This window comes from Phaenicophaeus curvirostris, chromosome 1 (genome assembly GCF_032191515.1).
Source record: "Phaenicophaeus curvirostris isolate KB17595 chromosome 1, BPBGC_Pcur_1.0, whole genome shotgun sequence".
Classification (NCBI taxonomy): domain Eukaryota; kingdom Metazoa; phylum Chordata; class Aves; order Cuculiformes; family Cuculidae; genus Phaenicophaeus; species Phaenicophaeus curvirostris.
Window position 1 is genome coordinate 161,743,535 of NC_091392.1, and position 72,089 is coordinate 161,815,623.

Sequence of the window (72,089 nt, forward strand, 5' to 3'; positions counted from 1 at the left end):
TAATAATAGTCTCTTATAAAAGCTTGTCATTGCGGTCATGTTTTTGAGTACATTCTCATCAGGACAACACTCTTATAAAGCACTTTCTTGTAGCTAAGAAGTATAATAAAATCTGTATGAGTATTGCTCATGCATGTGTAGTTCTGAACTGTGATATGTAGGAACAGATAACAAACTGAACTAAGCTAATTTATATCCACTGAAGGTCTGATCTAGAAGCAGCCATTCTCCCACCCTCAGTGGACTTCCCATATTATTAATTTAATTGCACTTCTTCAGCAGCCTAAATATCTGAGACTATCAATGCACTTACAAAAACACAAGTCCTGTGCCAGAGGTTATGAAAGCTATGCATACAGTTCTCTGCTGTTTAGACACGTTTAGACTTTTAATAGTCCTACAATTATTCATTTCTTGCAGATCTTTGATCTCTTTTTCACAGCATCCCGGCTTGCAGAAAACACTGAGTTTTGTTCTTGGTTGTCTATCCCATGTAGGCTCTTACTCCACTTAGTGCCTAGCAGAATGAACTGGCCAGATTTCCTCACCTGCTCGAAACAACAGCCAACACTTATTGAATACTATGCTTATTAGCCTTTCATCTGCCAACATTTTTCTTCTGCTTGCTCTTACCTGTTTTCTACCAAGTCTTTACCGGAGTTGCAAAGACCCTGCCCCTGAAATAACTCCACAGCTGGGCCTGTCATCTTGGCCTGATTTCTCCCCAGGATTTTGTCATTACAGATGTTCCCAAACTTCCTCCTCGAAAAGTGACTGCCCCTACACACCTTCCCTCCCCCATCCTCCTCCCTGTGTTCCATAGACCATTCTCAAAGAACAGCCATCTGCAGCTTCCCCTCCTCATGCTCACAGCGTGTGGGCAGGCTCATGCCCCTGTTTCACAAGACTTGTCATCCCCTGTTCGCCAGCACCTCACCCATCATTGGCAGATCCAGGAACAGGCAAGGATATCACCTTCCAATAGGAGCTCAGGTTCCAACATCAGCCCTGTGATTTTATCTGTAAGGTGACTCCTATGGGTTGCATTATGCCTTAATTAAGCATCAAAGTATTTCCATGAGTCATGTGAAAGACAGATATTATTTTAGTTCATAGGTGATAGTTCAGTCAGCTGAATCCAGCACCATTCAGATTATGAATGGCACAATCACGTATAAGCTGTGGCATATCCTCCAATGCTCATCTTTTTCCAAAACAAATATTATTTTATTCCTGATCTGATGCTTCATGTAATGACATGCCAATATTACAATAAGTGTGTTTGGAGGTTTTAAATCCTGGCCTTTTTCCCCACCAAAATTTCTATCCTGGCTATGAAGCCGGATAGTGCCTCTTAGAAAGACTGAGTTTTCGTTTTGTTTTATTTTGCTAACCACTACACAATTTTAAGCTTTTCTGCACAAAGAAAATTTATGGTGCCCATAGAATCAAAATGAGCGTGCTGCTGACTGAGTGAGCATTTGATCAATGCATCACAGCGAAGCTAAAGAGAAAGGCTAAAGAAAGAGGTATAAGGTTTTAAACCTAGGCAGTAACATTGTTATGCTTACTTTGTGAGGCACTATTTTATGTAACAGATCCTTATTATACTCTAGATGGATAACAACTGTGAATTATAATTTTATTTTCCACTTAGTGGAGCCTATTGACTGGGACTAGTTCTTGCCAGGGAACCAGTTTCATAATAAAGGCAGTAAATTCTGATCTTGTGCTTGTTTGATAATTAATAGTGCAGTGTCAGCAGCAGTGCAAAATGCAAGTATGATTTTTTTGCTCTGCACATTCTAAAAGATGGGTTATAAGTCAATGACTTTATGCTGAGTGTCTAAGGCACATATCACTTACAAAAATGAGTTTAGCAGACTTGGTGATGGTTCTGTTATGTTTGTGAATGTCTGTGTGCAAGGCCCTCCCCTTAACACAGCATCCTTGTCCCCAAGTGTAACTATACAGATAGAGTTACACTGGCAACCATCTTTCCCCTCCAGTGGGGACACTGTTTTTAGCAACACTGCTCTTCCCTTATTGCCAAAACAGTGACAAGAATAGGTGTGCGTGGGTGTCAGTATACATGCTAGTTATAAATATAATATACAGAAATGAGAATGCTGTGTAAACTTAATACTGTTGAATTAATTTTCTTACCGTCTTCCAGAATTGACCAAGGCCTAAAATAAAAGCAACTGCCTTAGCCTCAACTAAGCTAGAGTCACAGTTCTAACAGATGGCTGTATGAGACCAGCTTTTAGCACATACCAGACCTGAGCACCTCACAGCCATTAACAGTGTGGGGAGCCTCATGACAGCCCACTGAGATGAGCAAGTGAAATCCCCCATGTGCAAACACAAAGCAGGGAGCAAAGTTTCAATCCAGCTGAGTACACATGTACCTTTTAGTATGGAGGAATTCCTCCTTTGAAGCAACTTAAAGCCATAAATGCAGGACTAGGCACAAGTGATTTACCTGAGAAGTCAGAAGACGCTCACACGCTCCACCGTGGGTGCTTATGCCTACTGCTGGACCAAGTAACTCTCCCAAGGACATCTGTAGCAGATTGCAGAGTGTAATATAAGCATCACTGTGTGACTTTCCCTCTAAACTCAACTTCCAGCAGATTCTGTAAACTCGACCTATAGAATGAGGTCCTTTAGCAAGAAGCCACACTAGAACAACCATTCAACAATCTCTAGAGCTTTCTCTAAGTCTGGTTTCGGGATACTTGTGTCATTGCAACACATATAGTGCCTTTGACCTACAGTGATTTTTTCCCCAATTGTTCAGAAAAAATAATTTGATGAATGGGAATTACATGAATACTGTGAGTTACTAGCTGCCTTGCTTCCATGAATACTCTATGACAAATTGGCATCTGTTGTTAAAGTGACGAGTGCATCTTTCCCCTCTGTAGAATCATAGAATCACCAGGTTGGAAAAGACCCACAGGATCATCGAGTCCAACCACTACTATCAAACACTAAACCATGCCCCTCAGCGTCTTGTCCACCTGTCCCTTAAACACCTCCAGGGAAGGTGAATCAACCACCTCCCTGGGCAGCCTGTTCCACTGCCCAATGACCCTTTCTGTGAAAAATTTTTTCCTAATGTTCAGCCTAAATCTCCCCTGGTGGAGCTTGAGGCCATTCCCTCTTGTCCTGTCCCCTGCCACTTGGGAGAAGAGGCCAGCTCCCTCCTCTCTATAACCTCCTTTCAGGTAGTTATAGAGAGCAATGAGGTCTCCCCTCAGCCTCCTCTTCTCCAGGCTAAACAACCCCAGCTCTCTCAGCCACTCCTCGTAAGACTTGTTCTCCAGCCCCCTCACCAGCTTTGTTGCTCTTCTCTGGACTTGCTCCAGAGCCTCAACATCCTTTTTGTGGTGAGGGGACCTTTCCACTCCATGATCACTCCATTTATTCACTGCTAACAATCTGAAAGTTGCTTCTCTTTCAGGGTGACCAAACTTTGTCAAAAAAATGAGGTGTTTTTAAATGAATGAGTTAACCTAGTGGAAATTAGAGCAAAGCAACCACATATCTTCTGTTAAGGCTTGCGACACCTGAACGTATTGTCCCTCACCTCCTTTAAATTAAGGCACAATAAAGTAGGGACAGGATAACGCATGGCCCCACTGAAAGAACCATGCAGAGATGGTTTGAATTTGCAGCATTTCTAATCCTTGCCATTCTCCCATATTCCACCTCCTGTCCCTTCTTGCTCAGCTCTGCCACCCTAGGCTTGCTGCTCCCCCTCCTCAGGAGCAGCAGCAGTGCCCAGAAGGCTTCAGGTATGTTCTTTCTCTCTGGCCTTGTCCACAGTATAAATCCACTCCATAATGCCCAGGAATTATTTGTGTAGCTATAATCTCACCTCCAGACAACCTGGCTACTGCACCTGACTGAAGCTCATCAACTTCCAAGGGCATAAGACCCCTACTTGTTTTTTAAAATCTGCAGATATATGTAAGAGTAAAGAAGTATGTTAACAAAAGTCAGTGTATTATAAGATTTCTTTCCTATAAACCACTAGCAGTCAGGGAGAGATGGAGGAGAGGGGAGGAGAGGAAGAGGGAGAGAGAGAGGGGGAGAGAGAGAGAGAGAGAAGGCAGGGAGGGGAAGGAGTGAGGCAGGTTTGGTGGCTTTCTTATTGATTTTCATCTTTTAAAAAAGAAAAAAAATGGCAAAACAAAAGAAGAAAATACTTAGAAGGCAAGGTTTCCATAGGAAAAAAATATTTTATTTTTTTAAGAACAAATTCAGTTTGAAACATGTGGAATGTGACTTTCATAATTTTCATTTTCTGGGAACCAATTGCAATGTGGAACTAAAGCAGATTTCAAACTTATGACCGGCTAGTTTTAAAACCGAAAAAAACAAACAAACAAAACCAAACAAAACAAACAAAAAAAACTGAAGAAGGAATTATTTATAACTCAAGCATAATACTGTGTTACTTACAAACTGGACAAAGAAATCCTTAAATAAATATTCATGGTACACAATTTCAGCACAAATATGCGGCAATTTGGCAACCTTTTATACCATTTTTTCCTCAATACAGTGCAAAGGGGAATGACACTGCCTTTAAACAAGCTGTAGCTAAATACATTGCAAAATTCAAATTTTATACAAAACATCTTGCTCAGACTTTATAAAAAAACCAACATTGCTCTATATACACAATCTGGTTAAGAAAAGCCATTTTTGTCTTGATTTCATGTAGGGTTTTTTTTTATTATTATTATTTAAAAAGGTGAATAAGGCTACTGTAACATCCCAAACCATATACAGTAAATCTGAACCTATTTACAGCATCTTCACTTTGACATGATGGTGCAAATTCCAAGTTGGGTGACTAGGGATGATCATACAAGCAAGGCATTTACAGTAACTTTTCAAAGCTGGACCAACGTCAAATAAAGGAACAGTTGGTAGATTGTCATAATTATGCACCAGACACAAAACAGACGCACAGTATTTTTTTTTTTTTCAATTGGTTGCAGGTTGCTCTTGAGCAATTAATCTGTCTTTTTTTCACAGTTTAGTACATAGCTAGAATGTAGCCAACTGATGAAGCATAGATTGGATTTAATAAAAATCAGTGTCAGTAAACCCTTCTTTTTCCTCCCCCCCCCCCAAAAGAAAAACTTAATGACTTACAAAAGAACCTTGTATGGATAGATTCACAGAAAGGAAGGGTTGTTGAAAAGAATTACATATGTACTGTAGTTAGTCACCATGGTAACCTTCCACAGAACCATGGGTTGGGATTTTTTTTTTGTTTTGTTTCTCTCTTTTGGACCAACATCATTTTCAGGTTCAGGAAACAGAGAAAGCAATCATTTCTATGACAGATTTTTTCTTCCTTGTATTTTGTTTTTTCTTGCAGGTGCTCACTGGAGGTCCGAGAACCCCAAAATGCTGTTGCTACATTTTCTTTCCAAATCAGAAAGCAAAGTGTTACCATAGTAACATGACTATGTTAGAAATGTCTATTTGCATAGCACATATAAAAGTAGATGGTTTTTATTTCGTCCCCAGGGTGGGAGCTTTAGGGAAATACCCATGTTAAAGAGAAAACTTTTAAGCTGAATCCCGCCCCATGAACCTCAACGAAATCTACAGAACATAACAGCCCGTAAAGCAAGGGAAAATACAACATAGCAAAAAAATGCCGGCACACCTTGTCATTGTTAATTATATGATGGAATAACACTGATTTCCTAATATTTTGGGCCTTACATTTCCTACTTTTCTTTTATGAGATACTTCAGATTATTTTTTTTAATATGCTCCCATTCTTGGTTTTGGATGGCTAACGTTTTTCCCAGAAGCAGTTTCCTGATTTTTAAAATGTGTATATATATGCACATATATGCATATATAAACATGCACGTGTGTGTATATACATATATACACACACACATATGTATGTAAAATTATGACAAGTTAAGACTATTTAATTGCCGCAAATGGATTTCACATCTTCTGGTGTAGATTCTGTGCAATCTCAAAATATATATTAGTAAAAAAGCAAACAAAACAAAAAAAAGTAAGAAAGAACAAAAGAAAGAAAAACTCTCACTTTATATCCCTTATGTTCTATACACTTATTATAAATAAGACATATCTTCCTTCTCCATCTCAGTGTCATAATTTATTTTATTCTTATGGACTGCAAGAGGTTTGCCATATGTGCTTTAACTTTGCAACAGAGCACCAATGAATGGCTGTGTCAGTCACACTACCGACACTCACTGTGCAGGGACAGCAGTACAATAAACCAAAGTCTCAAAAGGCTTAGTCAGAAAGAAATTCTGTTTTACTTTTAGAGATGAGAAAGGTGTTCGGTTGGTTTTTTTTAACAGCTTTACCAGTGATAGAATTACAGCTCATTTGACCTATTGGATAATCATCTAGTCAGATTTGGCTATCTGCTATTTTCTTAAATGCTTTCCCTGTGTTTAGTATGTGAAAGTATAGCAGCTGAGTCTGCTTGAAAGTCATCTGAAGCAGACTACATTTTTGCTACAGCTTCAAAGCTGTATATTTTATTGCCAGTACCACAACAGCCCTGCCCTAACAGATCCTCAGCGGCCTGCTATTGCCTTGTCCTCTCCAAGCTTGTTCACTTACTAATGATACCCTTTGTTCTACTGTATTGAAGGTACTAATTTTTTTTTTTCTGCACACTGGTATCTGATAACCATGAAATCCTTCAAATGCAGCCCTAATCCACTGTGTGTGATATTGTGTCTCCTACTTGCTTCTTAAAACTTAGCATACCAAAGTGCTGTGCTATCTAAATGGGTTGGGTTTTTTTTCTTTTTTTCTTCCCAGCTTCTGTTTTTGAGGCAGCATTATTCAACTGCAACTGCAGTCAGCCCTTCCCTCCACCACCCAGTCCTGCTCTCGACTTTGTTGACAGCCTAACTTTTTGGCTGGAAGGCTCCTTACTATCAAACACAATTTCTATAAATGCATTACCCATTCAACTGAGGCTGCTGTAGCAGATGGATGGAATGTGGATCTCCAAACATTAATGTTCCATTAGTGATTCAGGAGGTGGAGTGAAAGGAAATCTTATGTGAAGGATGGCAGAGCCCCAGATAACAGAAACAAATGGAACAGTGATGGACTAAAAGCAAGAGAACTTTAACAAGTCTTACTTAGACACCTTTGTCTTTGTGACAAATCCAGTACGCACCAAGACACACAAAAGTCAGAAGATTGCATTTCAAGCTTGATATATCCTAGAGCACCTTACTAGGATGCCTAGAGCGATTAACATCCAAGGATCACTCCATCTTCCCTTGGCTTTTGTACATGCCTGAACGCCCACAGCACATGGCTTTGAGGATGATGAATGTAACAAGAGTACAGCAATCAGAATGGGCATCTTCTACATAAAAGTCTTCCAGCTTTTAGTGAATACTTATTCACCGAGACAGGAATTCTACAGACTAGGTAAGCTGTCCAGCTTGCATCAGATCCCGGAGAAAGAGCTGTCGCCTTCTCCTGCCCTGTGCTTGAGTCAATGCTAGTGCACAAGGCATCATCACAAACCCCAACAGAAAGCATTTGACCAGTGAGTTTCCTCTATGACTCAACTGCACCACAGAGTTGATTGTGTTTCTCAGACCTTGTAGTAAATGTTTGCTGGACTCTGAGGAGGCATCTCTTGAACTATGTACACCGGATGTCCATAGTCGCCGCTGACTTTTTCATAGTGTGGGCAAAAGACACTGTCTGCAGTCCTTAGAGGAATGATAATGTCACTGGGCTCAGAACCATTGTTGTTGCCACTGCGTTTTGGGGTGGCTAACGTACTAAGTGAGAGAGTTGTCGTGTGTTGCGGGGAATGCTTCCTGTGTCTTCTCCGGTACTTCAACAAAAGAACCACCAAAGTGATGATGATGACGATGAAAATGATGCACCCTGATGCAATCCCTGCAAATAAGGCCACCTCTGAACCCAGTATACTGGAATGCCCAGCCTTACTGCCATCTGTGCTAGAACCTGGAAAGAATGGAAATACAACAGACAAAAGTTATTGCCATCCTGTGACCCATTTATGCTGCTTAAAAATGTGTAGAGTAAGCAAGACTGGAAGAATTAACTGACAGCTAAACTCTGACAAACCAATTACCCTGTTAGATAGCTAAATGCAAACAGCCGAAGTCAGCAATCAATATTAAACAAGACTTTGTGTCTGTTGGTCTCACTTTTGTGCTGCTCCCAAATCACCCTGTTTCATACATCATCATCCATCAGCAGGGAGGACTGGCACTGACAAGGCAGCCTTTGATGCATACTGCATCTTTTAACAGATGTCGGCCAGCCCTGGGCAGCAGAGAGGAGTGGGATAGGACTGTGAGGGGAAAATAACACAGGGAAATGACGATTCTCAGGACAACTGGTACTGTTGAGTGTCACAGTGGTGTTCTGCTATTTTATCTTTTGCATACTGATCTAAGTAAAACCGTCCTTAGTGCCTCTTTATGTGGACTGCTCTTGCTTGCACATGAAACAAAGGAGCTTGAGGCAGTGCAGAAGACAGGGAAAATGCCTATGGCATATCTGTTTGTATTAACTTACATTTACTTAATAGAAATCAACAGCATGTATTTAGCAGTCACAAAAAGCTCACACACTGAACTGCCTGTTGAATATCTGTTGCCATCACACTGTCATATTATTTGTCACAAAAATTAAACAAGCGCTCACTTGACACATTCTCACTTGAAAATGTTGAAGAGTTTCCTCTCTTGATGCTCACTCACAGGTGGAAGAATGCTGCAGATGCTATGTCCACAGAACTGTGAACTTTTCCTACTGGAATCTCCACAGGGAATGGCTGACACCTGCCTAGTGATCACCATACAAAAGATTCATTAGCCCAGTTACTAATGACAGAGCTAGCAAGGAAAACTTGCAGCCGCTGTTGAGAATCCCAGAATCCACTGTCAGCAAATCTTGCTTTACAACATTCACTGGACTTTCTTCCAAATCTCGGGTCTTAAGAGTTCGGGGTTTGGTTCTTTTGTTCACCTGTCTGAAATGCATCCTGAATATATGTTTTCGGAACAATCCGTTTATCTTGTTTAGATAATTTTTGTTTTAAATAAAATCTTTAAATTTGGTGAAAGACCAGCCAGTCGTATGTAGACTTTATATGGTCAGTTAAAAGAGCAGAACATTAATTATAGATGCCTTCAAATAAACTTTATAAATGGCTGTCGAGAACCACTTGATAATGTATTATACGGGAAGAGAAAGACAGAAAGACTCGTTCATCTGCCAGAGTATTAAATGTAAGGCAGCATTTACCATCGTAAAGCTGCTTAGTGAATATCCTATCCAAAAGTTTTCCTGTAAATGAGTGATATTCTCACAAGATATAATTAACTTCTACTGTGGAGTGGAAGAGGGGAACGAGCAGCTGTTACCAGAACTTGCAGCTACAGAACACTATCCACCAGAGCATCAGAACTGGAATTTGCTTCATCGCAGCATGAAAACATTTGTTCTTCTGGCATTTCAGTGGTAAAATAAAATGCACTGGGGGACAAAGGAGAAGACTCCACCAGAGCTCCCAGACAGGAGCCCTGCCACACCTACCTGAGTGGTCCTTCACAAAGGGGCTCGTGGTGGAACTCTTCCCATTGGTGCCAGGTTCCTGCTCGGGGCGCTTGGTGGGATCCGTGTGCCGGGGCAGCCCTGCTGAGTTAGGATCTGGGGGAGAGAAAGATGACTCATGCAGCTTCTGCGCTTGATGGTATAGATCTCTGTAATTTGGCTCTAGGTACCTCATGAGACATCAACAGCTTTCAACAGAGGAATCTTTATGCAACAGTCTGGGACATATAACTACATAATTTTCCTTTTAAAGCAAAATGATTATATTAGTTCTTTCAGAGGTTTAAATTGTGAGGCCATCTGCAGAAACTATAGGGAGTCCTGTAATAGACAAGGAAAGCTTTGCAGATGACATTTCAGTTTAACTGAGGAAGCTGATTGACTACTAAACCAACTTCTACTTAGAAGAATAATGCTTTCTTCTTGCACAATAGGTTATCTATATGTGAAAAGAGACAACGAACAAAACCCTCTCTGTAATCAGAATTCATAACAAGCAATCTATAGAAATATTAGCTTCCCTCCTTTCATGTATTTTAAATAATTTTGAACAGCAGAGTTGTGGCTTTTTGTCTTTAAAATAAAAATAAAAATGACTGAAATACACTACTACCAGATGACCTTTCCTTCTAGGGACCTTTCCAAAGAAGAGATCTTATTACACTAACCCTCCTTCTGTAGAAATCTGTTAATAGCCAAGGAAGAGAAAATAGTCTTTGCTTTCAGACTATAAGAAAGGAATGACCACACTAGACTTGGTTGGCTCACAGCTCTACACTGCTAAAAGAAGCCTGAAAATTAAAAGGACACTGAGACTGATCAAAGTGATTTCATGAAACAGCATATGGTCTTTACCTTGTCCAACTTTCATGAGGATCTTCATGGTTTTTGTCTGGCACACCCCTCCCTCCTGGTTATCCAGGCCCTCCAAAGACCCATTTGATGTTGCTGATTAAAAATAAAAGAAAAAATAAAAAAATAAAAATAAATAAAAATCAGGAAATCAACAGGTAAAGTGATGTGAACATGAGTATCTGAAAGAAGCAATCTTTTCATCTACCAAGACCTGTTCCTGGGCTGACCTATGGAAAGTTGTGAAATGTTGAAAGCCAAAGGAATGAATATATTGGTAAGCCATAGAATATATACAAATGGAGGAGTGTGTTATCAAGGTTTCAAATTTACCCAGCAAGCCTTTTTTCTATGCACAATTGACTGACTGACTTGGATGAAAACACAGCATCTTGCTAAAAGGTGATGGAATCAGCTGAAAAGGAAGCCCTGACAGGCCCAGAGGAGCAAAGCACTGGAAATTCACCCTTTTTTTCCCAACAATATCTTTATAATCACCACGTTACACCTGCTTCCTCTATTACAAATCTCCTGCTGGAAGGAGTGAACGCATACAAAAGACCCAGGTGAAAGCTGAGATTCTGCACTGATTGGAAAACCATTTAATATTTTAAAGTACAACCTCACTTTTCTCAGCATTGAGAAGCCTTTGTGGGGGTGGGTGGCAGGGGGGGAATACGCTCTATTCTCACGGAAACCTTTTAGCTCATACAAACAAACATGTGCTTTCTACTGCGTTTATATTGTTCTTGCTTATCTAGGTGCTGGCTGGAACAATCCAGCCACAAGCTGACACTGCAATGCAATTTATGCGTGAAGCACAACTCCCTTGGAGAATCCATGTTGACTGATGGTCTACGGGTTGCACCACTCCTGCCATGCAAGCCAGCACTTGGTTGTAAACCCCCAACAGCGTCTGGAAAATGTGAGCCCAGGGTATTGTCACTACTGTGCACCACACCGGACACCGAGCACATTGGCGTGTCCGCTGGCACCCTGCCCACAGTGCCAAAGGCATATCCACCAACAGTGGACTCTGGCTTTACTCTTTAGGGAATGTGTCAGGTGTTTTCCCACCCTGGTTGTCCTGGGACTGCAAATTTCACCATCATTTCTTGGAGCTGTTTATCCAAGGCCCAAAATATATGTATGAGCGGATGCATGTGCCATCACTGGGCCACTAGCTGAATTAAAAGCAGAAAATGGAAGATAACTGAGTTCCTTGCTTGTTGTGGGTGTGGTGAACTGCTTAAGCAGCAGTTTCCTGCCTCTGCCCCTCTCCTTTCAGCTCCAGTTCTAATTCAACCAGGGCTTCACACTGTTCAGACCTTTGTTTTTAATTCCCGCTCCTTGCTCCTTCTCTTCTGCCTTTCTTGGGGATTTTCTTTCAAATGCAGCCTATGTATATTTCCTTTTTCTTTCACAATGTCTTCCTAGCCCCATGGCAGTATTTTTCTTGCTCTAATCTTCTCCCTAGCTGTAAAGATATAAACCCCATACCGCTGAACCCTGCTTCCCAGCCTTTGATCTACTTCTTGTTTTTGTTCCACTTCTGCCTCTTTTGTGACTAACTTGAATTACAGCCACCATACAAAATTCCCAAATTGTGCCTTCTTTTCCTAAAATTCCCTTCTTATGTGGCCCCTCCCAGTTCCTCCTCTTGTTTCCCCCATAACTCCCCCCCTAAAAACATGACAATGGTTGTACATGCAACTACTTTTTTCCTCAACTTGCAGAAAAGACTTTTTAAAATATAAAAGAGCACAATGAGTAATTTAAGATAAAAGCTGATCTGAAATGTGCCACTGCATTGCCAGGCTCAGAAAATAATGGAGACATATAGTTTTGTTTTCTTTTGGTTTTTTTTTTTTCCTGAGGGAAAAAAATCAATACTAAGAACCAGTTCTGCACATAAATCAAATGTGTCTTTGCTGAAAGTGTTTTTTATCACCTATTTGCCAATGTACCAGCACAAGGACAAGGGAAAAAAAACAGTAAATAGAAATACCAAAGCTAAGCATCAACTGAAAGTACAACTAATAAACACCGACTTAATCTTGTGGGTTTTGTTATTCTTTGTTTTTTAATCGAGGTGATGGGGTCTCACATCTCCTTAAACACCTTCTACTTGATTCTACCTGAATAATACTCCTGCTTCTGAACATCAGTGCCTTTTTATTCTTTAAAGGCCTATCCATGTAATGCACAAAGCAGGACATCTCAATACGATGCAAAGGATGCAGTCTGACCTCAGTACAGAATAAGAAAGTAACATGGCAAAAAGAATGCAAAATTACTTCAAATATAGTCTCCAAACAGGAAGGCCCAGACGTACAATAATTCTAGCTGTGTGCTACACAAGTGCCTTGCTTGCTTGCTAAAAGAATGCTTTCAATAGCTTTGATGTCAGATGAATGAATCTGCAGAAGTATTCACTTTTTCCATAGTTCTTCAAGGGGTTCTTGGAAAGCCTAAGTTATAGTACAGAGTAGACTGCTATGTCCCAAAGAATGGGGAATTTTCAAAGAGAAGCATTTCAGTGACAAAGCAATGTTTCCATCTCGGCTTCTCCCTGTAATTAAACCGCCAATTACCCAAGGCCACTGGAGGAAATTATTTTTCAAAATTCATTAAGACTATCAAAATATAACCTCATATATCCCTAGTGTACCAGGAAGAAAGTGGGTAGCTTTAAACACATCGTTTCAAGCTTTGAAAAGCTGCACATAGAAAAAGAAGCAATCTGGGACATCAGAGAAAACACAGTTTCATACTGCTAATGCCCCTTGACAGTTTAGTGTGCAGAAGTTAAACACGAAAGCGAGTACAAAATATTCCTCAAACACTTGCTGCTGCCTTTCTATATTGATCTCCAAATGAAAATTATACCTGCTATCATGTAAGCTCCTCCACTGCACTCACACTTCAGCAGGAAGGTAGCCCTGTATCTGGACCTCTGCTCACACTGAAAGGGCGTTTAAAAAAAAAAATAGCATCTCTGACAGAGAGTTTTGACTGTAAACATAGAAACATAGCACAAATTCCTTGCACCTAAAATGGAAATATTACCCTCTGTTGTGCTTATATGATCAAATTTTAGACCTTCCATCCATATAATTTTGATATGTGTATATATAAAAAAAGCAGGTTTCAGAATTTTTATATTTAGGTCTAAATATGGCTATATTTTAGAGGCAATTACTCATGCGCGAACTACCATACATGGTCCTGCGGTAAGAAGACTAAATACTACCTAAACATTAATATTAACTAACATAATTAATGATTAATACAAAATTTCTCATGAGTATTAAATGTTCTCAGGATCCCACACTTCACTTTGTATTAATACAGCAACAAATAGGAAACTAGAAGTAAGTATGAAGTTGCTAAACAGGTAGCAAAATATTTCAAAATCTTCTGATGGATAGCTACCTCTGATATTCTGAGACCTAATTATCACAGTCAAAAGCACACTAAATTATTTACTCAACAGTTTATTCACACCCACAAATAAACATATAATTGCTCTAAAATCTCTTTTAATTTTAAGACTTTCTGATAGACCTGCAATAATTTATACGCAATCCTTACAGCATTCAGTCAAACATTATATTTGAGGTCCATATACATGGACACACAGTAAATATCTCAATGTCTTGAATGTAACAACAGCTGCAATTTTATAAGGATTGTAAGTTTGGGGCTTCAATTTTAAGAGCAAACCAAATTTTTAGGAAATTATAGTTAGGAATCTGTGGATACATTCCTAGTTTAGATAATCTAATATACATTTTCAGCGTCATAAAACACCACCTTAACATATCCTCTCCCTCATACAAGAGGAAATAAAATTATGCAGACCAAAGAATTTCATTCCAGCCCTGTCTTCCATTCTTCAAAATATTAAAAACAAACTAACAAACAAAAAAAACCCTACAAAACCCTGGCACTTGTGTGAATCAATATGTCATGTTTTATATTTATTAAAACTTAACTAGTGTTGTTTTTTGTACAAAACACATTAGTCATAAATGCAGAGGCAAGAAATCAGGGAGCGAAACAGAGTCAGCTGACAAGAATTGTTCCTGGCTATGATTCTTATACAGTCCCCATGGAAAGGAAGTAATATTACATTTTAATATGTCTTCATTTGATTGTTATTACTCTGCCTCCCAGGAGGCTAAGCCACTGCACGGATCTTGGCTGTTTTCAACCTATCAGGTTGGTAACATTGCTCTAATCAGATGCAGAATTAAGCTGCTGGATTTGTGCCTGTACATAGCTTCTCATTCACAAAGAGATTAGAAATGAAGGCATAGTCACAAAAATTCAACTTCCTTTACACTTAAAAACATACGTTTCAAAATGAAAAAATGCCATCACAATTACTTAAAAGCAAACACCAGTAGACAAAAATCTGACACAATTATTATCCATACTTTTATGTTTTAGGCTTATGAAAAACATTACCAACTTGCAAATTAAATGTCACATCCTTTGAACCAACATGACTTTATAATACATTTATTTCTAAAGCTTGAATATGAAATGGACTACATGGCTGAAAAGAGAAATTATGATCATTGTACTTAATTTTCCTGTGAAAACTAAATGGACCTTAAACCACAGACTACAGAAATGAATGACTGATGTGAACTGATAGGCAAGGGCAAAACTGGTTTTGTCTCCCCTTAGTTTGCTGGACAATACAAGGCATTTGGCAATTTATCAAAGGTACATCATTGACAAGGTCATCAAGAATTAATTGCTGCTGGTGTGGATCCGTTAAGAGAAAAATGAGAATTAGAGGTTTCTTTGGAGTAGATCAGTACTGTCCAATAGTAGAGATTTTCACCATTTTTTCTTAAAAACTGCTTGAATTCAGCATCAGAAAATAGGTTTCTCAAAATCAGAGCTAAACAAAATCAAATAACCCTACCCATCTTCACTTTTCCCTGGCTGAGCTTAAAAACAGAATTGAAAAGCCTGAACAGCAGCAAAAATCCACAAAAGCTTCAGATCCAACAGTAGTAAGAAGTTATTCTTAAAGCAAAGCTGCACTTGATCTCATATGCATTCACCGGATTACTAAGCACATATAAAGCTTTTGAGGGTTTTTTATTTTATTAAATAATAGAACACTATTTTGGCCAGGCATCGTGTATTTGTGCTCAGACAGCTTTCATCTGCTTTTGGTCCCTTTAATGACTCTTTTAGCAAAGCACCGAATAAATAATTCTTCTTTCCCATAAATTATCTAAATTTATGGGACAGGTTTAAGAACACCAGAAATCACACACTGTGAAACCACAAATCATGGATAACAACATAGAGTTTGTTTCTAGACCAGCCAGGGAGGAGGAACAAGGCAGATGAGGTAACAGAAAGAGTGTTTTAATTAAATGAAATTAAATGCTTTTTATTTTTCCTACTTAGTAGCAATGCCAGATCTACATGAAGATCTGAAACAACAAAAAAAATTGCTCAGGCTACTTACCAAAGAACAGGTAACTTGGCAAACACTACATTGAGTGTGCTGCGGAAAGTTTAGAGAGAAGATAAATACACTAATTTCAGCTACTGGCAACTAACGGTTTACCCTTGCTTGTAGTGACAAAAAATGAGACTGATACTGAAACCTTCACTTTTTTAAAAAATGAATTTTTCCTGCAAAATTTAACTATCAGTAGTCCCAAGCCTGTATCACAGGCACTAAAACTTAAAACACTATGAATAGTCACACAGAGGTGTTGTCTATGTTTCTGCCTACAGACTGGAGACCTCCTCTGTTTAATTCTATCCTTGAACAATAAAATCACACACTAACTTTCCTACTGATCTTACACAGACAAAGAAAGGATCTTTAATAAAAACAAGATAAAAAACCTGAGGAATTTGCTCAATTAATTTAATATAGGACACCAAGACAGTAATGAAAAAATGTATAGAGACGGTTTACCAATAATTTTAAATTTTTCTAATATGTCTGTTTTTTTATTTGTCCTACTTGCAAAGTCAAGGTGGCAGCAGAATTTTGATGACCTTCTCAACCTAAAGACTATTCAGCAACTCTCATTCTCTCAGTCTTGTTCCACACATTTCTTCCAATTAAGATATGCTTTTTCATAAATTAAACCTTATGGAGTGTTTATAAACACTCTTGAAACGAGCCTTATTTCTCTCTAGCCACAGTCGAAGCAAAAGTTCTAAGTGATGGAAAGGAACAGAATTCTTCTTTTCCACTTCTCATCCTTGTTGTTTTTTAGATTAAGTCCTATATTGTAGGTCTCAGGATTTATATCTAAACAGGATCCACAAATTATATTCTGCACAGCAAGTAAGCAGCAATGCCCTCCCTAGTCAAGCTAAAACTAGAACAAAATGAAGTAAAATAAAAAACATGCCTCTTCTTGCATGGAAGAAGGCAAAGGCTCTGCAGTGAAACTTGTGAGTCATTTTTCCAACCACTGCTCTAAAACGTATCTTGTCCAAATGTGAATGGTGACTTGCGGTACCTAGATTGGAACTCATGATATAAGGGTCTTTATATTAAATTTTATATAAAATTCTCCACTTGTTTTCATATGTCAAGAAAGGGATATATTTTATTACTGCTCCAATATTTTTGTGAGGGGGCAGGGTGGTGCAATGTGGAGGACACAAGCAAGACAGCACCAATCAGTTCTGTGCTGTAATACTGCATGCTATACACTAACTTTTTAACTACGGGCACACCTCTGGAAATCCAGGTACTGAACACAAAATACAGAGAGAGTTCTGGTAAAGTTTCCCCCCTTTCCTATATTCCGAATTATTCCCTTAATTACAGGGAAACCCAGCAACATACCACAAGAATATGGTGGTAGAAAACAGCCCTTTATGTCAACCCAGTCTTTCCATAATGGGAAAAAGTGACAGCAAGCAAGATGGAGTTAAAAAGCATCAAAAAACTGAGCCGCAACTGGTTTCTGCTGCTCATCATTTTAAAAACAGCACCACTTTATCTCGGGGTTAAGGAATACCACAGCTGAAGTGCACTAAGCAGTAAATTATTTGCTGAATTATTATCCATTACAGAAGGTCACAGCATCTACTCACTCACAACAAAATCCTACTTGTTTCACTGCTGCCAAGTGGCCCTTTTCAAAATTCTCTTGGAATGATTTAGAGATAAAATTAAATAAATAAATTTTAAAATCTCGATACTGTGTCACTATGAATGACAATTTAAGCCTTTCATTGCAGTTAAGCATTTCTAAAAGTACTTCAGTTCTATATTTCACATACTCTGAGAAATGTTGTCAGATAATGATCTACTGCACACATGGTTGCTTCTAGTTTACATAAACAAATTACATATTTGTGAGCGCTGAAGTAACTGTGGCATATGTAAGCCCCCTAATTATGATGTATTCAGTTTATATCACAAAGTATGCATTTAAAACACATTACTAGCTAGTTAACTTCACCAAGCACAAACAGGTATTTTACGTAAGTTTATCCTTTCTCCTGGCACACTATTGATATGAGTCTTTCATGCATGGGGAGAAATATCTTCCCACTACCCCAGCAAGCTTTGCTTATCAGTTCAGCTGAACAGAACTAATAGAATTAGTTAGCACTCAGGTTACACTGATTGTTGCTAACGACAAGCAGGCTTCCTGGAAATAAAAGCAGAACCTTTAACATTAAATGAGAACCTATTTTCTGTATCATATAAACTCAATGCCATTCTTTAAGGATGCTCATCTGCCCTGAAAATCTCTCCGGTTTCTGTCTGTAGCACTTGGATAAGAAAGGGTTATAGTGAAAGTTCATATTAAATAAATAACAAAACTCTTGCTCATTCTACTGTCACTAATTGCATGCAATGATATTAATGACCCAGTAATTGCTATACGAGTAGCACTGAAGTGGAAAACATCATTTTGAGGCAGAGTTCATCTCTAGGTGGTAGGACTTCACCAGTGACTGAGTTAATGCCTAGTGACAGTTTAGAATATAACACTACAGATGAGAAAATCTGCCAGTCTCATGCTTACAACAGTTTAGATGGACACAACATTATTTGCTTTGACCACACAGAGTCCAGGAGTAACCCCAATAAAGTGCCACAGTCAGAGTTTGCCCTATAGATGAACCTCATTCCTTTCAGGGGAGATGCTCTGTACTGTAACAATCTAGAGCAATTTTCCACATGTTTGCTTCAATAAAAGAATACCTTCATCTCCTGCTTTTACATCAAGCACAACAAAAGTGTGTTTTATTGCAAAACACAAAAAGCTATCTACATCATCTAACTATCCTTCAGCAACACAGAGTTTGGCACCTCAGCACCAAGATCAATTATGATACCATTGGATGACTGTGCACTTGGCAAAAATGATCAGAAGTTAAGCACTGTTTTGATTGCAGTATGCTTGCATTTATGTTTAGTAATTTAAAATACCCACGGAGTAAAATTTAATGATGGAACATTGCAGAAATAAAGCAATCTGAATTTCCAAGGTGCTGCAGAACCACTAGTTCAAATACTTGCCGTAAGAAATCAAGGGATTTAGCTTCTTTAGAAATTATCACATAGGCACATCTTGGTTCATTTTAAGAAACTCCAATGGGACGGGTATATTAATCCTCCAGTACGTGAAATTTTGAAAGCTGTAACTAGACAGGAGAACCAATAATTCTAATAATTATGTTCATACAGTTTTTAATATTTTACTAGTGTTTCAATAGCATAACATTATTAAGTTCTCTTTTTTTTTCTTTCGTGACACGAATTATTTAATTAATGTCTTCATTCTACTAGCGAATCTGCTGTGGCAGTCTCTGGGCAGCAAGTGGAATCAAGTTTCAGCACAAGACAAGGCCAAACACCTGGAAAGCAGCTTTGTAGAAAAGGCATTTGGGGTCCTTGTGGACACCAAGTTGACCATGAGCCAGCAACACGCCCTTGCAGCAAAGGTAGGCAACCTCCTAGGCTGCATTTGGCGGAGTACTGTCAGCAGGCAGACAGAGGTGATCCTTCCCCTCTGCCCAGCACTGTTGAGGCACAGATGGAGTGCTGGGTGCAGTCACAGGCTACCCAGTACAAGACAGACATGGACTTACAAAAGCAAGTCCTGTAAACGCTCATGGAGATGATGATGGAAACGGAGCATCTCTATAGCATAAGACACCGAGGACTTGGGACTTTTCAGCCTGGGGAAAAGAATGCTTGGAGGGATCTTATGCACACATATAAATAAAAACTGGTGGGGGAAGTAAGAGAGCCAGACTCTCTTCAGTGGTGCCCAGTAACAGGACAAGAAGCAATGGGCACAAACTGAAATACAGAGAATCTTGTTTACAACTGAGAAAACCTTATCAAATGTGAACGTGACAGTCCTGGCCCATGTTGTCCACGCAGGCTGTGCAGTCTTTAACCTTGGAGACATTCAAAACTCAGTGGTCCTGGGCAACTGTGTGCACCCGAGTCTGCTTGAGCAAAGGCTTGAGCAGAGGACTAGATCTTCAGAGGTGCCACAAAAACTCAGCCATTCTGTGATTCTGCGATCAATCCCACCTTTCTCCACCGCTGCGGTCTAATACATTTCATGCTAATGCAGAACGCTTGAAAAAGAAATCCTTCTCAGTTGTCCTGGAAGGATTTGGATTCAGACTTGTTTCTCTCACAGCAGCTCCGGGAGCATTTAAGAACTAGTCTGCTGCTGCAGTTTAGTTATTCCTGCTGTCTTCATCTACTGAACAGAAAATACATAAATCATGCTAACAAAGATCCAAACACTTTTTTTAAAATCAACTTTATCAGCTTAATATGAACTCTTCTCCAAGAACAGCTAAGACCATCTTAAGCCTTATCCTGCTTTTACCTTAGGAAATATTTGCATTATTTCCTTGGGACTGAAGAAAAAAGCAACTGGAAGACTGCCCATTAGGGCTTAGGTTTTATAGTCTCATTTATCAGAAATAAATCCTGAAATATTCTTCCTCCAAAATTTCTAGGATTGACTGAAGTCAGGAAAAAAAGTCAAAACTGATATTTAACCCTCTTTTCTCAACCATTTCAACTCTGTGTTTTAGCTAATGCAGTTCTCAGATAATCCAGCTATGTAAAGACTTTAATGAGACAAATAATTTCAAATATTTAAAATTAATGTCATTTAAACCTTTATAACTGCTTAGGCAGTTCCTGGTCTTTTATTTTAGTACTTAAAATACTGTATTATGTAACAGATACAATACAAGCAAGTGCATAAAATAAAGACTAATCATCCCACTTGATGAGATAAATGCTCATCACCAAACTTAAGTACAAAATGAAAGTTAAATGTGTCTCAGCATGCTGCTGCGCTTATAAGTTTCAGTTTAGACAGATACTTTCCTCTTAGAATGGCATGTCTCCCCAGTTCACACCCCCTGGATTTAAACAGTTACTCATACTCTGCATATAAAGCATAAAATACAAACTCAACCCAATCCACTTCTGCATACAGTCCTACTAAGGATGTATATGTGAATCTAAAAACACATACAATTTGCAGATGATCAGGATTTAACCTACTTTAGCAAAGCTCCTCAAGGGTCCCTTATTGTTGGTATTTATACTACATGAAGGCTTCTAAGCGAGAATATTGTATCTTTCTTTGTGATACAGTACATCTGTGGTTTCCAGTATTTATACATTGTTTATGAGGAATTAGAAAAATGAGAAAAATAGTTACTAAAAAAATTAAATAGGTTCCTAAGACATTTTAAAACCTGTTTAATTCCTGTGTATTTCCTGACTACTTCTTTCTCTAGTCTGAGTAATTATTCTTCATTTTCTTCTGATTCCATCTATCTGAAATACTTGGAAGGTGTGGGGGAGGATAAACGTATTTTTTCACAAGATGTCATCAATTAACAAACTGAGCATTCCTATCTTTCATTCCCTTCCCTAAGGAATAGAGAAATAATAACAGATTTCCTGCTGAACTATCTCTGTCTACTTTAAAGGAGATAAACGGTCGGTATTGCCTAGGTAATGGCACCGAATATGAAGAAAGTCCATCAATCTAAAATAGCCTTATTCTCTTACAAGACCTGTGTGGTCTGGGACAAAACCCCAAAGGACCATGACTCCATTAATCCTGTAAGTCTTAGACCCTGTCAGAAATCTGAAGCTGCACAGACAATGATTTTTTTCCTCCAATAATATTATTTGTATGAGCTGTATTTATATTTAATTCAACAAGACCTAAGTGGTACTGCTGATACATCCCTTAACGGACTCTCAGCAAAGTCAAAGACTGACCTCTAGATATCATTTTACACTAAGAGGAAATCATTTATCTAATTTTCTGAGGAAGGAGGAGAAAAGAGCAAAAAAAATGTGATCTTTGTATAACTGGAATCAGGCTGGCTATTATCACATAGGCTTTCATTAACACCACCACCAGCAAAACATAAATAACAATAGATTCCTGGACCACAGGCTTTAACAGAAAGCATGGAAAATGTCTTTGTTGGAAAATAAATAGAATTGTAATTCTCATGCAGTTTTTGTCCTGGTTTTGGCTAGTTCAGAATCAACCTCCAAACAAAGGAAAACCTACTTTTGGTTAGCTCTCACTAGGTGTTTGGGAGGCTGCGGGGGGCTGCAGACTGCAACCTGCCTAAGAGAGTTGTCAGAATGCCCAGCCAGCCAGACTAGCCAGTGCTTAAACTGTTCAGTCAGAACACTAAAATAACATTTTAATGTAAATCTATTTGGCCACGCAAAGAGATTTATTCTTCCCAGTTGAGTTATATTTCAGGGCACAATCTGTACTGTCCTTTAATGTGTTCTTCCTCAAGACAGTTATTGCCGTTTAATTGTAACAGAATGACAAAGTGAAAAAAAAAATGCCTCGTGATTTTTTCAAACCCAGCTAATGCTCAAGTTTCAGAATGATTGTTTTGATTTTAGAAGCCACCATACTATTAAAGCAGTTATTCAAAATGCAGCACCGCTAGCCAGTATAAACCTTTGAATCAGTCAGGGATCAAATATATATATGTGTTTTTTTAATTTAAGCAAGAGACCAATTATGTAAACAGGTCACTTGAAGATTGACAAAAAAACATTTAACGAAAGCCACTTATTCCATTTTGCCAGTGTTAAAGCCAATGAGCATCATTAGCTCAGCAAGCCTGGCTATGATGTTGCAGGTAGCACAAGGATTTTAGAGGAACCTTTTCTAGGACTATTCCTTGGCTCCTTCCCAAGTCTCAAGCCATTCTTTTACAAATTTCAAACAGGTGAAACTTGAAATACTCTATTACAGGTGCCTTATTTTTTAATGCTGATTAATCTTCATTTTACTTATGCAAAAGAAGAGATGAAGTGAGCAGGGTGTGTGTTTGCTTGGCCAAACTATTTCAGAAGCATGATGGTGGCTCAAAGGCAAGCAGCAATGCTCCCTTCCCTTTGGTGCAGCTTTCAGCAGGCTTACCCAGAGCGCTTCCTCAGTGCAAACCCAGGGTACCACAACACTCTTCTTACCTTCTGATTAAAGGCCAGGTTTGCTGGGAAGAGTTCAGGACAACTCCTGTTCACTGAAAGTAAACATCTCTGGCATATTATATATGCTAGTACTATGTTAACAAGTCTCCCTTCCGTAAAATAAACATGAGAGGTACTGAAGCAGTTACACAACAACCCAAGTACTTGCTCATTGCTCGCTGTGAACAATCCACAACATCAGAAAATTATATTTCATTCCCTAACCATCCAAAGACATACAAGCACTTTTTAATGCAGACATCAGAGTTGCAAATCTGCCCACTCTTCTACTGCTTAACCTCGCCCTTCGCACAGATATTTATGTTGTTGGGGATGATATATCTTCCTTCATGCACCTTATTAAGGATTTCCTTAGAGACTTATGATATGTTAGTTAAATGGTCGCATATTTAGGATAATCTAACATTAACACTTCTGAGATCTCAAGTACATTTGACCTTCTCTACTTCTGCTGAAAAGAAATCAGGTAACTCTAGGAAAACGAATCTATTAATTTCCCAGGAACCAAAAATTGATGATAGCAAAGAGGAGAAAGCAAGGACACTCTGTTATACCACTTATTCACTTTCACAATACCATTCAGTATCATCTTTCCAAGTACTGCTGTTCACCGAATTAACTCTTTGGATCCTGACACTCATATTGAGGGACATCTCACCAAATGGATTAGATTATTTTTTTATTAAAGCACCATCAAATGTGAAAACAGGTATCAGAAAAATAATCTACCTGTTTAATTTTTTTAAAAAACTGTTAACTGTGGAATGTGAAAAGTTCAATCTTTTATATGCCTAGGGAAGTACTGAGTCTAGAACATGTTCTTCTGCTATATCTATTATGAATACATCTGGATGATATAAAAATTATGGCTTGAAGAATCACACTTCCCCTAAAGGTACACAGGGTTCAGGAAGCTGCTTCATGCTGTCTTATGTCCTCATCCCAAAATTACTAACCCTCTAATCGGAATAGAGATTTTACTGTTCAGTACAGCTCCACAAACCATATATTATTACCTTAGAAAAACAACATGTGTTTTCAAATAATGGCAAGATGATAAAGGTATATGATGATGCACGCAACATTTAAAGGGTAGACAACAGCCTGTCAGCGTAAACAGCATAAGATCAGGCTGTAGATGCAGCCACAAAGAGCACTGTAGAAACGCTAGGTTCAGTGAACTCTCACCTCAGGCTTGTTTGATGCCCCTTAGTCCAGGGAATACAAGATCCTAAAATAATTCAAAATCAAAAGCTGGTATACAAAATGCATCATTGCCTCCAATTCGCAGCACCCTCTCAAACTCTCCCCTCCCCCCCAACAATTCAAGACAAAATTCAAAACTCCCAAACAAAGACAAAAGAGAGAGAAAAGAGGAAAAAGAAAGAAGAGAGAGAAAAGAGAGCAAAGAGAGAAGAGAGAGAGAAGAAGAAAGAAAAGAGAGAAAAGAGAGGAAAAAAAGGAAAGAAGGAAAGAAAGCAAGCGCAGTATCAAAGCCAGTGGGAGACCCAGTGCATTCCCCTTCTCGGCTCAAGCACTCCTGTTAAATCACAGGCCTGGGAATAGAGATGTACACAAATGATTTACAGCCTGATCTGTGTACATGATTTAAAATGTATTACATTGCCTATAAAAATGACAGTAAACATCCTGACTACCAGAACTTGCATCGAACAAGGCAGTGTCAGATCACAAGCTTTTGAACACAAACTGTTAAAATCCTATCTAGCTCCAGCATCTCTGTAAAATGGTGTCCTAGCTGAGCCCTGGCCTAGTTTTCTGCTCCTCCTAGTGTTTCTGACACCGACTGAGATCACTGAGTTCATTGTTTTCTCCCTGAATGATAGAAAAGTGATTTTTAGCTTCAGGATGTCTGGATTTTCAGGGTTTGATTTTTTTATTTTTGTCCAACATATTGAAATGTACGGGTAACCATGCTGCAGCTCAGTTAATATGCTAGCAATATAGTGATAAATTAGCCATTTGTTTATGCCAGAATGAGCAGGAAAAGTAATATGCTAAGGTACTTCAGTATTAGTGCAAGGCCAGTGTGATTTTTGAAGCATTAGGCTGAAGGCTGAGCAAGTTCTTTCAACCAAACTATACTGTAATCTTCTAGGAAATGCAACATCTATTATGTCTTATTGCTATAATGAAATAATTAGACAAAACTAATGAAAATGAGACATACTTAATAATTCTCTGGGCTAATCCATGACATAGATATGACAGAACTGACAGGGTATCAGAAAGCTCCATTTGTGCTCATAATTTTCAAGTAATAATTGTAACAGTGCCATTTGTTCCACTACAACTGTCTGCAGTGGATGTTTTTAAAAACAGCACTAAGTACTGAGCATACTTCATCATTAAAGCCAACTATCTGAGCATGGTCATTTCATGCTACACATTTTCACTGCAGTTACATACAGCTATCTCTCAACACCTAACCTTGCAGCTTTTACCAGGGTAAATCTCACTGGATTTCAGAAGGAAGTTTGTCAAAGTTAAATGCTATGTCAAGTTTTTTATATATCCCCTGACTGAACAGAGAAAGCACGTATTTTAATTATCTTTTTGTCAAATATTAAAAAACAGTAAGTGGTGTTTTGCATGTCCCACAGAAGTTATTTAGTAATTTACATATATAGTATTTAATACAATGAATTCTTACACAGTTTCTGTGACATACAACCTGTTTTATATATAATCACACCATGTGTACCGTTATGGATATAACTGGAAGTGAACATTAATTTATATTAAATGCATTTCCATTTCCAATTTTACAAGTACTTGCTCAGGGCACTTGTAAAATTACCAGTATTTTTAACTTAGAAATTAAGACTCATTTAGAATGGTAGATATTACATGAAATAGTTATCAGCCCTCCAATTTTCAATAGAGTGTGAGAAATAAGACACATCAGTATCTAACTCCTTTGAAACTGCAGAAAAGCCAGTGCACAGGTTTCGCCCACCTCCTACTAACTGGTGATCCTTGCTTGAGAATTCATAAGTCCCCATGGGGCTAAATGAGATCCACAGGTCATGGTATTACAATGAAAAAACTTAAAACAATGTAAATCAGTTTATGCTAACTCTTAATTCACGTCATTAATTTTACGCATCATAAGTAATTTGAATCACTAAACACAGCAGTTACCTCCAAACTTGCTTTCAGTCATAAACCCCTGATCAGACTAAAACTCATACGAAGCTTATATTGTTGGACACAGGCCTTTTTCACACACATTCTTTTTACAAGTCCAAGATCATGAAAAAGGAGGATACTCAAGATCATGCTAGTCTAGGTTTTGCCCAAGAAGTCTCCTAGCTACTGCATGGACACAGTATTACAGGCAGGCATGCTCAACTAGAGCCCACCAGTAAACCTTCTGGGATAATCACATTATCAAAGTTGGCACCGAAGCGGCCAAATGATCACTGCAACAATCCCTGGACTACTTGGAGTAATGGCCAGCCATGTCACGTAGGATGCCTCAGCTCAGAATGGCTGGTCCACCTTATTCCTACTCCTGGTGTAAGAGAACTCAAGGGCAAGGGCAATAGCATGGCACATCACCACAGCTATGAGCAGGAAACATAACATGCTTTAGCTGTACCCAATTTTTCAATGTGGATACAGGACATGATATTGTGCACAAAAGGAAAAGCCCTTGGGAAGCATGGAAATACAACCTGATTTGGTTTACACAAACCAAGGAACAGAGACAGAGGTCCCATGGAAGTTAGGAATAATGTCAAAAATATGCCAGCAAGAAAATATTCTCCAGGGAAAAAAATACAAACCCCTTCACATACTTAAGTTTGCTTATAATGTACCAAACAACACACAAAAGAACTCACAACTACATTTAAAATAATGAATAACTGATATTTTGAACTTACATATGACGTAATAATCTTTGTTCTTCTGAAATTCCAGGCCCCAGAGATTAGGACTGAACTCTTGAAACTTGATGGTAAACTTAACATCTTGATCTGGCTTGGCACAGTTGAGTAGAGGTGTATTGTCCTTTTTAATAGCACAGCTATCTGCTTGGTCTTTATCAACCATGTAGACCTTATAATATTCATACTGGCCAACAGTTTTAGAGTCCACCTTTGGGCATATAATATCCAGTTTGTCTCCTATCTGTGGATATAGTACCAATCCTTGTCCAGGAAGGAATCTAAAACAGAAAAAAAAGGAGGGGGGGGAAAATAGAGAGAGAGAAAAAGGGAAAATGTGAGACACTTGATAAAATCTCATCCAGAAAAGTAGCAATTTCAGCGGACAGAAAGGAACAAACACACAGTTTCCAAAACCAAAATGGGAGTGTAAGCAAATCGGATATTAATATTTTGGGCCTGACTCAATTTAGTATCAACAATATGTTTATTTAGATCCTGGAAATTACAGATGGTTTGAGTATTACAGTTCTTATCCCAGTTTTGGGAACTCTAGTACGTTTTTCGTCTCTGGCAGGCGTTGTTTTTTCTTTTACATTTGGTCATTTACAGCAGCTAGTACAACATCTGATGGGCTACAATCCTGTTTTTCTGCTTTGGTAACATTTCTGCTATTCTTGCACATATTTTTCTAATTTTGGACATGGGAGAATTACAAGAATAATCTTTCAACTCTCCTGAGCAGCCATGTGGGAAAAGAAACATCTTAAACTTTAAGAGTTAACAACATATTAAGATGCTGATTGAGGTTCCTGGTATAACACAAAGAAATATCATTCACTCATCAGGAACACGCTTACAGACCTGAGGTGGACAGAGATCTACTTGATCAAAAGACCACACATGTTTCTGATAAAACACTCTTCAAAAGAGCACGACCACTACACTACAATGATTCCTTGTCTTTATAAATTCCACTATTACCATCATTATTTTAGCTCTTTTTTTTTGGTTTTTTTTTTCTTGTGGTACAAGTGAAACATGAATGTGCTTTTGCCTCCGTATAGATGAAGAACTCTTGCACAAACTGGCAGTGAGCTTTCATGTTTGGGGCTAGACTCAATATTGTATCCTTCCTACTGGTGTTAATAGGTAAACTTCACCACTTCTTCACAAAGGAAAAAACATAAATAATTACTTACAGTACCGATTCATTCACAAAATGTGGGACCTTGTTCTCACAAGGACAAAAGCCACAGCAGGTTTGTTTGTTTCTTTTCTTTTTTTCTCCTTAAGATATATTTGTTCCAATTAAGGCCAAGAAGTGCGTGTTTTAGAACTACAGCCAATGACTCAACATCCTCAAATGCACAGACCTAAAAGCCTGACTTTCTTTCCCCTTTCTCCTGCCTGCCAGCCTTTTCCAAAGGTCTTCTTTAATGGAGAAACGGCCTTAGAAAAACCAACTGAAACAATTGCTGCCTAATGAACACCCTTCCACAAGTGTTTAAATAGCACATGTAGTAAATCTAGCTTATTCACAGGCAGCCTTCCTGAAAACTTTAATTGAGTACTAAGGCCCAAACAGAACAAAGCTGTAGGCGTCAGTGACCTCCAGCCTCTAGCTTGGCTAAGGGAGCCCACCAGCACACAGTAGTACTGGGAGAGTACTTACTAAATTAGAGAAAAGGATGATGCAACGCCCCAAATTTTGAATCCGTCATTTACAACTGCTTGCTCCCACACAATGTGAGTTTATGATCTGCGCTAATTGAGCAGGATTATTTTCACTCACAACGCTTGTGTAAGAATTATATTTGTTGTGAAGCAGCACATAGCAGGACAAAGACATGTAATTACAGATTTAGGGAAAAAGAACAATGAAATGTTATGGTGACAAAAGCGACTGTTGATGTATAAATCACTGTGTTCTTTTGTGTTGTGCAGTGTAATTTCCAGTCTACAGAAACTAGGCTTGGCCACGGCTGTTCAAACAGAGGTGCACTGGAGACAGGATGAAGTTGCGCCTCTTGCTCTAGCTCTCGGACACGCCATAGGGATGAGGTGACTACCACTTCCAAAAAGCAGAAATGATGAAACAAATGGAAAAGTGGAAATGCATCCTCCTCAGAGTCACAAGCTTGTTGAGGGACAGTGAGGGAGAGGCCAGTTCTGCAAGGGCACCAAGAAAATGGGGAGTGGAAGACCCCAGCCAGCAAATGTTCCCAAGGGAGCAGCATGGATGTTGGCTCAGGCTCTTCTCAGGGATCATGGCCAACCGGTCAAAGGGACAGAGTTTCTGAGCTAATCTCTGCCACCTGTGACTGACTCTACCACTTCATCTGACGACAGTCCCATTTAACTTGACTCCTGTGTAGCAGTGTTGTACCAGAAAGATGAAAATAATTCATATTCTCCCATTTGAATACCAGGAAAAAGGCTGGTCACTGTATGATCCCACCGCTGCAAATATTTCTTCTTGCCAGTAATTCTTATTCACGTAATGGGAATGTGTAATATGAAACACATGACATTTCACAGGAATGGATCTTTGTTTTTAAATTAATCACTTCAGATTCTCATGCATAATAAATAAGTTCATAGTTAGACATGTGCTCCTCTGTCATATCAATAACATGACCTAAAAGCTGCCATGAAAAGCAAGAAAACACTGATTCCCATTTTAGAATTTTTTGTGTGTGTATATATGTGCATGTAATGAAGTGCAGCAATACGCATTCTCCATGCAAACTCTGAGTGCAAACACGATGGGTTCAGAGATAGCGTGCCAGGCAATCCTCAGAAACAGCTACCAGAAAGTACACTTGTGTGCCTTGGTTAAGTAGCCAGGAATTGCCCTATAAAAAGTAAAGGACAGAACCACCCCCAACAGACAGCTAAAACACATTTTACAAGGGCTTTAAACAGACACACTCGTTAGACTTTATGGCAGGGGAATATTCTCTCTATGGCTCTGAAGTCTCTACAGTTTGAGAACTAAACTCAGCAAATCTCTTTTCACTTGAGTTTCTGAACTTGTAGGATCTAATGCTGATGAGTTTATGAAAGAAAAAAGGCTGAAAATGAAGGGATTAATCTGAGAACTTGATTACATTGAATTTTTTTCCAGTTTGAGGTTTTGACCATGACCTTTGTGAGAAAGGTATTTTTCCATTTTACTTTCCTTATTTTATTACAACAATAAAGAACAAATACGGATGGAGACAATAAAAACGTTTCACCTCATGCATTTCAGTTTGACCAAAAAATTTACAGTGGCCAATTAGAAGTAGGAATGATTATTACCCTTGCATTTGTGTAATACTTTTGCTACTATATTTTCATAAAGGCTTTATATAAATGATTTGCTAAGTAAATTTTTGTGAAGCTATTTATTAGATGTCAGGAGGATTAGGATTACTGGTCTATGATCCTATTTTTGAAAATGTTGTATCTAAAAAAAAAAAAAAGATAATATACATTCAGCCTTGGTAAAGGTTAACAAAAACTTCAGGATTAATAATATATCTTTATTTCTGCTACTGTTGATGTAGCTTTAAACATTCTGGGATAGCATCAACACTTACGAAATGTTTGCAGGATGGCATCTATAAAAATAAAGTTAATAAACTGGCTTTAGAAGTCTGAATGGAATGTGCCTTCAACTAATTAAAAAGCTTCCCCCCAAACTATAATAAGGATGAAGCATGAGGTTTTCAGAATCCTGTCACTGATGCCAAAGAGACTGTGTTACTCCAATGGTTGCTTGGCCCACTGACACACTCCTTGAGCAGTCAGGATAGTAACAGCACTGTAACCATTGCTTCCTATAAGAAGCTAACTTGACATACCAATATAGACCCCTGTACATCAAGAGAAACTGAGGAGAAAAGCTCAGCTTGTTTCACAACTTATTTCTGTCAGCAGTCAGATATAGTGAGGCTAGAGCATTCGAAGAATCTTTCTCACAATTAATAATCCTAGTACTTACTGTGAGAAACCACAGGAAAGTATATTAAGTACAGTAAAAGCTGTACAACGAAATTCATGAACTTTCTGTCTGGTGCTTTTGGATACAGAGGCCATTATTTCTGTCAGTCCAATACTGGTGTTTTGTAGGTGACATTTGACATCTGTGCAAAGCTCATGGATATGAATCCCTCCCACGCGTCCAACTAGTCATGCAGCTTATCAAATAACAGCAACATGCAGAGTTCCCAAACCTTTTTAAAAGCAAGTATTACATTAGGCCAAAAATTCACATGACGTGCAGAAAATAGCAACAGTGTAGTCCATTCCCCACTCCCATCAATGTTACAATGATTTTCTATGCCATGCTTATTTTAAGACCTGGCACTGGCACTCATGTACCCTCACTGGTCAAAGAAATCCCAGAGAAGTTGAAGTTAAATTTGATTTTGAAATTTTACAAGAAATAAAACTTAAATTATTCACAGCTTCTAATTTCTTAAGAATCTATTTCTCATTTACAGAAACTTAACATATTCAACTGTAAAAAGATTACGAAGTTTTCCTTAATGATAACCACTCAAAACTGTCTAATTTCATAATAGCACATTCTAAAAAAAATAAGAACTTTACCTGTCAGCACTATTTTCACTGAGAATATTCTGCTATTCCTTACTACAGACATTTCTGAAACTGTAGAATTATCAACAGATAAAATTCTTAGAGAAATAAATTCTTAAAGAGATTTTAATCAGTACTGACTGATGTAACAAATGTGTTGTCACTTTTCTCCCACCTTACAAAACTAAACACACACACATTATAAATATATACATGCACACTTTATTTTAACTCTAACCTAGTAATTACAAAGTAAAATTTTGCAATTTTAGAAAGCATGTTACTGCTTGTTAAAAGTCTTGTATATTTAACTAAGGAAACATTGCCGAATTTCTGTGCTTTAATACCTTACCTGAACTAATTGGTGTAGGCAGTTAGCTTTAAATTAATGTAACAAAAATAACCCTAAAAACGTGAACAATCAAGACACTTCTTAAAATGCAGCCCGAAACCCTCTGTTCAGGAATCCTAGCCGCTTAACTTTATGAAGTTTAACTACCAGTCTGACTATAAAGTTATTCACTGAAAAGTTTTATTAAGGAAATGTCATGAATACTAATAACACAGTATGGGACTCCGTTACTTGTAGAAGTGAAAACTGAAACAGAATACAAAATAGAATTCCACATACAAGTCCTTACTGTTTAAAAAGAACAGTTATTAATTGTATACATCTTCATCACATGGTTTTTGAGCAAATAACAATATTCATATTTTTAATATCATTTTGTCAACAGGAGAAATATTTAAGCAAGGAAAGAGTCTAACCAGCTTGATGCAAAGCAAATAAAAGTTACAGGAAAAGGTCCTAGTGATGTCAATCAAGTAGCAGTGGGCTAATCACAGCCTGCTGAATGAGATGAAAACCAGTTTATTGATTCCTGAAGGCTTTGAACTTAAAATAAAAAAAAAAAGCTTTAGTTTCTGTCATATTCAACACCGTATGAAAAGATATGCTATGTGGATATAAGGAATACACTCAGCCATAAGCCTAAAATGATTTTTTTGTAGAAGTAGGGATTTTATAGGACTGATCTCACTCTTGTTTAAATGGATTAAGTAAATGTGAATTCAATGGGAAGAGGATCAGAAAATGCTATGAAACAAACAGAAAAAACAGCTTCATCAAAAAAAAGATTAATGTTGAATCTCTGTTTCAAAATGGGTAAGGAATTTAGTTAAAAAGAAAGGTACTACACTTATGTGAAGTCTCCATAAGAAAAATTACCATAGTTCGACACCGCAATATGACAGACAAATGAAACTTTGAAAACAAAAGTTGTACAGTATTTCATATAATCACAATTCTTGTAAGTTAGTTTTGGAAGCTACTTTTCTTTGCCACTGCAGTAATAATTATTAAGTACTTTAATACTATACCAAAGTTTTACAGAACGTGCTAAACAGGCATGGCTTTGAATTTAAATAAATTTTGAGAAGCTTAATATTCTGACCTTTATTTATACATAATACTTTTCCATGCAGTTAATGAAACTATTCATGTAAGCAATAGTTACTTGCAGTAATAGGCCTTGCAGGGTAAAAAGCTAAATGGAATTCAAACAAATAAATAAAAAAAATCCAAGTATATTCCTGGCCATCCCTTAAGATCTTTAATGATAAGTACTACATTATACAAAGTCAGATTGTAAAACACCATAACACAAGTTTCTAAAGCTGCAGCTCTTCTATTTATCATTTTCATTGGAAGGGAAGAACTTCTTTTCAGCGTTCACACTCTCCTGCAATAAAACCTGCAGCAAGCACAGAAAGGCTTTGGAACAGTCCCTTGAAACTGTAGCTCATCTCCATCCTAGGGTCTGAAGTACCTCCTTGTCCTCCTTCCTTCTTATCTCCAAAGGACTCAATCTTCTTTGGGACTACAGGGGCAGGAATGCTTGCAGTGTACTGAAACAAAGGAATGCTCGAGAGCTTATTTTGTTTGAACCACCGCCCTGGGCAAGGAGACTACCACATAGCTGCCATCACAGAAACGTGGTGGGATGACTTGTATAACTGGACTGCAGCTATGGTGGGGTATAAACTCTTCAGGCGGGATAGGAAGGGTAGGAGAGGTGGCAGGGTAGCCCTCTATGTTAGAGAGAGCTTCGATAGCCTAGAGCTTGATTATGCTGATGACAGGATCGAGTGCCTGTGGGTTTAGATCAGAGGAGCCCACAAGAAGGCAGATATTGAGATGGGATTCTGTTATAGACCACCCAGCCAAGAAGAGGCAGCTGATGAGCTCTTCTATGAACAACTGGGAGTCGTCTCAAGATTGCTACCTCTTGTCCTTGTGGGAGACTTCAATCTTCTGGATGTCTGCTGGAAGTACAATGCAGCAGAAAGGAAGCGGTCTAGGAGGTTCCTGGAGTGCGTGGAAGACAACTTCCTCACCCAGCTGGTGAGTGACCCAACAAGGGAAGGCGCCCTCCTGGACCTGCTGTTCGTGTACAGAGAAGGCCTTGTGGGGGATGTGACGGTTGGAGGACTAGCAGAACAGTCACATTAAACTTCCAGAGGGCAGACTATAGACTGTTTAGAAGGCTGGTTGGCAAAGTCCCATGGGAGACAGTCCTTAAGGGCAAGGGAGCCCACGAGGGCTAGGTGCTCCTCAAAAAGGAAATCCTAGCAGCTCAGGCGAAAGCCATCCCCATGTTCTGGAAAAGGAGCCGGCGGGATAAAAAACCAGCTTGGTTGAGTAGGGAGATCTTGAGGGATGTAAAAAAGAAGAGGAATGTTTATGAGCTTTGGAAGAAGGGACAGGCATCTTGGGTGGAATACAGAGAGGAAGTGAGATCATGCAGAGAAAAAATCAGTAGGGGTAAGGCCCAACTAGAAACCAGATTGGCCAAATCTGTGAAAGATAACAAAAAATCTTTCTATAAATACATTAACAATAAAAGGAGAACCAGTGAGAATATTCAGTCCCTATTGGGATACAAATGGAACAACTGTGACAAAGGATGAGGACAAGACTGAGGTACTTAATGCCTTCTTTGCCTCAGTCTTTAATTGTAAAGAAAGTTGTTCCCTCTGTGTACACACCCAGGAGTTAGAGGAGCAGAACAAAGCTCTCATGATCCAAGAGGAGGCGGTTAGAGACTTGCTTGCCCAGCTAGACACCCACAAGTCTATGGGGCCGGATGGGATCCACCCAAGAGTATTGAAGGAGCTGGCAGATGTGCTTGTCAAACCCCTTTCCATCATCTTCCAACAGTCCTGGAAGCCTGGGGAAGTTCCACTTGATTGGAGGCTGGCTGATGTGGTGCCCACCTACAAGAAGAGTAGTCACAGGGAGGATCCAGGGAACTACAGGCCTGTCAGTCTGACCTCAGTGCTGGGAAAAGTCATGGAACAGGTGATCTTAAGTGCCATCATGAAGCACATGCAAGAGAACCAGGTGATCAGGCCCAGTCAACATGGGTTCACAAAAGGCAGGTCTTGCCTAACTAACCTGATCGCCTTCTATGACAGTGACCCGCCTACTGGATGAGGGAAAGCCTGTGGATATGATCTTCTTGGACTTCAGTAAAGCCTTTGACACAGTTTCTCACAGCATTCTGCTTGAGAAACTGTCAGCCTCTGGCTGGACAGGCGCACACTCTCCTGGGTGGAAAACTGGTTGGATGGCCGGGCCCAGAGAGTGGTGGGAAATGGTGAGAAATCCAGCTGGAGGCCAGTGACAAGTGGGGTTCCCCAGGGCTCAGTGCTGGGTCCAGCCCTGTTCAGTGTCTTTATCAATGACCTGGATGAAGGCATCGAGTGCACCCTTAGCAAGTTTGCAGACGACACTAAGCTGGGTGGAAGTGTTGATCTGCTGGAGGGTAGGGAGGCTCTGCAAAGGGATCTGAACAGGCTGGACCGCTGGGCAGAGTCCAATGGGATGAGGTTTAACAAGGCCAAATGCCGGGTCCTGCACTTGGGGCACAACAACCCTATGCAGTGCTACAGACTAGGAGAAATCTGGCTGGAAAGCTGCCTGGAGGAGAGGGACCTGGGGGTGTTGGTTGACAGCGACTGAACATGAGCCAGCAGTGTGCCCAGGTGGCAAAGAAGGCCAATGGCATCTTGGCTTGGATCAGAAACGGCGTGACCAGCAGGTCCAGGGAGGTTATTCTCCCACTGTACTCAGCACTGGTGAGACCGCTCCTCGAATCCTGTGTTCAGTTCTGGGCCCCTCACCACAAGAAGGATGTTGAGGCTCTGGAGCGAGTCCAGAGAAGAGCAACAAAGCCGGTGAGGGGGCTGGAGAGCAGGTCTTACAAGGAGCGAGGAGCGGCTGAGGGAACTAGGGTTGTTTAGCCTGGAGGAAAGAAGGCTGAGGGGAGACCTCATTGCTCTACCTGAAAAGGGGTTGTAGAGAGGAGGGAGCTGGCCTCTTCTCCCAAGTGACAGGGGACAGGACAAGAGGGAACGGCCTCAAGCTCCGCCAGGGGAGGTTTAGACTGGACATTAGGAAAAAATTTTTCACAGAAAGGGTGATTGGGCACTGGAACAGGCTGCCCAGGGAGGTGGTTGAGTCACCTTCCCTGGAGGTGTTTAAGGCACGGGTGGATGAAGTGCTAAGGGGCATGGTTTAGTGTTTGATAGGAATGGTTGGACTCTATGATCCTGTGGGTCTTTTCCAACCTAGTGATTCTGTGGTTTTGAGATTCTGTGTGTCTCAAGTAGCCATGCAAATGCATGCTGTTCTTGTTGCCTCTTCCTAGACTATTCTTAGTGAAATCAGTTGCAAAACTTCACCCGACTTCAGCAGGGCAAGACAATGCAATATGTTTACCACTGAAATCTTAATAAGCTACACAAGAATGATTCTGCATAATTATGTTTCTCAGAATTTTAAGGGGCATCTATGTATTTTTAGCTGTTTTATTTATTAATTCATCACACTACCTTTTGCAAAATACTTTCAGAAAGCATTTAAAATACAAGAAAGGCATACAATAAGGATAGGCTGATAGTGCATACAATTCTCCCCAAATAAAACATTTTTTTGCATGGACCTGCATGACGTGACAGTCAAATTGTACCATCATATCACAGTCCTAAAGACACAGAGCTCCCACTGTACAGAGACACACCCACATACACCATCCCTCTTCAAACACGTCACAAAACGCCCTGACCTGTCTCCTTGAAAGATGTGTCATGACCTTCCTTCACCAAATAACTTTTGTGACTACTGCTGTTGCAGAGGCACACTCACTTTTTCGCTTCTGCTCAGCATACGACAGTCACAAGCCTAAAAGTGCCTTGAACTTGACAGAGCACAAAACCTGCCACTAAGACACGATATTTGGCAAGAACTGTACCCCTTTCACCCTTCCATATAAAGATGGTCATCTGCATCCCAGAACCAAACACCTTTATTGGAGAAGCTCTCTCTAAGAGAAAATCTAGTTCCTTGAAAGCTCTGACGTGCCAGGTTACGTATGTGATCTTACTCCATGGAAACACCGGTGCAGACCCTCCCTTGGGGCTACACCAGTCCTGGACTCTGCAATTCCTGTCCAGGGGGTCATGGCATCTCAGGGTGACCATGATCCCGGAGGTGCTGAGTCCGCTCTCCCAGGCCCACCCTGCCAACCATACGCAGCGCCCTGCCTTCATCCCCCTCCAGCGCACAGCTGCCAGAAGGGTTTTGTTGCAAGACAGCATATCTTTTTCAACTGAACACCACCTTTGCCTGCAAGAGATGGTTTAGTTTTGCTGGAAAGCTGCCCTTTCCCTTGCTGCTTGACTCTTGCTGACGGAACAAGGCAAAAAAAACCCACTTACATAACTAAAACCTTCAGACCAACTTGTGCTTTACCACTCCAACCTCAGCATAAATCCAGGATGCAAAAATGGATGCAGTTTCTCTGCCTTAGAAAAACGCTCTGAAAGCAAACACCTATCTGTTTGCTTTTTCCTCTACAATGGGAAATAAGATCTGGGGTTTTTGCACAAGAACATGCAGCTGGCTTAGAACATTTACCACATGGGCAAGTCTTGAAATGCTGAACAAATGTATGATTTGACTTTTTATTAAAGTTGACGAAGGAATTTTTTCTAAAACTATAGATTTTATATTCAGTTTTCATACATGACCTCCACATAAAGCACTATTAATAGCAATTAACTTTTTGTATTATTGTGTGGAAAGCAGTTACCGCTCTGCTAGAAGTACTTAAAGCACTAGAGAATTCTGATCCATTTACTAAATCAATTCTGATTACCACAAAAGAACCGCTAATATGCTTCAGGACAGTCTTCTAACTAAGGAAATAAAAAAGGATGGGTATGACCAATGTTCTATTTTAAACTGTATTATATTAACATTTCATCAGCATTCACAGAAATATGAGCCCTCACAATAGTGCTAGACTTACTTAGCTTCAGCAAATAGGGAATCACTCCTCAAATCATTGCACGCTCTCTCTCTCTCTTGCACAAGCACGGAAACACACACAGGCACATTCTCATTTTTATTGCATTTCTGCAGAAACATGCTTCTACACAGAGTTCGAAAACTGCAAGTGGCTGCAGTAGCAGGCAATCTGTATAAATGGCTTATTCTGAGGAATTTCTGAAAGAGAAAACACTCAGTAGGTGCATTGTAATTAGCTGCTCTTTCTAGTTACCTCTTAACAAATGATGCATGCGGGTCTGGATGAGAGCCCAACTCTTGACCCATGCCACCGCTACACACTTTAGTACTTCAAGCAGAAACCCCTAGCCTCAGCATTCTTTTCATTTTGTTTTTCCAGAAACACGGTGCTGGTAATGCACAACATGAGAACCAGACACGATGAGCAAAGTTGGAATTCTTTCAGAAGTGCTTCGTATAACTATGTCCTAAATATATCTGAGGAAAGCTTCCTGCCTTCGATTCCTTCCAAATATATAACATATTTCAGGACTGGGTTAAAGGACAGAACATGGAAATAAGCACAGCAAACTTTGTTCCCACAATATTTAACGATACACTTTGGCGACATTTGTAAGCCTTTCAAAAAGAAGATATTCATGTGATCTTTATTCTAAATGAGGGAGACTGTAAGCCTGTTGAGAAAGGCAAGTTTTGCCACAAAAAAAATACTCTTAAAAAAAAAATATTTTTTTGGATAGCACTTTACTGCCCCCTTTTGCACTTTAACATCAGAACAGGTTTCAACAAGAACACAACGTCTGAAAAACACTGTGAAGATCTGGGGTAAAACGGCAGGGCAACACGTTTCCACAGTACTAGACCATCAGGCAGTGCTTTAGGGACATCTTCCACAAGCCTACAATCTAAACAAATAGAACATCTAGCTTTCATTGTCCCTAATCTTCCATGAAAGAGATCAGTAATGGATGGGTTTAAATCACCATGTTCCATTTTAATCTGCATGTATATGGGCAACTGAGAAAGAAGGGGATATTGCTCATTAAGACTAGTTGTCCCTCTAGCACAATTTTCTAAAGCAAAGATCATCTGCAACTTAAATTTGGTTTTATTCATCAGGAATAAAAGAATGACAAAGGGCTTTCCAGTCTGAGGCCATTCATGTGTTAGCAATCCCTTAACTGAAAGAATGGGTGTATCCTTCAGAAGACTACTTCACAAACTAGCAGGCAAGAATATTTTCATGAAAGGTGAAGACAAGAAGCCTAGACATTCAAATCCCCTGCAAGCCTAGAGGCACAAACCCGTTCTGCAACTCTGCACTGCAATTACAGTCAGTACAGAATCCATGTACGTCTGCATGTGTCCATATGTATCTACAAAAGGTAATAAATCCACAGCATAGTGGCCAGTTATTTACAAAATACTAACTCATTATGACAGAGCCAGAGGGGGACTCATCCTGCCCCAACTCTCAACTTCCATTTGACAAAGTCCATGTTCTGCTATGTACACTTATATTTAAACTTAATCCATTTTCCTCTGTCATCCTACAATTACAATACAAGTCACAATAATATTAAATTTCACTGCCTACAGCATTGCACAGTTGAACCATTAACTGTAATGAAAACTGACTCCCTTTGATATTAACAGTGGTGTTTTCTCTCATTTGCTGGCCATGAAATACAGGAAGAGACCAATATTGTTTTAATTAAAGAATTGTTCAAAATATGCTACTGGGAATATTAAAGTAGTCCTTTGCTCTCGCAGCAAAGATAATCAGGTGTTTATATGGTTTGGATATTTGAAAAAATAATAAAAAAAAAATCTGTGCCATGAATTCAGCATAACACAAAACTACTCTTCTACTTGACTTCTGCTCCCAGAGGCGGGGTGTGCCAAACCCAAGAAAGATGGCACTTTGTTGAAAAAATACAGTGCAGTAGTTAGCATGGAACCCAAACCCAAACCATGTGTGCTTCTTATACAAGTCACTAAAGTCTTTGCTTTTAAAAAGCTAACAGAAAGCAGCTGGCATTTGCCAAAGAACTACTTTTCAAAAAGGGCACTATAAATCACAAGAAAGAAACAATAAAACCAGACTGTTCTTTCACTATGCTATTCTGTGCCCTTCTGGACCATTTCTGTTACAGGAACAAATCTAATAGTAGCCACAATACAAGGATACCAACCATTGTTTGTAATCTTCTTTCTCATAACTACAATTTGTTCGCACCTGTACAGTCTTGTTCCAAGACATGCTCCAAGCAGTCTATAAAAGAGGGCAGGGACTGTCTTGTTACTTGATGAGACATTAATAATCGGTGATTATACCTCAAATTCAAAGAAAAAAATTCAGCTGCTTTGCAGTTGTTGGAAAATTTATTATTGCATACCATTTGCCTGCATAAGTAAACACTGGAAGTAGAACAAGTTGTTAGCCCACAACTTTTCCTGAAAGTTATGCCAGTAACAGCATTGTATAACAAACCAAATCTATTTTGGCAAATCATTGTTATGCAGAGATTTTCAGAATTCAGTTACAACTCTCTATCAGCCCTATACCACATCCTTTTTTGTCTTTATGTTACATAAAGACAGTTTTCAGGTAAGAGAAAATGACATTCAACAGAAATCCAAATGGGAGATCTACAATCAGTTTGAACTTGCTTCTCACATTAAACTTTAGCCACTCATGAACACAGAAATCCTACATTCTTCAATTAAATACAAACTTTTCTGAATTTTGACTGACTTCCAGAGGCAGAATAAAACTGGGCAGCCACTGAAACCTCCAAGGCAGTAGTAATATCTGCGTGTCTGAGCCTCTCACATTAAACAAAAGTGACATTAGAGTTGTTAAAAAAACTCTAGATTAGAGTTGTTAAAAAACCTCTAGATAGGACATCCCTGCCCTGGGTGGAAGAGTCCATCATCAGAGGGGTTCAGCAGTCGGCTGGAGACAACAGGAGCTCCAGACACTCCATTTTAACCCACTGACCGCCAGCAAACTTCACAAAAAGTAAGACTTGTTTAAACTGCAGACAGGGCTGTAGCTTTGGAGATCATTTTCCGATACAAGAAAAGAAAAAGTAACAAAGCTTCAGAAAGATCTGTATTTGTCCAACCCCAAAAACCTTTTCACTCTGGCCTTAGTTCAAGACAGCTCATGCTTAAATTCATCCCGCTTCAGCAAAAATACTCAGCATTCAGCACACGCTTAATGTGAGCTTTTCTGAGTAAGGATGGTTTCCTGAGTCAGGCCCTAAAAACACAGAGAAATTTTGCTCGCCTTGCTCTCACACACCATAAGCAATAAATTTATGAAGATATAGCTTTTGTTTTACTTCAAAAAGTGCCTGGAAACTGCCTGATAAGAAGAAGAAGGAGGAACAATGATTACCACTAAAAATCGTCTCTAGTAATCTTGCCTGCCAATGCGACCTTCCCTGTTCAGCTAATCTAACTAGCTTAGAAATACTTTGGAAAAAGAACACCCCCAAAAACCTAAAGGTCAAGTGTTGTGCAGTGATTAAGTTAGGCTGCTTCTGAACTAAACTGAAATTAATTAAACGTGAAGAAAGCAACTGAAGTGTGGACAGTGAATGCTATGGGATTGCAAATCCTCAAAAGGAGTCAAGATGTTCCCAAATCCAAATTTATACATTTATCCAGTCAGGTATAGAAACCAACTGCTGCTCAGGCAGTAGGTAAGCAGATGGCAAGCACCAGCAAAAATGAAAATGTGACACGATGCACCACTCAAAGAATCAGAAGCACGGTTATGTGTGCTTTCACCAGTGCTCGCTGCATAGGTTCCTTAAACAAACTGCTTCAAACTTGCAGAACATCAAAAGCCAGATGGGCCTTCCTGAATGAATCCACAGGCAAGGAGCCAGCATTCCCGTTTGCTGCAGAAATAGGCCTGGACTTGATTTGAGTCTTCTCAGCTCTGACAGGCTGAAGTCTGGCAGAACTCACAATCAAAAATAAAATCACATTCAATTGCAACTGGGCTTTAACTAATAACAATACATTTTAAATCCCTCTTATTAGCTTTAACATGCACTTGCATTTACACTGCACTGTTCACCTTTCCTACTGTTATTGTCTAGTTTGGGTACCTAAGTAAACGCACTATTCAAACAGAAGCTAACATTAACAGTGGGAAATAACTTGCAGCATCAGAGATTTTTCAGCCTAATGCATCCCTCCACCATCAAACCTATCCTCCCATGTAAGACAAGCCATGTAACTTCTCATTTTCTGTTGATAGGTGTAAAACCTGATTATCCTTTCAAGCGTACACAGGTCCGAATCCTACTAAAAGTTTTGTAAATCCCATTTTAGCCATTAAATACATTTTAAAAGAACACTATAGGTGGAAAAACCCATCTTATGGTTATGTATGTGCCATATATCAGGAATGATTCACCTAGCAACATAATCCTCCACCAGCCTTTATCTTTTTTGGCTTGGAACCTACGTTTAAAACCAGTAGAAAGCATAGACTATTACATCAAAGTTTAAATCAACTGCATTATAATTACCATGCTGATACCGCAATAAACACTGGGTGTTGGCTGGCCAGGATTGCCAAAAAAGATAGAGGTCCTGCCCTTATTCCCTCTCTCTGACAATGTATATAATCACTTCAAAGGAAAATCCTCTGCATCACAGTTAACAGGAAAAGAAATAATCTAGTTGTTCTGTTTCCTCAAGTAAAATTATATTATTTTGCTCATTAGAAGAAAATTCAAATTTTGCCTATACTGAAAAAGAAACCCCCACAATTATAATGAAAAGCCCTTGCAGGCGAAGGTAAGACGGAAATCACTGAAGGTATTTTCATGAAGTTGAAGAGCAAGGCAGAAACCTTGAATGTGTTTATCTACTTACAACTAGAAATATAAAATAGTAAATGAGATTTTCAAGAACGGAACTTAAAAGTATTGTAATTCTACATTTAAGTCTGCTTGAAGACTTTCAAAAATCAGGCTAAGGTTAAATGTGAATTTAAAAGAAAAAAATAATAAAAAAGCAAACAAAAACAAAACTGAGGGAACTCGTGTGTGTATGGTTTACAGCTTCAGTTTTGAAGATCCAGCTGTCCTTGAGAGCAGAAGAGCAACGGCAAAACTGGTTTTTTGTTCTGCCATTTTGCTTTCATACTTGGCTTCCAGAAACACATTGACTGCAACGTGCTTATTTTCTCAAAGTCTCTCCACTGTTTTGAGTTTGGGTTGGGGTTTGGGTTTTTTTTGTTTGTTTGGTTTGGTTTTTTTCTCCACACTTAGGGGACCAAAGTGTAAATTGCCAAACCTCTGTGTCTTAAACACACCTTCGAGTTAATGCGTGTCAGTGAAAACTATTTCAGAGGAGAGGAACCTGCAGAGAATTCCGCATAAGAACAGGGAGACCTGGCATGCACTACCCAGGATGCCCTCCATAAAGAATTACCCACTCCTTTCTGTGTCCTGCCAAACCTACCAGGCCTTATCTGGTACATTTCTGAAATGTGACATGACAGGCAGGTTCGAAAGCTAAATGTTGGATAATGGTGGGCAAACAAAGGACATCGGTCTTTGCATTATTTCTTTAATTACTTTAACCCTTGTTCGAACAGAAAGCATAAGGCCAGAGTAATTCAGCTTCTCTCTTTGTCATTTGCCTGCCATAAATATGCACCAGTCTGCATTTGAAAAGCTGAAGGAGGCCGCAAGCTTGCTGGACATTTATCATGCTCTGTTCCCCGTTAACAAGCAAATACTTTAGTTGAATGGCCCATTAGCAATCATTGTCAAATGCAGAATGCAAGGTGCTTGGATGTGACCGGCCTGTAAATTAGATGAGGGTGCCCCTGCGCTTTGGAGAATTTCAGCAAATGAATCGGATCTTTTGATATAGATTTGTGAAGGTTAAGCTGCAAGAGAGGAAACGTATCAGAGCACTCCAGGCCCCGTATATTCTGCCAAACTGTTCAGCTCCCTATATGCACTTGTTTATTTTTCATTTGTTAAATCACATCAGCATCAGCAGTTTGACAGTTTGGGGCTTGGAGTTCCATTTTCAGCCAGAATTGTGAAGCTTTTCAGCTTACTATGCGGTAGGATGAGAATGATAAATTCAAGCATGTAATTAACATCTTTATAAATACCCCAGAAAATGGGGAAAAAAAATCCACCCAAAACTTAAAAAGTGTCCAAGCCACTGCCAAACAAGCAGCATGAATTCCATTTTGCCGAGCTCATCCCAGGCTCCTTCCCACTAAAGAAAGACACAACTGTTATTGTAGGCTTCAGTGTTTTTTCCCCCCTTATGTCTAGACTCTGCCTAACAAATGCAGAGTGGTTTCTTTTCCCACTTAGCAGACAAATGAGCAGGCAATAAAGTAAATATTTCTCGTTTGAATCGTACCCCCGATGTGCAATGTAATGCTGACTTTAAGTTGTGGGTGTTTACGGTTGTCAGCTGGGTAGAAAAGAGTCTTAACTATTGGGAGGGCTTTTTAAGAGAAAAAAGCAAGAAAAAAAAAATCCCAGTAGCTGTACTACAAGTATTTTACTACCTTCACAGCTGCAGATCGCTTAAAATAAATGACAAAACAATGGCTAAATTGTCTGCCGGCTAAACTCAAGGGGCTGACTGCAAACTCATCCCAATAATTTCAAGTTGGGGCTGAGAAGGGGGTGGGTAGGCAGACGCTTATCTCGTTCTTCTCTAGATTTCAACCCGGCTTTGGGAAATAAATACCACCTAGAGACTAAGCCAGACCAATTCGGTTATCTGCAGCTTTCTTGCTAAATAAGAATGGATGCTGGTTTGTTTGTGGGGTTTTATTTCTTTTGTATTTCTGCAGGATGAGAAACACAAGAGATGTTGGAGTATCACCTGGCTAAGGCACAGAGAATGCACCGTGTTTATCTTTGCTGCTCCCATGGAGTGTGTGATGGAGACCGCAGCCCGAAACACAGCTGAAATCAGAAGGTCTCTGTTTTCTTTCCAGATAGCCTCAATCCTACCTATTCCCTCTGCTCTCTGTTCCTTGCCAGCATGCTCCTACCTAAAGCCCAAACAGATTAAGGCAACAAACCTCAAGTGCAGCTAATTCTGAAGAAAGGTTGCTGCTAGGGCATGAGTTAAAAAGGAAAACCTCCTACACCTAACGACTGCAGCCATCTCAATTTTTAATCGGTCCCATGTCAGCAGAAAGCAGTAAATGAAGTCTATCTTTACCATGCTATAAGCCACCAATGAGCAAGAACTGAGCAGCTTTTCTTTACTGCTTTAACCATCCCAAGCCACAAGTAGGCCTTTCATACTTTCTAATCCTGGCCTCCAAGTTTTGTGTGGTTCTCACATAATACCTTACAGCCCCGAGCAAGACCCTTAGTTTCTAACACCCCTTTCAGAGACGTGTCATTTCTAACATCAAGCTAATCTATATGTTGCCATGGCATCACCCTTTATCTGCCTTTACATCTTATGAACTGCATGGATTTACCACATTATTTTTATCTGAAAGACAGAAAATGGTGGTTTTATTGCCATACAATCAGATTACTGCTGCTAGTTTCTCTATGCCTTTTTACCATACTTCAATCAAAAGGGATCAGTTTCTTTATACTCTGCCCTTGATTTACATTACATCTGTAAAGACCTAGTCTGGGTTGTAATCCCCTTATTAACTATGACCAGGGTTGATTTGCCTAAAAATAAAAGCAAATTGTGTCAGACCTTTTCACTTTGTTTTTGATTCGGAACTACAAAATGGATTACTAAAGAAATCTTCAGAGTTCACACGGCTGGTATAGTACTGAATTTAAAATGAGAATTAAACAAGTTAAACATGGGAGCTGTGTCAACGGTTTACATTTTCCATCATGGGAGAAAGGCTGAACTGCATTTGTCTTTGTGTTCTCTGGCTTTAAAGAGACAATGAAGCCACAGGAGTTTTTCCAAGCTCTTCTAACACTGTCCATTTGCCATCCTCCCTTCCACTGCTTTTCAAGCAACACCACCCCCCACCCTTCACCCTCATTGCTCCCTTCCCACCCCCCAAAAAAAACTCCCCTCCCTCAAGACAATGCGTTCTAGTGAAACGTCTATATTCTATGGTACTGCATATTTTAATCAAAATATTTCAAGCAGTTGAACATTCCTATTTAAGTTTCCACAACACCTCACAAAGAGTGAGCTCATAGGCAAATCCATGTAGATGTATGATAAATGACCAGAAAAACAGGTTTCTTTATGTCAGCAGCCAAGGCAGGCAGACATTAAGAACACATGAATAACATTTTAATCACTATTTTTTTCTCAGAAGAGCACTTTCTTCTCATTTGCAACAAGCAATTTCAAGTATGGCAGGTTGCACGACACTGGAAGACCAGATACTCCAATAACAGGAAAAAAATAAACACAAACCAAAAAAAAGCAACCCTGGCTCTGGCTGCTGCGCAGGGCTGAAAGGCCTGTCTCTGCCAGTGTGTCATAGCAATCACCTCAAGTTCTCCGTTGACTCCCCTTTACAGGAACCTTGGCCTAATTTGTGATGATCCCAAGTGTCACGCCTAAAGCAATGTGATATCCTCGCAATAAAACAGGAAAGAAAAAAAAAAAAAAAAAAGAGGGAGGCATTCCGGTGTGTGTGGGAAGATGGGAGAATTTAAGTGATTTTTAGCTTGACTTTTAGTCATAGCTTTTCTAAACGTAATTACTTCATTAAACGAAGTAAAATAACGTAGCACAGCTTACAGATAACATGCTTTAAGATAATTACTATAAATAATATAGCAATTATACTCCACATATAAAAGGCTGGGGAAAATAATCAGCTCAGGAATTCGGCCTTCAGTTTGTTCTAAATTCATTTTGCTAATTCACTCGTGCTTCTGAGACCTGGCTACAAATGCTAGAGATATCAACTGGACTGGAAGCCACCACTCACTCTTCATATTAGCATGCCAAGCGTCAACAGCTATGTTTTGGGTACAATTTAGGAGCATGTGTTTAAATCATTTTAACTTTCCACTCCTATTCCTTCAGCTTGAAGCTGTAATTGCTGAGGTTAGAAAGTGCAGTTCCATGACACAGAACTCCCAAATAAATTCTTGTCTAGCCAAGAGGCTCCCAAACATGTTGCGAGATATCGTTTTAGCAAGCTCTTTGTGCTCCGGCTGGCTCGCCTGTCCTGTGAAACAAGGGCTGTCCATTACCTACAGTTTATCATCCTGACAAAATGTGAGGAATGTGGATGTGAAAGCACTAACAATTCCACCCCTGGTGCTTTCTCCTTTTTTCCCCCTCTATATTAAAACCGACAAGATTAACCCAAATGCAAACTGCAGAGCATAGTTCAAGGGGCTATTCAATGGGTAGTGAATGTGCATTTGTTTACCTAAAAAAAATAAGAATTTCAGATACAATGAGAAGCAGACTAGTCTATATGCTACTGAATAGACCATTTAACAGGGTCATCAATTGTAGTTTATTTTATCAGTTTCTGACACGCTAGCATTCATTCAGAGGTGGACTGTGTAATATCCCATGCATAACTGGTTATCAGACAGAGAGAAAAGCTGCTCTATAATTTAACTTAAGCACCACTTGCAAGGATAACCTTCCACATGTCACTAAGCAGAACTGCTCTGCTCACCCGCCTATAGCACTGGGGGAATAGCGTCACTTAAGACACACAAGGAATGTTTTTTTTGAATGAGATTTCTCTACCGTCTGACTAAAAGGCACCTCATAACACTACGTGCTGTCCTGTGTGCAAGAGGCAGTGCTGAGCCCTTAGTGAGGTGAAACTGAGGTAATCCACGCTATCTATATACACTGTTTACCTTGGCAGAAACAACACAGGCAGAAAGTTCCCCATTAAAATGTGTCAACAGGAGTTAAGTCTACAGAGTAATTTTTCCTGTGTTTTCAAGACCATGAGATATATAGTTCTTCAGATGAGAAGTCTAAAGTCTACTAAAACCATCTACAACAATGATGTTTAACCTCCCAAGCAATAAAGTCACAGGTATAATTATTTGGTGTGTCACTTAAACACATCTCTCATGATCTGGCTGAGGCAATGAAAGCCGATCACCGAAAAGGGAAAGAGGGGAAAACAGGTGAGGGAGCTCTGCATTTAAACAGCTACTGCATGCTCTCCACCGCAGCCACCTGCTAGAAATTATAACCTCTAAACTCCAGTGCAAAGCCAATTCAGTTTATATGTTCACCTTAACCTAAAATTTATTATTTCATACTTTATATTAACCTGACTAACAACTTCTCCCAGCATTTAATTGCCTACTTGTTCAGTAGATTTATGCGTTGAGGCTTTCAATAGAGTTAAATGCATAGGTTTCCTGAATACATTACCCAGCACCAAAGATAGTTATTATTTCAGACCTAGAAAGGAGCGTTATTATTATCCTATGCCAAGATCCATTTAGCAGCATACTTCTGGAGCTAACATTCAGCTTGAATCCTGAGCGAAGACAACCTCGTCTAAGGAAAATTATTCAATATCCTTCAGGCAAACAATTGTGACAAGAATTAGTAAGAAATCCTGCTCAGAGAAGTGGAGCTGCCTCACCGGCAGCAATATCAGTAATGCATTCGTAAGCTTCCTCAAACTCCGGGCCTCCAAGTGGCCTATAAATCACTAGCCCCAGCAATTGAAAAGACTAATTTTAATAGTGTACTTCTTCACTGTGGTGATTAAGCCTCAATGAATCACTCAAGAAAACTCAATTACATCAACAGCAGAACCTATTTTTAAGCACGCATTTATGTTGAAAAAGTAATTAGATATTATCATTAGATCTACCATTAACAACATTTAAACCTTTTTTGTAATCAAATAGTTTAGAATTAGCCAAATGGAAACACAACTTGTATTTGATAAAGGAAGCATATCCCCGGGGTCTGTAAGATGGGATAAGGTTGAATTCAGCTGCTTGGATACTTTCATTTCACTGATGGCTAATAAAAGCTATCAAGGTAAGTTGAAAAAAGGGAAAGCAGGTTGGAGCTGGCAAAGGAGAGGCCAGAGCAGCGGGCTCTTATGCATTGGAAGAGTGACCTCTGTAGGCGTAAACCCATCAAGGGCTGGGGCTGCAGAAGCCTTCCCCTTCCTCCGAGGCTGAGCCGAGCCCCTTTTCCACCAGCACAGCAGGCCCACTAATGCAATGCAAACCCGGCTCGTAGCCTTTGGCTTTTGAGAACTCAAATAGCATTATAAAGCCCGGTTTATAACCGGCCAGGTCACTTTATTATCAGATGTTATGTCGTACCTTTCTTAAGCCAAAGAAAAGCTTTAGCTGTGTAGCATCATAAAAGTGCCGAGCCAGAGGCTGGAGCTAAACTTTGGTTTATTTTAACTGGCTTCCCACCTGCTGCATATATAAAATGATCATTTGTCACGCAATGCTGGGAATAAAAGCACTGAACTGAGCAGTCCGCACCATTCCTGTTGGTTTCCTTTTCTTAAAGGAACATCATAAAAGTTTTTCTAAAAAAAAATAATAAAAAAATCTTACAGATACAGCAAATATGTCCATTATTGAAAAATACTGTCAGAAATATGCAGCCAGTTTTTCCTTCAGTGGGAACAATGGTAGATAATGACTGTAATAATGCAAGGCAACTTCATACAAACTTGATATGTTACTTCTAATTCAAACTTTAAAGTCTTCACCAGACTCTTGGAGATCTTGTCATCTAAGCAGAATTAATCCCTGATCGAGGAAATACTCCGTCCTTCTTGCCTCATCACCACTTAACATTTCCTTTAAAAAGTCCCCCGGGAAAACAAAACATGCTCTTACTGGACTTAATGGGAAATTCTAAATTCAATTAACACAGCGCCTATGGTTTGCTTGTAAAAGTACATAACTGAACATGTAGCATGAGTTGAAAAAATATTTTAACCCGTTTCTGGTATAAAACTCTCCAAACTAATTACTGATTACTTCTTCCCGGTGTGATTTTAAAAATACTGGCTTTAATCAGAAAAGTTCAAAGGATTTCACAACAGAAGAACGCAAACCTATTTTGCTTGTCAAAGATGAAAGGGGACAAAAAGAAGTTAAAATAGTTTCCCATCACTTGGCTCAGATTTCTCTTTAGAAAGACACTTTCCAAAAAATTCCTCTTCCCAACAGCAATAGTTTTGTACTTTTAAGTAAAGAAGGATTTCAAACGATATGCTTCTATACTAAAGAGTGTGCTTTGATAGTGAAGTCCTGGGAACGCATGTACTTTTTCGCCTGGGTTTGTTAATGAAGAATGACACTAAATGGTTGTGTGATGGGTAATGCTTAGTTCATTACTCACTGACATGTGCCTCGATACCATCAACTCCACAACCAAATTTAGCCCTGTTATAAGCAGATGTAACTTCGCTGGAGTCAATGGGATGAGTTTGCATCTGCAGACGGAGAAGTTGAAGAGTATCACCCCTTCCTGGCCGCGCAGCCCGGCCCCGAGGAGGCGGCGGCTCCGCTCCCCGCCCGCAGCTTCCAGCCCCGCGGCTTCCAGCCCCGCGCCGCCGCCCCTCGCCCGACCCCGCTCCGCCGGGCTCCCCCCGCCCTCCCGGGACCGAGCGGCGGCGGGGCGACTCCCCCGGGACGCGGACCACCCGCCCCGGGAGAAGTCCGGGTCCTGCAGCCGCCGCTCGCCGCGACCCCCGTCCCCGTGGCCGAAGATGCGGCACCATCCGCCCCCTCCATCCCCACGCCCCCACCCCCCCACCTCCAGGCAGCGGGAGCGGGCTGGAAACTTACTTAGGGTTGGAAGAATTCCAGTATATGGGGTCTAAAACGATGGACCTCGCCAGCGCGGTTCTGCATAAAACCATCGCGACTCCCCAGCAGTACTTCCAGCCGGAGGCGTCTCGCCTCCGCGCTGCTGCCATGGTCGCGGGCGGCACCGAGTCCCCCCCCGGCGTTTCGCCAACTCCGCCGCGCGGCTCCCCCGCACCTGAGCGGCAGCAGCAGGGTGAGCGCCCGGTATCCCAACAGCTGGGAAGGAAGAACTAAAAAAAAAATAAAAATAAATAATAATAAAAAAAAAAATCACACGCGAAGGGTTGACGATGCGCTTGGCAAGAGCAGCCGGCGGATCTACTGAGTCATGGATGCCACTGGCATGTAGGCAATTCTCCTGCGAGGTCAGATCCAAGCTACCTCCGAAGTAACAGCAGCAGCGACAACAACAACAGGGAAAAAAAAAAAAGCGCAAACGCCTCAGTCTTTCCTTTTACTGGGGGTCTCCCGGCTGCGTTGGAAGATGCCGCTCAAAGTGCCAACTCCCATTTGGATCCAGTGCGCCATACACGTTCACAGTGTCTAAGGCCCGCGTGAAAAGGAGTGAAAAAAAAAAAAAAAGAAACGGTGGTGGGAGAAATAAAAGGGTTGGAGGAAAGGGACGCAGCTTCGGCAGCAGGAGGCTCCTCGTCGTGCGTGTCTCTCACCGCTCCCTGCCGCTCGCAATCCGCACAGGCACCAGCCCGGGTTGTTTCGGGGAGCTCTGAAGCGATCGCGAGTCAATAAATCCACTCCGAGAGTCAGCTCCCCGGGTCCCGGGGAGGCGCATCCGCAGGGCTCCGGCGTCCCCGGGGGTGGCACCACTGTCCTTGTCACCGGCAAACACCCGGAGGAGCAGGTAAAGAGGACGAAAGCAGTAATAATAAAAATTAAAGAAAAACAAAACAGGAGGCGGGCGGGGGGGGGGGGGGGGGGGTCGCAGCGTCAAAACGCGTGTCTCTCTCCCGTTGCGAGATCCGCAGTGCGCGCCGCGACGGCAGCAGGAGGAAGAGGGACGCCGGGCGTGGGACTCGCGCAGCCCAACGCGGAGAAGGGAAGGAGAGAGGAGGAGGAGCGGCTCCGGCCGCTTCCCACCGCGGCGCCTTCGACGATGCAGGCACTCCAGCCGCAGCCCAGTCCCCGGCTCGGGAGCGCCGCGCCGCCGTAAGCCCTATAAGCGCGGCCCCCCGCCCCGCCGCCGCCGCTCATAGGGCCGCCGCGCCGCCGCCGCGCTGGTTGGGCGCCGCGCGTGTCACTTAAGCGCCGCGGCGGGCGGGGCCGCGCCGAGCAGCGCCGGCAGGTAACACCCCGCCGGCCTGCGGGCTCGGAGCCGCGCCGGGGCTGGACCGCGCGGGGCGAAGAAATAAAAAGAAATAAAACACACGCACACAGAAAAAAAAAAATAAAAAAAAAATGAGCGCGGTTTTTTTTTTTTTTCTGTCAAGTACGCCGGGGAGCGGCAGCAGCGTGGGGGGACGGGGAGCTCCCCTGCGCCTCCCCCGCTTCCACCGCCGCGGGTCTGACCCGCTCGCTGCACGGACCAGCCCTCTGCGGGTGCCCCCGCCGGGGCAGGGGATGCGCGATTCTTTCCCACGCCCGGTCCCGGGCCGCCCCTTCCCACGGGGTCCGGGCTTTCAAAGTTTGTCTGGTGACGTGACCCGAAGTAGAAGAGTTGGGCACGCGGAGCCCCTTCAGAGGGATGCGGAGGGGCGGGTGATGGGGGGCGTCGAGGCCGGTGTGTGGGTTCCCTATCGCTCAGCGACTTTTCCTTCACCTCCTCACTTTTAGCGGCGGGGTGGGGGGGGGTGGGTGGAATTTTCGGATCTTTTTCAAACCTCCAGTATCTCCGCGGCAGCCGGCCCTGTTCTTTCCTTGCCTTAATCCCTGTCCGGAGGGAGGCGGTGTCCCCGCGGGGGGGGGGGTGTCTCCGCAGCCCCCCGCGGGCGCGCTCGCCGGGGTCCCGGCGCGGCTCTTCCACGGGGCCACAGCGCCCACTAGCGGCCAGAGGCGGGGCGGCGGGGGGCACGGGTCCCTCCCGGCTCCTCGTCCCCCTTCGGCGGCTCCGCGCGTCCCGCCCGGCTCCGCTCGGACCCGGAGCCTTCGCCCCCCCCGCGGCCGGTTCCGCTGCCCCGGGCGGGCCCCGCACCAGCCCAGCGCCGAGAGCCGCGCTGGGGCTGATCAATAAGGCTTGTGTAATGCCACAGCCGCCCCTGTGACACGAAAGGGGCTGCCGAATTTCTTCCAGCGGGGATTTCTTGCCAAAATAGCATCTGCGGAAAGGATTAAAAGTTAAACCCCAGGAAATCACGGCGCTCTTTCTGCCATTTCCATACCTTTCGCTCGAGGCGTGCGAAGAACGCGCTACAACAAACCGTAATAAGGAGCCAATTTCGTATAATTTTATTCCCGAAGAAATACGGGCGTTTACTCAGAAAGCGGGTTAGCGGCGGTGCTCGGTTGGCTCCTGGGCGAATGCGAAGGAGCCCTTATAAGGGAAACGACTGGCACTGTAATTTATTTCCCTAATCAATTTGGAATCTCTTCCCTCTCTGCTTTCTCCCCGAGCGGGTGTTCCAGCCCCCGCCGGGCACATCCCGCTCCTCTCGCTCGCAACAGAAGGAAAAGGGGATTCGAGGCGCGCTCGATGCCCCATAGATTTTGTGTTAATTGTGTTTGGTAGTTCTCTAATGAAATCTACCGCTCAAGGAAACAAGGAAATCAGTTTGCTTTTCGCACAAAACATCGAATGCGTTTTAAGTAAACTGCTTAATTAAATTTAATTTGCAGCGAGGAAGGAATTGCAGATCCTGCGACACAATTTGGTGGAAAAGAATCCGATTCCCAGGACGGAAACTTAGCACTCGAGTGGGAGGCAGAGATTGGGTATCTATGCACATCGAGGGGCATCAAAGGAGAGCTTCGCCGGCGAGGGGAGGAAAGTACTTAATTATTAAACTTTTAAACAAATGTGTGGTGTGTAACCAACCTTGAGCCAATGTAAACATTGAGCCTGATAAACGCTTCTAGCAACAGAGATGTGTAAAATAGGTTTACCTCAATTTTGTAATGCCGCTTCTTCTGTTTGTTTGGAAGCAAAAGGTTACGAGCGGTGTTTTGTAAAAGCTGTGAGTAAACCGTGACCTCTAGCTCTCCGTATCCTTGCTTTAAGTAAACCAGAGGAAATGAAGAGCCCTGGTATTGTCTGAAAATATCCTCCTGTAGCTAAATATATCGCTCAACCTCTATTGTCCAGCGGCTAATCATTTTACGTAAATACAGCTGTTTCACTTTACTCTCCAGCATCCTACTCATGCACACTGGAAGCGTACAAAAAAAAAATCGCGTTAATAAAATCACTTTTAAGTAAGAACCTAGAGAAAAACGGGAACTTACAACCGAGACAACTCAAGTAACAAAGGTTAAGGCATCCAAAGAAATGCGGGCTCGGTGGCTACTCGGCTCGGGTCGCCCTTTTTGCCCGAGGGGCGGCTGGGTCGGGTCGGGAAGCTCTTTCTGCGCCGCTGAGTTATTTGCGGGGCCCGGCTGGGAGCGGCGCTCGGAGGGGTCGCGGAGCCCCGGCAGCCGCCCTTCCCGTGCCCCGGTCTCCCTTCCAAGGAGCAGCAGGAATGGCCTCGGGGACGGGGGAAACGCGAGGGTACGGCGGTTTAAAAAGCTCTCCAATAGTAGGAAGTTACCAATCGGCTTCGGCCGCAGCGGCGGCTTCTCTGGGGGCTGTTTCAGGAGGAGGTCCCGGCAGGTATTTCGAGCGTCGCTGGGAACGCGGTTTCTTGGCAGACAAACTCGCAGGAGACGCGCTTCTCGGGGGAAGGAAATCCTGCCGCGGCCCTGGGAGCGGCGCCGCGGGTCCCGGAGAGAAAGGAGGGAGGGAGGGAGGGATGGAGAAAGGATGGGTGGATGGACGGAGGAGCGGGGCCAGCCAGCAGATGAGACCCTGCTTTTCCCTCCACCTTCAGGGAAAAGCCGGGACTTTGCCGTCTGCACCGCTTAAACCTTTATTTCTCGTACTTCGGTCGGCCTTACAACAAAAATCGGGTTGATCACCGAACAACCTGTTTCGGCTTCTTTCGATAGTGGTGCGGGAAATAGATACATCAGAGCCGATGCTCTGATCCTACAAAATCTAAAATTAAAGGCAGCTAATCCGAGTGGGATCAGGATCGGGCCCACAATCCCATATTCTCTTTGAAACGTCAGTCTAAACACAGGAATGAGAATACAAATGGCATGAAATTTTTTATTAACTAGGAAAGCTCACTGTCATTTATCATTACTTAAATGTTTAACAATTTTGAAAGTTGAAAAGATAGAACTCAATAGGTACAATTGCTGCTAAATTTAATAAAGACAAATGATCCCGTGATGGACACTTACTGATTTAAATTGATTGTTTATACAAAAGGCCAAGCATGCCAGATACCTGAAACAGCTCCTAAAATATCATTCACACCGTAACAATGCATTTTCTGCACTTATGGTAAAAGGAATGTATATCCAGATGTTAATTTGTCTTCTCCACGTCTGCTTTATAACCACAAATTTGGTTACCATAACCTAGAAAATGAGCTTGGCTCCTCCTAAACACAGCCATGGAATTTAAGCAGCCTTGTAATAAAATTTGGGAAAGAAGTTGGTACATTCTAACCACGCGTTTTAAGTCTCTGATTTGTTTTTACACTGATTCTCAGTATCACTCTGTGAAAACAATAATTCTTAAATTATTTTGTGTTCTGCAGTGAGATATGTGGAGTGGAAAACAAGACCAGGGATCAAACTTCTACTACATGACCGACCTTTTAGAGGGGTTTATTGTCCCCTTGTGCTGAGCTGACCGCTGAGCCAGCATAACCCTTGGTTTTGCATGTCAGTTCAGGAAAGATGATAGGAAGCATTAGATTGTTCAGCATGGAAATGCCAACAGAAGCTCAGCACTCTTCAGATGGCTAAAAAAAACAGTGGGATGGGGAGAGAGAGATAATCCTTCAGTGCACGGATTGGGTGGTACTAGCATGAAAACAGAACAAGGTCATGTGAAAGTCATGGTTCAGCTCCAACTGGACTGGCCTGTTGGTCCGAAACTGTACCAGCCTAGGCATTTCAACCATATCCTCCTGTCTTGGAATGAGCCTTAGGCACATAGGCTGTGTCTGTTCTGAAATAAATCATCTCTGCAATGCAAACTGAAAAGTGTTTATCAACTTGGATTTCACCTGAACTTGCACTGAGCTAAGACCCTACAGTAACAAGCTAATCATTTTCCTCCTTCTTGCCAAAAGGACAACACATCCCCAAATACTCTGAAAATGTTCAAAACACTTTAAGCAGTTAAAAGGGAATCACAACCAACACCTTCATGTCTGGTGCACATGCAAAAAAAGTCACAGGAACGCAGAGTTGTTAAAAGGGCACGCTAATAGCATCAGAAAGAGGGGGTTATGATCTTCAAGTCAGCAAGGGCAGTAGACAGGGCAAGTTGTATAAGGTAGTACAAAGCTTAAGGGAGAGACAATGAAGATATATTCTTCCTTTTTGAGACAAGATAGGAGTGGATGAAGTATTGATACTTCAGTAAGATAATACTGACATATCTGTCTATACATAGGTATGCAGTTGCTTGGCAGCTTAGACATCTCGCCAACCTAATTGTCTCTGCTTTGCTAACCTTCAAGGACACCAGCTCTCCAATACATTTCACAGCAGTCAGCTTTCTACTTGTGCTTGGAAAAATGATGATATTGAACATAGGAAGTTCAAAGGGCAGTTTAACAAATCTCCAAAGTAACAGCACACTGCTAGGTTACTGCTGTAAAGTCTTCTACTCTTCCCTGCCTCTGCCAGATAGATGCATTGCTCAGTATTAAAATAATTTTCCAGGGCATTTACGAATGGGAGTTGGGAAAACTAAGACCTCTTCTGTCAGGCAACAAAATTTACCTCCCTGCCTCCCTGGGGGAACAAGGAAGAAGAAAAAAAAAAACCCCACCAAGCCCACAAAACCCCAAAATTGGCTAACCAAAATTTGAAGTTGAAATTTCAAACAGTAATGAAACAAAAATTAAACACACAACACAATTTCTAACAGCAATTATCTAAGCAAGAGACTCACGTAAGCACACACACAGAGCTCTTAGTCAGTTTAATCACTAAATAAATGTCAGTCTACATTCTCACCTACTTTGCATTAGATGAATATCAAGTTTTAAGGGAATACAGGAATATCTCAAGTTCTTATTAATAGTTATCTATTTACCATCCTCCCAAGCTGCGTGCATGTCTTCCTAGACATCAACAGTATCCCTGAAAATCCACAGTAATTTTAAAAAGAAATCCTTAGAATAATGCAAATGCGGTATCTACCCACACTGGGTCCACAAAAAGCTATCTAAGATAAATACAGGATGTTTTAGGCCGGAAAGAGACCGATCTCTACCAACTGAACTTCTGCCCCCACAACAACAAAAAAAAATATGTAGCTGCTTTTCCTTTTTTTGAGGGCAGGGGGAAAAGAAACACAGGTAGGGATGTGTGGAATGGCAGGAGATCTAGGTGTGATTGGACACTTTGTCCACACAGTAGTCCAAAAGGTGTGACTGAAAATAACCTCTCAAAGTCTAAAGCCTACACAATGTTAAGTTTAAAGAACAGATGCCACTATTTAACAGCAAATTAGTGATGTAGAAAAAAATGCTTGATGGCACAACTGCATGTACAAGAATTTAGCTTCTGGCTTTTAGAAGAGGAGAGGAAACAAAAGTGCATCGGTCTGTTTTGAGTATTGACTTTTAATAGCTTGTTTCTTGTAAGGGAACAGGGGATGTTTTCTCATTTAGAAATACAGGTATCAGTTGATCTTTACAGCCTGCTCCTGCCAACAGGTCATGTACATTTGGCTTCAGCTTTTGTTTTTACGCATTACGCAACCTTGAACCTTCTTTTGTAATACAATATATAGACAAATTTAAGTACAGTAATAGTTTAAGTATTCTACTGTCTTCACATTTTTTCTTGACATACTGGACAAAGTGATACACATCCATCTGTCCCCAAGCCCAGGTTTCACACAAAGCACGTTGAATACTGTGCAGTATTCAACTTGCTCTCACAAATTAATTTGCCAAATCTACAGAAACAGATCCTTTGGGAATATCAGCAATTACTTCCAACTTTGCCCAGTGACACTGAAATGTTCAGGCAACTACTGGCAATATTCATCTTAGGTTACTACAGATGTTGTATACTGACAGAAAAAAGAAAGTTTAAAAACTGGACAAGCTATAGTAATCCAGGTTTGGGGAGAAGAATTAGATACAAAAAGAGGACTTTATATATATAGTTTTCAATCTGTAGTTTCATTTTTCAAAATAAAACCTGTGTATATATAAGTGGTTAACATTCAAGATCTGTATATGAATAACAGTTGCTTTTCTGGCTAAAACAGATTTAGACAGAATCTCACTTTCTGTTTTTCACTTCAAGTATGCTAGCAGGTCCAGTCCTTTGGGAAAAAAAACCCTTCATTTTTAAATCCTTTCAGATCCATCAGATTCATTATATCATGATGACCTTAACTTATACAATATACTATATTATGAGGTGAACTGAAGGGGATTAGATATTGAACTATTGGTCTGTGTGCAGTAAGCCAAACAGCTGTTTAAACATGATACTACAGCTGAAATAAGTCTCTGTCAGAATAAAAAACAATATTCATGAAAACAGCAGCAGACATCGAAAACATTCACAACTGCAGGGTTTTCTTTACCATGTGTAATTCTGCACTATAAGCAGGAGAAGCTGCAATAGTTTAAAGCAAAATTTTAAAAAAATACCACTATAGTCTTGAATTTAATAATGTGAATAGACACTCTTATGGCTGTTTATAGAGGTGTACTAAAAAAAATTTACTTAAACGTATGAATTTAAGACTTTCACTTTATTCGGCAAATTGGTTTATTTACACAATGGGGAACGCTGGTTGAATGCTGTCAATGTAATAAAAACAAATCTAACAGAGACAATACTGAACTCTCTCTATGTATTCATAGCAGAAATGACCAACTATTTATTTCCTTACCTGTATCAGGAACATCAAGCGCAACAATGGGACAGTATCATAAGACACTGATTTAACAATAAACCACAGAGGTCCAGTAATACTATGGCAATTTACCCATGTATTTACTGACTTTAAAAAAAAAAAAAATTAAAAGTCAGCAATACCCAGTATAAAGTTCTGTCAATTATCAGAGTCAAACTCTGATGAGTAGGTCAGTAAAACCTTATCAGATCATCCACAATTTTATAAAGCGACCTGATCTGTTCCAGTCCACTAATACAAAACAAAATTGATGAGAACAGATTACCCTCTAAAAGGCAACAATGATCTGATAAGGGTTTATTTTAATGGAAGTTTAAAAAAAGAAAAAAAAAGAATTGCAGAGCACAGCCCCTATTAGAACAAGCTAACTTTCCAGACTTTCAAAAAAGACAAAAAAAAAAAATTGAGAGGAAAAAAAAAAAAACCACTTCAACATGAAGCTACCATACGAAGTTTTTTTTTGTTTTCCTTTTTTTGTTGGTTTTTTTTTGTTTGTGTTTGCTTCTTTTTTTTTTTTTTCTTTTAAGAGTTCAGAGTTGCAGTTTAATCCTGGCTTTTTAGTGAGAAGGACAGTTTTGGCCTAGACTTTCCTTTGCCGAGGATAATTTTTTGCTCTTCTTTTTGCTGACGTTGTCTCTCTTGTTCTAGTTTCATCCTCTCCTCATGAATCTTTCTTTGTTCTTCAACAATTTTCAATTGTTCTTCAGCCTATATATGAAAATGGTAAAATTTAGGCCAGCATATTTTGTAGTCATAAAAGCAATTTACAAGTCTGTATTAACTTCAAACAGGTCCAATCCTGCATAGGTATTCTAAGTAGTTCTACCTGAGCTGGATGTTATAGCTGGTTTCAGTGAAACTATTTATAAAATGCTTATTCGAATTGAGTTTAGAAGAAACACTGAAAACTACAAGTCATGCATTGAAATCTTGACAGCGTACAGAAAATGCTTTTCAGAATTGATTTGCAAACAATGCATTACATTTTAATTTAGGAAGTCAGTGTATATATAAATACCCTTGATGCCTGTCATGTGTCACATGTGTCATGAAGGCACAATATAATGAAGTAACAGACCTTGAAGCATAGGTCACCCTGCTCCAAAAGTATCTAAAACCCCCTCCTAATTCAAAATCACCTTAAATTAATTTATAACAAGTTAATCCTTACAGTGACTTATGCCTCTTACAGCTCTTCAAGTGGTCTTCTAAAGATGCTTTTTTTGTTCATTATGTCAGTTAATACTTTCGATTTTCTATTTGTCCTGTTTCCACCATATTAAAATGAGAAACAGCATGAAATCTAAAGCAAATGTAATTCAATCAAACAGTTTTAAGCATCGTTTTTACCTGAAAAAGGTGTAATTACTTGGACAATTGAAATGGATAGAGTTCAATCAGGATTTAGAGGCAGCTTAGTTTGGCTTATAATTGGTTGTTAGAATCGGCTAAAAAATATTGAATGTTCTCATGAGGCAAGCACCTGCTTAAATAGGCTTGGAGACCAACTAGACTTTCATAACTTAGATGTCTTATGTTTATGCTGAAAGTCTCTTTCAGCACTCATATATCACCATTATCCTACTCTAAAATCCAGTTTGAACTTGTCCTGTTCAACAAAACAGAATTAGTCAATTCTGTTCTAGAAGCTGCACGTGTTCGCAAACTTACCTAAACTTTCTCTGTAAGATATACTTAAAAATGTACTTTTGAAATTCTAAAGGCAGCTACCTTTCTCTAAATTAACTGCACCTGAACTGTTTTTTTTTCATACTAGCATTACTAAGGATCTAGTCTCCTAGGTCTCTTATGCTCAAAGGAAGGAGAACAATGATACTGACATAACAGGCAATGAAAGTTAAACTCTAGAAAGGGTCAATTTGCTTATTTTAATTGTGTTGCAAATCAGGCAGAGAGACCTGTACTCCCTTACAGAACTGTTAACTACATCTTCACGTACCAGTTTAGCTTGTGCTTCTGCAATTTTTCGATTATTCTCTTCTAGTATTCGCTCTAGTTCCTCACGCTTTGCACGCTCTTCTTCCTAAAGGGGAGGACAGGGTAAGATGTTAGTAAAGTGAAATATTCATTTTTGCATGTTCACTAATCTTTCTCAGAATTCTTTTGTGAACTGACTTAAAGTGGCATCTTTACAGCCACCTACTTTGTCTCACAACTGTAAATTGTGCAGCCACTAAAACTGGTTCCTAGTACTCAATTTAAATCATCCCGCCCAGTCCAAACAGCAACCAACTAAACCCTCCCTAATCACAGAATCCTGACAGTTTATTACTAGAATTTTAATATCACACAAATCAACAAGGACAACTACAAAAACTGGATAGTATTTACCAAATTAAAAAGTAATATAGAAAATATAAATAAAGTGAATAGTTTGTCTCACCAATTAAGTATACCTACGTATTCTTTACCTATACTCCTTTAATCAGCATTAAAAGTTGAATATTTACTGTCTTGTCCAGTGTCCTGCAGAGTGTGCTCCTCGGCTGCCATACGCGCCAGCTTCCTCTTTAAAATGATTTGTACTGTTAGCTTGGCAATACCTGCATCAGCAGCTCAACCATTTATAAGGAAACAACATACAAGGAAGGCTGAGCTGAGGAATGCAGATGTTTATGATAAGAAGGAACAAAAATATGTAAATCATTCCTAAGGCAAACAATTAATAAGAAAAATACATTTACTGTTAGTGAAAAATACAAATGGTAATCCATACTTCATGGAGCTATGGGCTTCTTTCATGGGGAGAATGGACTTAACATTCAATATTTTGACAATTTTAAGACAGCTGAAACTGTCATTTGCAGTCTGAACTTGGAATTCAGGAGTCCGGGGAAGGCAAGATCAGGAAATAAAGCCTTGTAATTGTTGTTTTCTTGGTGAATTTTATGGAACTCTGTTATGCAACTCAAATATGAAGACTGCGTGAAAGCTTTTGAGCTGTTTCAGTTCACGTAATATATATCCAAATTATTTTAATATTTGGAAGATTTAGTTAGCCAGAGGTTTATGTCTGTGTAAGAAAAAAAAGTTAATACGAACAAAGCAAGCACATGAAGAGAAAACTTCTTACTATGACTAGTAACCAGCTACTAGCTAGCACACGTCACTCCAGGCACGGAAGTTTATTCTGTGTTATGAAGAAGTGGTGTGACTTCTACACATCACACTGACCATAGCAAAAATACTTCAGAAAAAAAAAAAAAAAAAAAAGAGTAGTAATCCATTTGATCAAATGAAAATCTCTATAAATGAAGCATTTGCTAACTACTGAAATCTAAATTCAACTTAAATTCTTTCATAGTAAGGTTTTAATTTGCAAAACAAGTGTAATTCTATATTCTTAATATTTGTTGTAACTCAGTGTTATGGGTTTTTTTTGGTTTTAATTTAAAGATATTATGTGGCGGACCAGTCACATTTAGTATGAAGGGAAAGAAAGCTTCATTGCTACTGTCTTTCCTTTTGTAAGCCAATCAAAATACTAATTTAAAATAAAGTGCACAGGAGGTACAGAGTGAAAAGGGCTTTTGAGATTTCTGACTATTTAACACAAATTTCCTTTACAGTTTGAAGTTTGTCTTGAAATTTCTGGATCCTGGAATGATTGGTGCACGCAGGCATCAAAGCCTTTAGTAGCAAATTACTGTCTCACAGAAAGACATTTTCAGCTTCTGCTCCAGCTGCTGATTTAAAAAAAACCAAAAACCCAAAACCAAAAACCCAAGACACGTGTTCAGCTTGACTTCAGACAAGGGCAACCTGCTCTTTTATAACTTCTAGGGAAAAAAGAGGAGTTGTTAGTAGTTATTAAAAATAGATATAATGATTTGGACATAGATCCTTCGTGAAGACGTGGACAGGCTTATGCTTGAAGTTCCAGAATTAGTCCAACGTATGCTCAAGGAAAACGTTCATTTTAAGTGAAGAGTAAGAAACCTATTTGTTAAAGACAGGCACTGCAGCTCACTGCTGGACCCTGCTTTTTGCCTGACTGAAGGCAAAAGCCTCTTACAGTCTAAGTAAACAAAATGAAACAAATGAGGGATACATAATTACAGATTTTAAATACCCTTCCCCAAAAATGAAAGGACCGCTGATAAATCCTGCAGCCATGGCAAAAGTTTCAAACAATTCTGAAAAATGTAGGTCAGTTCCATTAAAAATCAAGTATCCTTGTTCAGGTTTTAGGAGAATAACTGTTTAAGTATCAGTGAGCTCCCCTGAATAAGCTAGAAATTAAGTTTCGCAGCAATGCAGGTTTATACGAGAAGGGAATTAGATTTGCTGTATTCCATCTCTTTGTAAACCGAACAGGAGGCACAAACCGACACTGAAAGTTTTGCCATGGACTGTCTCTACTTTCCAAACGACCGAGCGTTACCTCTCTGGCTTTTTGTGCTGCAAGTTCAGCTTGTCGCTGTCGCTCGAGTTCTTCGAGCAACTGTTTTTCCATGATGCGCTTAGCCTCCTCCACCCTGCGGAGAACCTCTCGCTCAATTTCATCCTTTCTCTTCTCCAACTCCTCTTCTACCCGTTTTGCCACAAGCTCTTCCACTCTTCGAGCAGTTTCTTCCTCTATGAGTTTCTCTTCAATTTCTTGTTGACGACTGCAAAATGCAAACACCAAGATTACCTTTTTAAACAAACTCTTTCAAACACACAGCATCAGCCACACTGCAGAACTGCTTCTAATCAGTTTTATACCTTATACACATACTGGTCATATAGTCAAAGATTTTTTCCCCCTACATTTAAGGAAAGTGAATATTCAAGCAATCAGTGTTCCTATCACAGGGAACCCATTTGGACCATACCATACTTTCCATCCCTCCCTATTTCAAGACCCTAAGCTTAAGACGACAGCTTATCATACTACTTGTGATTTTTTTTTTTTTTTGGAGGGGAGAGAGAAAATAAGAAAAGTAAGACCCCATGACCCCACCCAACTTTGGCCATCCTTCACAAATTTAAATGGTCTCAATTTTAAGCCACATGTAGCAATAGTATTTTGTTAAGTCTTGTCTTAAAGCAACCACCATGGAGGCACCAAACTAATCTTTAATAACTAAAATAGAAGACACGAGCAATAAAGTTTTTAATTTGAATATTTTAACAAGAACTCCAGGTGTTGTATTTGTAATCCAGTTAACCAATCATCTACCTTATCAAGTTTCAAATACCTCAGCTCTCCATAATTTCTTTCTTGCAGCACTGCCTTTCTACCATAATTATCCAAAATAAAACATACCAATACAAAGTGCTAAATAAATCCTTGCAACCTTTACATTTTTTCATGTTCCCAATTTCTGAAGGATTTTCAAATATCTTCTCATCTTTACTTTTGTTTAGGAGCAGCACTATCACTTAGACTGATCACTGTTTCAAGTTTTCATTAGAAAGAATACAAAAATATCAAGACAATTAGCAGGCTTATTACCAAATGAAGAAAAAAAAAATCTCTCAGGTAGTAATCAATAGCATGATATGGCAATTACACCATGGCAAAAAGACCAAGAAAAGCAAATAATGTATAGCTATGTTTCATATAGCAGTATTTATTTAGAATCCTTATGGGCTTTGGGGAAAAGGTGTTCTTTTTAGCCTTGAAGTGGAACTTCCATTCTAAGTATCCCGTGAAGCACAGAACATCTTATAAACTTATTTTCCAGGCCATTAGCACCAGATAGCCATGATTTAGAGTAACAACTACTGTTGTACTATCCCGTCCTTTTTATACAGTTTTGGGTTTTTTTCTTATTTATCTGGAAAGATGAATCTTATTTACATTGAAAGACATAAACCCAACTTTTTTTTAAAAAAAAACTCACAGGATTTACTTTTATATTTCCCATAGCACAATTTGCAAACATCCAGTAGAAGATAATAAAGTACCGATTACTGATCTAGATAAACACGTGAAATAGCAAGGTAAAACACTTCCAAACTCCCCCTGTTCATGTATCTTCTTTTCAAAAGTGTGTTGAAACAAATGAAGTCTACCTCCTTCAGTAAAAGTTTTGGAACCCTCAACGTAAACATGCAGCCTCAGACAAATTTTATGATGTTCCTCAATGGATAGCAAACTTATCCAGTGGCGCAACATCAGGCTAGCATTCAGTTTTCCTAAAGCAACACAAAACATCTTGTGGTAATGTTTTACACAACCCCCCAAAAAAACCTCCACAGAACTATTACCATCCAGTAAAACACATTAACCCAGTTCTAATAGCGTGTCTCTGCAAAGGCACTACTACCTTTTTGGATGAAAGGTAGGGGAGGAGTCAAAAGTTTAAAAGGCAAGTTTTAAACACCCTTTACATATTTACCCTTTTATTCTTAAAGTTTTTTAATCTCCCCTCCTATAGGTATTTAGTTAGCAGTGAGTACTCTCAGTATCCTGCACTGATACAGCTTAGCATACATAAAAGGCTGTCCTACACAAACCTTTTTTCAGAAAGCTGATTATTCGTGTGTTTTTTGCAACTATTTTAGCTCTATGTTTCACATCAGAGAAATCTAGAATTAGTTAACAGAATAATGATAGTACCTAGCTACAAAAAAAACCCCAAACCTTGACACTCATGTATAAGTTTTCAAATATCCTCAGCAACTGATGATGTACTCAATTTTAGCTCAGTGCCTGCATGTTTCATTCTTCCCACCCCAACCGGATCTCAAATGCAATTAAACCAAACAGATACATCTTTTCACATTCACGGGCAATGACAATATCATAAGCATATAATCGCTGTCCAGCGTAAGCAACCCTATTTCTTTAAACACTAGAAGCAGAAAGAAGTAAAATTTAAAGTTAATTAATTAAGACCACCTTTTGCCTATGTATAGATAAATCAATGATTTATTCTGTAGTTTATACCAACTATTCCTTTGGGTTTTTTGAAATCAAATGAACTTACAGTATTTTATATACAAGTGCAAGCTTATCATCCTGATGTACTGATCCATGCCTCCAGAAAAACAGATAAGTCATTAATGTAAGAATACTTTTAGTATGCTCCATTTACTTCTTAAAGACTAATTTTAAAAAACTTGCAAAAAAAACCTCTTCACATTTCAGCAGTTTTCTAAGGAAAAAAAATATTGTATTTTCAATGCCTTTATAAAAAACAGCATTGAAGGAAGAAGTACAAGCTAGGTTATGTATTAAGAATTTGAACAGACACAAAAAGAAGACAGTCACCTTCAATATAGGAACTGTTCATCAGTTAATTCAGTCAGCAAGACTTTCCTCCCTTCATTAACATGTATATACACTAACATATATAACACAATTTACAGATGATTTACTCAAATACCAAATACTCAAATTTAAAGCGTATTCTAGAAGCACAAAATTCTATACCAAATCTTTCCCAATATTGTTTCTCCCTCAGAAGCTTACTGTTCTGTTGCCAATGTCACTCAAATGTCATGCTTCTAGTATACAGTTAATGTTTTAAAATTTCAAAGCTAACTTACATAGTGAATGTACTACAGAAAATAGATTTGAAACACATGCTGCTAGCACTTCACTACAAGAAAGTGCTCAAATATTTTAGATGTATTATTTAAAAATAATAAACACTCAATCTTCCACAGGCACTTTAATGGATTCTCAGTCAACTTTTAAAGCCTAGACACAGACTAACCATAAAATTCGCCACTAACACCATATAATTTTTTAGGTTAGATATTTGTTTTGTTATTTGTGTAATGTTGTCTCTCTGCAATCTTTAAATCCATTTGCATAATATTTAAAAAAATACATATGAAATAAAAGGGTCCAGAATTCTAAGACAAATTGTTCAGTGTATTCTCAAGTTGTTGAGCACATTCCAATCCTTCATCCTAGATGTGCATGGAGTATTTTTATAAACCTAGGTTCTGAATAAAACTCCAAACCATAAAATTAGAGTCAAGAACTAAAAAAAAGTCTTCAACATCTTCATGTGTGTTTGTGTTACTATGCAAGTTTTTGATGACATGGCTGTCAATTTCTGAAGCTGGCGAGGGAGATTATCAACAAACAAAAATGAAAGTGACAAGTCGGGATGATCAAGCCTTCTGAGTTACACTTAGTATTTCATTAGAACAAAATCGGTGAAATAAAACTCAAAGCTCCATCAAAGAATTAACACAACTAGTTGCCTTCACACATACAAGTGTTACTCCTGGATTCGGTGCTCCAACGAGCAAGGGTAACAATCAAAGAACAAGAATGACATTATCACAACTGTTTAAACAGTTCTCTCTACTGCATCAAGGCTTCTTTCGTAACCAAATAATAACGCTAGATGTCTTCGTTCACATGCACTGTTCATTAAAAGAAAATGTATCTCTCTGGGTAGACTTTACAAATACTCATTCCCTACAACAAAACCCGAAAAAGTTAAAGGTTCCAAATGGAACAAGCCACCACTGTCCTGTCCGGCAAGAAAATAAACCAAACGCTGTCGCAGTCAGTACGCTATAAAGCAGCACAGCAGATCCGAACCTCGCCAAGCGGAGCCTCCCCAGCCGCCCTCCCTGGGCGCAGCACAAGCTCCACGCAAGCGAGGGGAGGGGCGGGCCGAACAGCACAAAGCCCGCGGGCGGCGGGACCGGCAGCGAGCGGGGCGGCGGCGTGCGAGGGGCTCCGAGCCACCCCCCCCACCCCCACCCCGCCGAAGGCTCGAAGGAATGGAAGGATGGCGGGAAAACGGGCCTCGGCGAAGGCCTCGGCGCCAGCCCGGAGGAGGAAGGCACCGGGATGCAGAGCGCCTCCCTCCCTCCCCCGCCCCCAGCCCGGGCCCCGGGGCTCACATTTTCCGCTGCCGCTCGAACTCCGCTTTTTTCTCTTCCTCCTCCCGCTTCTGCTTCTCGTCCAGGCTGCTGCGCTTGCTCACCGTGCGCCCGAAGATGTCGATGCGGTCTGGGGGGGAGGAGGCGCGGTCCCGGTCGCGGTCCCGGTCGCGGCGGGAAGAAGGAGCCGTGTTGGACCGAGACCGGGACCGGGACTCGCGGCGCCGGTTCCGTTTGCTGTCCCGAGACTTGGAGCGCTTCCGCGCCCGGTCCTTCTCTCGGGAGCGGGACCGCGATCGGCTCCGGTTCTTCTTGTTGTGTTTGGAGCTCTTGGTGTGCTTGGAGCGGGACGAGCTCCGGCTGCGGGACCGACCCATCCCGGCAGAGGAGAGGAGAGGCCGCGCCGGCGACTGCCTGACCGCCCCCGCCCCCCTTCGCTAGCGGCGCCCGAGAGAGGTGCGAGGAGGTTCTGAGCGCATCGGCAGCGCCCGGGCGGGCTCCTCGTCCTCTCCTTAGCTGCCGCTTTGCGCCGCGAGGAGAAGGAACGGGCCGCGAACGCGGGAGAAAGTCCGGGCGCGGGCAAGATGGCGGCCCTAGCAGAGCAGTGACTCTCCTCTTCCGCCCCACGATGCACCGCGCGGCGCTCCAACCGTTTCCCCCCCCCGCGCTGTCGTAGTCCCGGAAAAGCACGAGAGCGCTCGGTAACGTTCGGCAACCAATGGGCGAGCGCCGCTCGAGGAGGTGGCCCCGCCGGGCAGCGCGTCGGCTCCGCGCATGCGCGGAAGTAAAGCTGCGCGGGGCGGGGTGGTTGGCTGTGTGCTCCGGGGCTCGGCCTCTGTCCCGCTGGTCGGTGGCGCTGGGGTGGCAGCTCGAGGGTCGCAGCTCAGGGTGTGGGAGCGTCCCGCAGCGGGTGCGAGGCTGCTATTCGGCGTTCCCAGCTGCTCACCTTCCTAGCGCAGGGGACGGGTGCCCTGTCCGGGCAGCTGCAGGCACCGGCGCCGCGGTGCTCCACGGAGGAGAGGTCATGGTGTTGTTCTGTAATTGAAGGTTGCAGGGTTTTTTTTTTTTTTTTTGCTTGCTTTTCTGCTTTGGCATGGGGACAGAATAGAATTCTATGAGTCTATGACAGAGGGAATCTCAGAATCATGGAGTAGGTTGGGTTGGAAGGGGCCTTAAAGATCATATAGTTCCAACCCCCCTGCCATGGGGTCAGGTTACCCAAGGCCCTATCCAGCCTGGCCTTGAACACCTCCAGGGTCAGGGCATCCACAGCTTCTCTGGGCAACCTGTTCCAGTGCCTCACCACTCTCATGGTGAATAAATTCTTCGTTGTGTCTATCCTAAATCTTCCCATCTCCTGTTTATACCCATTGCCCTTAGTCTTACCAACACAAGCCTTTGTAAACGTTCGCTCTCCAGCTTTCTTGTAGGCCCCTTTCAGGTACTGGAAGGTCACTATAAGGTCTCCTCGGAGCATCGTCCAGGCAGAACAACTCCAATTCTCTCTACCTGTCCTCATATAGAAGGTGCTTCAGCCCTCTGATCATCTTTGTAGCCCTCCGGGCCTGTTCCAACGGTTCCATATCCTTTCTATGAGGCTGAGGGGAGACCTCATTGCTCTCTAACTGCCTGAAAGGAGGTTGTAGAGAGGAGGGTGATGGCCTTTTTTTCCAAGTGACAGGGGACAGGACAAGAATAAATGGTCTCAAGCTCTACCAGGGGAGGTTTAGGCTGGACATTAGGGAAAAATTTTTCACAGAAAGGGTCATTGGGCACTGGAACAGGCTGCCCAGGGAGGTGGTTGAGTCACCTTCCCTGGAGGTGTTTAAGGCACAGGTGGACGAGGTGCTAAGGGGCATGGTTTAGTGTTTGATAGGAATGGTTGGACTTGATGATCCTGTGGGTCTCTTCCAACCTGGTGATTCTATGATTCCAGACCTGGACACAATACTCCAGATGAGATCTCACTCAGCTGGTTGGCCTTCTGTCTATCACTGCAGGTTAAGGAAGCTATGAAAAACATTTAAATGTCCCAATAAATCCTGAAAATTATTTTTTTTCTGAGTCCTGTTAATCAACATAGTCAATGAGATCTGTTTCATCGTAGCTCTAGTGGGATGTGTCCCTACCCATTGCAGGGGGGTTGGAATTAGATGATCTTTAAGTTGGCTTCCAACCCAAACTATTCTATGATTCTAATCTCTGACACATGATACAACGAATTGCTTTCATTTTATATCGGGTGAGTTTATCTGTGAAGGTTATTGTCCTGTGTTGACAACACGTGTACAGGCAAAGGAAGCAGCTTCAGGTCAGGCAAAGCAGGCATCTCTGTATAAGGCTTTTATCCCAGTTCTAGCATGTAATCGGTAGTCTTTTCTCCCATAACAAAATTTGAAACCGATGTTAACCTTGATCTCAAGTGAACTGGTACAAGCTGTTGAAAGTTAGACTTGTTCTTAATGCTTAGTGAAATTTAGCTCCTTGGTATCTTTGACAATTTGGGTAATTTTTTTAAAAATAAGTCTATATACTTAGTCAGCTTAATAGATACAGTTTACAAAAGATTCCTGTAGTCACTGGACAAAATCCAATCTCATCTGAAGGTCTTTTCATCTAATTCTTTTGTCGGACTCACTTGTCTTATTTTTCTTGAAGGAGGACTTTCTTACTTTGAAACTTATGCTTACTCTAATCAGTACTAAAAGTAAAGTTGAGGCATCTTTCTGACTGATCACTTTGCAAGTAACAGCAGAGTAGTGGACATTGTGTAACCTGCATTCCATGAATTCCAGAGTCTCAGACCTTGGGAGCAGTAGTTTGTCCCTGGCCCTGGGGAAGCTCTTACAGGAGATAACTAAGGAAGTTGACAATCAAACCTTTTAGCTTCCGACTGACTGCGTAGATGAGTTTCCACCTGGCGTAATTTCTACAGCAATTTGCCTACAATTGAGTGCTGGAGCTTTTAAAATTGTATGGTGCAACAGGTTCTCAATAAAGGTTCTGTCGTGATTGTATTAGTACTACATTCCATATTAGATACACCAAACTTGACATGGAATGTAGAAAAAATTGTTTTACTGTTTTGCTCCAATTAATTTTTTTCTAAACTGAGTTAATCGGAGCGTGAGATTTTTAATATCTATACTAGGTTAAGGTCATTAGTCCATTTATCATTCATGGGAACCAAATTCTGGTTCTTCTGGAAAAAGCTCCTTTTGCTCTTAAAAAATGTGCATTCCTCAGAGCTGACAAATTGGTAGAACATCCTTTCTATCTGTGATTTCTTTTTCACTTTGAAGTTTCGTAGGCCTTTTACCTTATTTTTCCCATCTTAGTAGTAATAAAATACTGATTTTTTTTTTTCCCCCCAGATGTAATTACCGTTGATATGAAGTTGCAGTACTAAGTGGAAGTTTTAATAAATTTTAAATTTCAGAACCTTGTTTCATAAATAATTTTCACTTCTTGTTTTCAGTTAATTGGAAATTAAGATGGTTATTTCCCATGTCAGTTCCTTTTCATATATTTTCAATAATGGATTAAACTAGCCTTTTCTGGATTAAATGATGTTAGAATTTTTGAGTTTTTATTCGTGTAAATCTATGTATTATTCATGGCTTGGTAGCCTTACTTTGTTTCTATGCATTCTTGTGTTCTTGCATTATTTCTCCTCCATTTTAATAATCTTAGTACATTAAAATACTTAATTTGCTTCTTAAAATGATTGCCTTGCAGTTGGAAAACACCTTATTTGACAGCCAAATGGTGGCATAATTGAAGCACCTCACCCTTCTTTACCACAGCTCCTATCATTGCATGAAATCTTTCAACCCGTAGGCATTTGGAGGATAGCCCTGTAGAGATGTTCTGAAAATCTCCAGATCATACCTGCTCCCACTTACACTATCGCTTTTGTCATTAGCTGGGTCAAGAAAAATCTTGGGAGATGGGAAATGACTTACTTTGGCATGTGTTGGTTTGGCATAGCTGGATATGCAATCCTTGTAATAGGTCTAAAATGGAAGAACTCTGTAGGCTAAGCAGAGAAAGGAAGCAATGGACTGTAATAGGGTAAGGCATTTGGTATATAATTTACTGTCATGTGATGTAGTCTGGCTCACAATACTAAGAGGGCAGGAGTAGCTCCATAGAACTGACTTCTTGGAAGGGAAGAAAAAAAAAACGTGCTTCAAATATATGTTAGTTCTTTCAAAGTAGCTATTTCAGCCTGAGTTTATTATAAGGTCAGAACTGTATACAGTTCTGGGGTGGTTTTTTTTTTTTAAAGTGTGAGTCAGCAATGTGATTCATGTCACATAAATCACTGAAGCTATGTAGGTGTAGAAGTTGTATTACCTAATCACTTCTTTTTCACACCTAATGCCAAAGTGCTTCTTTTGCTTATGCGTTTTCTGTCAGC

General features: G+C 40.6%; 2 protein-coding genes across 2 annotated transcripts; both read right to left on the reverse strand.

Annotated features, from left to right (window-relative positions):
• Positions 1-5,381: 5,381 nt before the first annotated feature.
• On the reverse strand, positions 5,382-51,608 carry EFNB2 (ephrin B2). Its single transcript, XM_069879400.1, has 5 exons — positions 50,725-51,608; positions 26,968-27,251; positions 10,510-10,602; positions 9,637-9,750; positions 5,382-8,034 (listed from the first exon to the last, which is right to left on the reverse strand). The coding sequence occupies exons 1-5, from the start codon at positions 50,853-50,855 to the stop codon at positions 7,652-7,654; spliced, it is 1,005 nt and encodes a 334-aa protein (XP_069735501.1). The 5' UTR covers positions 50,856-51,608; the 3' UTR covers positions 5,382-7,651.
• A 7,069-nt stretch (positions 51,609-58,677) lies between these two features.
• On the reverse strand, positions 58,678-68,304 carry ARGLU1 (arginine and glutamate rich 1). Its single transcript, XM_069879413.1, has 4 exons — positions 67,688-68,304; positions 63,267-63,492; positions 60,822-60,905; positions 58,678-59,569 (listed from the first exon to the last, which is right to left on the reverse strand). The coding sequence occupies exons 1-4, from the start codon at positions 68,041-68,043 to the stop codon at positions 59,405-59,407; spliced, it is 831 nt and encodes a 276-aa protein (XP_069735514.1). The 5' UTR covers positions 68,044-68,304; the 3' UTR covers positions 58,678-59,404.
• Between the last annotated feature and the right edge of the window lie 3,785 nt (positions 68,305-72,089).

Coding starts and splice junctions, on each gene's coding strand:
- EFNB2 (XM_069879400.1), bottom strand. CDS start 50,855: ATGGCAGCAGCGCGGAGGCGAGACGCCTCCGGCTGGAAGTACTGCTGG. Junction 10,603..26,967: donor CAAAGATTATTACGTCATAT/GTAAGTTCAAAA, acceptor ATTTTTAATCAG/CAACATCAAATGGGTCTTTG. Junction 8,035..9,636: donor CTTTGTGAAGGACCACTCAG/GTAGGTGTGGCA, acceptor CATTCTTTCCAG/GTTCTAGCACAGATGGCAGT.
- ARGLU1 (XM_069879413.1), bottom strand. CDS start 68,043: ATGGGTCGGTCCCGCAGCCGGAGCTCGTCCCGCTCCAAGCACACCAAG. Junction 60,906..63,266: donor CAGCACAAAAAGCCAGAGAG/GTAACGCTCGGT, acceptor CCTCCCCTTTAG/GAAGAAGAGCGTGCAAAGCG. Junction 59,570..60,821: donor CAGAAGCACAAGCTAAACTG/GTACGTGAAGAT, acceptor TTTCATATATAG/GCTGAAGAACAATTGAAAAT.